Source organism: Mustela nigripes, chromosome 7, assembly GCF_022355385.1.
Source record: "Mustela nigripes isolate SB6536 chromosome 7, MUSNIG.SB6536, whole genome shotgun sequence".
Taxonomy (NCBI): domain Eukaryota; kingdom Metazoa; phylum Chordata; class Mammalia; order Carnivora; family Mustelidae; genus Mustela; species Mustela nigripes.
Genome location: NC_081563.1, coordinates 11,276,482 through 11,347,900, shown reverse-complemented (window position 1 = coordinate 11,347,900; position 71,419 = coordinate 11,276,482). Strand labels below are relative to the sequence as shown.

At 50.3% G+C, this 71,419-nt stretch overlaps 1 long non-coding RNA gene across 1 annotated transcript; it reads right to left on the bottom strand.

Moving 5' to 3' along the window:
- Window positions 1-15,249: 15,249 nt before the first annotated feature.
- On the bottom strand, window positions 15,250-24,466 carry LOC132022215 (uncharacterized). The gene is made up of 3 exons (XR_009405546.1): window positions 24,249-24,466; window positions 18,653-18,793; window positions 15,250-15,316 (listed from the first exon to the last, which is right to left on the bottom strand). It is a non-coding gene; the product is annotated as an uncharacterized LOC132022215 (long non-coding RNA).
- Between the last annotated feature and the right edge of the window lie 46,953 nt (window positions 24,467-71,419).

Below are 71,419 nucleotides of genomic sequence, written 5' to 3'. Positions count from 1 at the left end.
TGTTGTTTTGGGCGGATTTCTTTCTCCCCAAAGCTCTGCTCGGTGCAGGGGCCTCCGTCAGCAGATCTGTGAGCCCCAGACAATGGGCTCTTTCTGCAGACAATGGTCAGCGTGAAGAATGTCGCAGGAGGGCAGGGCTTGAGGAGGGACAATCAGCTTTCAGAAGGCAGTGGCCGAGTGGGTGCTGCAGGGAGGGTCCCGCTGTCACCCGGGCAGCCTCCTCAAAGGCACCATTTATAGGACCCGCAGCCCCGGAAGAATGGCCACTCGGGCCGCGCGGAGCTGGTGGGCCTCGGCTCCCTGGCCCCCCGCTGCAGGCCGAGCCCCGTCCCCCTGCTTTATCGGCCCCCCGGGGCGCCTGCGGCCATGGCCCCCACTATGCAGACTTTGTTTAATGAAAAAACAGTCACCCCCAAATTAGACCGAGGCCTGCTGTTCCCCACACCGCCCCTCCTGCAGGACCCGGCCCGGGGCCTCCATCGCTTGGCTCTCCAGAAAAGAAAGGGCTTATTCATCCCCTAAGGTGGAAACTCGCTTTCTCCGGGGGAAATTGTGTAACCGTTTTGTAGTGGAATTGACTACAGTCCTCAAGGTCTTTTGGAAAAAGAAAAACAGATAAGGGGGCGGAGGTTGGAGCGAGTGCTGGCAGTCTTCTCGCTAGATGTGCTCACTGCAGAACAATTTTTCTGACAGAAGCCACAGGCCCAAACATCATATCAGCTAGGCCCTGGATTTCAAGGACCCTCACCGCCACTGGAAAATTAAAAAGCAACTTTCTGGCTGATAGCCATGCATGCCTTCGTCTACTCCTCTAGCACTGCGCCTGACACACAGTAGGTGCTCAGTAAACATTCGTTGAGTGAATGTAAACTTTTATAATATCGGATTCTATCTCTCCTTGCTTAGAAAACCTTCAATAGCTCCCTATTGCCTGTGATATAAATTTTATTTTTCTTGACAAGGTCTCCAACTTGTCACGGGGCCCCTCAAATGCCTCTCCAACCTCACAACCGTCCCGTTTTCCCCTGTTGGTCCCCAATGCACACACGTAAACATATACACATATGCTGCCCACTGCTTCTTGAACCAAACCATTGTCGTACAAGACCCTAGGCCTTGATCCCAGCTGTCCCTTAGCCCCAACGCCCTTCCCAAGCTTCTCTGGAGATCTGGTGAGCTCCTCCTCCATCAAGACTCGCCTCCAGTGTTCGCCCGTCCTCTTAAAAGCCATCCCGGTGCATCTGACTCCACGGCTTTGCTCTCTCGCACACACACGGCCCTATCGTGGCATTTGCCACAGCGTTGTATTTATCTATTCTGGCCATACGCGGACTCCTTGAGAGCAGGGACTGTGTTTGACTTAGGCCCAAGTGTCTGACTATGCCTGGTGGGGGCCCACAGCCTGGCCCATCATGGGTTCTCAGTAAGCAGGGGACCTTCTAGCCCCGGTGTGCCCAAGACACTCTTCATTTTAGGACTGAAAGTCCTGTGTCCTAGAAAACAATGAGGTCCTAAGAAAACCCGATGGTTGGTTTTTCTATTGGGAAGTGAGTTCTGAATGAATAAATATCCAGTCTCCATTCATTCATTCAATACATGTACAATAAAAATCTGTGAGCTGGGTCCCCCAGTCACCCAACTGCAGGGTGTATCTAAACAACCCAATATCTCTTCGAAACAATTCTACTACCCAGCATGGCGAAAAGTTGAGTCCTTGCTGTTGAATGAGCGTTAAGTCCATTAGGCATCTTTCTTCGCTCATTGTTTATCTTCTCGGTGATCTCTTCGGGCAACCAGCCACATTGTTTGTAATGCATCTGTTGACATCTGCCTTGTCTCTCTGGATTTGCCCAGGCTCTCCCTGAGTCTGCTGTCCTCGGAAACACTGAGCTCTCTGGACTTGAAGCCTCACACATGAATTCCTATCTAAGGTTTTATAAGTCAAAAAGTACACACTGGAGCTCGGTTCCCAAGGCAGCCCCCAGCCCCAGGCCTTAAGAATAGGAGTGGTTGCAGCCAGGACCAATTGTCTGCTCAGCCTCCCTCGGACCCTCGGGCAGCTTGGACCCATCTGTTTCCCAGTTCTAGGTCAAATCAAGCTGAGGAAGGATCAGGCTTCATTTGACCCGAGATGGCTGTGGCATCTGGCTCTTCCCTCCACCCCAACCTCCTCCCCCATACTGGCTAAATGAGCCTTCATCCCCCTCCCGTCCTTGGTGGGCTTTCAGGAACGCCATCTCCCCTGATGAGGCTGGCAGAGTTTCTGGGAAGTGTGACCCAATAGACACCACAGAGACAGACATAACTGGTTTGAAACCCAGCCACGTAGCTGGATGATCACGGGTAAGTTACCTAACCTCTCTTGTGCCGCCTCATTTAAACAGGGACAGTCCTAATGTTCACCTTGCAACATCATTAGAAAGCTGTCAGTAGGAATTGGCAAGGCCTCCGGTTCTGTGTCTAGCACACGGTAGGTGCTGCAAAATCTACTGCTCTTCCCTTCAGCGCAGAGGGAAGAAACCACCATTTGGAGTGAATCCATTCAACACCTTGGGGCCAAGCTTAAACTTTTGGGAATCTCACTTTGTTGAGTAAAGAAGAGACAGGGTCACTGGCCAGGGTCACCACATTCTGCCCCTTCTAAGGTGTCCTGTCCACATAGGATGAGAGCCCAAGTTGCCACAGCTGCCCCCAACCAAGGCAGATAGAAGTCATGACTTTAAACTGGAACGTTCCAAAACATCTTTGGTTAACGAAAGACAAGAAAAATAAGGATCCATAGATGGATTTCTCTTTCACCTTTGCCCTAAAAATGGACAATAGAAATGTTAAAATTTGCCAAAAATTGATTCTGAAGCATAGCATGTCGGCAAATATGAGGCATCTTAATGCTAACGTTTAGAGAAGCAATAGCCTAAAAATCTTCTCATTCCCCATGGGGGAAAAAAAAATTATTTCCTCTCATCCAGAGTCCCTGGTTCTCCAGGAGACAGAGACAATGAGCTGTGTGTAACCACCCACCTTTTAATACACACAGATTTAATCAACCTGCTGCATTCACATTGTGCGCGCTGCCGTAACCTGACGTTTCAGACAATCTCTAGCTCATGTCTGTTTCTTCCCATCCATGTAATCTTAATGCCCCTATTTATTTCGGGTTTGTTCTATGAACATTTTGACTTTTTATTAAATCAAAATTAATAGCTTTGCACCCTAAGAAAACAGAAATGAGCTACAAAACCATGAGATTTTTTGAAAGTCCTTCTAAGTTTTTGGTTTTTTGTATTTTTTTGTTTTGTTTCATCCCTGTGGTAGCCCTGAATGAATTACTTGAGGGAAACCTTTGTTAGGACATCGTAAGGCTGTCCGAGCTCACACATGTTTAAGAATGCACCGTGTGCATGAGCACAGACAGGGCACAGGAAGGGTTAATGTTGTAGATCAAGACTCACATGACGTATATAGCACGGGGGAGCCCTAATATCAACAGCAGTGCCTTCTATCATATTCTATGTTGTTGTAAATGGGGTTGGAGAAAAACTGGAAATTCATGGGGATAGCCATAAAGACAATATCTGAAGCATTATTGTACATGCCGCACTCATTTTTTTCTTCCCAGTTAGTCTTTTGAAATACTTTCTTTTGTTCCTCAGTGATTTCTGGGTAATTGTCCACTTTTGGAAGTCTTACAAAGTGGGTAGGTATTTGAGAACCATGATGACCTATGACCTTTGACCCAAGGTGATCTTTACTGGGGGGGATCCATGAAAGATTGATTTGAGCAGAGCTGAGTTAGACAAACAAGCCATTCACATAACTTTAAATCCGGAGGCAAATCAGGTAAAAATGTTAGCAACCTTAGTGGCCTGGAATTTCCTGCCCCCATAGTCAGAAATTAGGACAATACTGCTCCTAGCCTCTGCGTGTATCAATGAAGAAATTTCTGGGATCTTCCGCTTCCTATGGACCCCTAGAACAATTCAATGGAGAATACTAGGTCCCATCAACAGGTAAGCCGGCTTCTTGACAAGTAGTTTAAAAAAGGAGCTGAAAAGTGTGTCTTTTGCATCATTTAGAGTAATAATTCTAAATATTTCAATCACGGACATATTGAATCACAGCGAGAGTCAATTGTTCTTCCAAGGAGCCCAAGTTTTAGGAAGACTCTATTAAACAAATTGCCCTATGTTCATCAGCATTCCCAGACTTTAGTCTTCAAAACACAGGAAACGGAGTATCAGAGGTTCTGGCAGGGCGGAGGTCCCGGGGGCTGCCCCACAGACCTGTTGTGATCTCAGGATCACAACCTGAGAGAAACCGTCCAGTGCTGCGCTCTTGGTGAGGGGGGTCCTCCTTCGGGGTGGGATGGCAGCCCCACCGGGCCACCATAGCAAGCATTCAAGGCTGCACGTACTGCCTCTCTAGAAACTTCTGTCAGTGTGGAGAGGCCCAGGCTGGGAGCTGCTGACACTGATGCCTCATTCCACCCTCTCTGAGTCCACTGACCAAGCCGAGGGAGCAAAGTAGGTAGAGAAGGTCTAGGAAGCCACCCGTAGGCTTCATGTTCATTTTCCCTGAGGTGTATTTATTATAAAATGTAGGGGGAAAAAAAACAACTTGATAACATTAATGAAAAATTTTTTAAAAGATTTACTTATGTATTTGAGAGAGAGAGCATGCCCGTGAACAGGAGGGACAGAGGGAGAATCTTGAGCAAACTCCACGTTGAGTGTGGAGCCTTACGTGGGGCTCAAGCTCAGGAACCTGAGACCGTGGCCTGAGCCGAAATCGAATCAGACACTGCACCACTTGCTACAGCCAGGCGTCCCGACAGAGGAGCGTCGATAGTCACGCGCTGACCGCAGCGCTTGTTTTCTTCTACATTATCTCCAGTCTTTATTCACAAGCACACACTCCTTATTTGTGGATTCCTTATTGGCAAACGTGCCTACTTGCTTAAATGTATCTGTAACCCCAAAACCAGCACTCAGAGCACTTCCATGGTCGTTCACAGACAGGCACAAAGTGAGGAACGTGCCTGGCCCCACATCCAGGTTCCCAGCCAAGGCAGAACACAGAGGTGCCTTTGTGTTTCAGCTCCAGACTGCTGACAAGTGTCCTCTTCCCGGTCTTTTTAGTGCAATGTTTTCTGTATTTTTGTGCTTTCTGTTGGTGATTTCACCATGTAAAACAGCCACCCGCCATTGTGTTGTCAAGTGTCCCCAAGAGCAAGAAGCTGCGATGTGCCTTATAAAGAAAGTACACATTATAAAAGCTCCCTTAGGGTGGGAGCCATAGCACGTTGGCCACAAGTTCCATGTTAGTGAATCAACAATAGGAATCAAATAAAGTGTCTTTAAACAGAAGCATGCATAAAATAAAGGATTGATCAGTTGACAAAAATGCTGTAACCAGGGCGCCTGGGTGGCTCAGTGGGTTAAAGCCTCTGCCTTTGGCTCAGGTCATGATCTCAGGGTCCTGGGATCGAGTCCTGAATAATGCTCTCTGCTCAGTGGGGAGCCTGATTCCTCCTCTCTCTCTGCCTGCCTCTCTGCCTACTTGTGATCTCTGTCTGTCAAATAAATAAATAAAATCTTTTTTAAAAAAATGCTGTAACCAGAAGTTCACAGGAATGTAGCCATGTATGTCTCCTAGGAGCAGTGGTTCATGCTCATGAAGTCAGTGTTTGAAGTGACTTTGCAGAACATTACTATGAACACTGAGAATTAACTATCCTTAAAAGTTCATTTCCTGGGACACCTGGGTAGCTCAGTGGGTTAAAGCCTCTGCCTTCAGTTCAGGTCATGATTCCAGGGTCCTGGATCAAGCCCTGCATCGGGCTCCCTGCTCAGCTGGGATCCTGCTTCTCCCTTTCCTGCCTGGTGCTCCCCCTGCTTGTGCTCTCTCCCTCTGTGTCAAATAAATAAATAAAACCTTTTTAAAAATTTCTTTTCCTGCTTGTTTCAGTTACTATTATATAAATAATACTTGTCGATGTTATGGTAAAATAATGCTCCTTTGTGTGCATAAACCATCTGCTCAACCATTCCCTTATTGCTGGGTCTTTGGGTTATTTCCAATACTTCAACCTTATGGACAAAGCCACAGAGAGTATAAGGTATGTGCACTCCGTAAGGTCACGTGTCCATCTTAGTATTGTTCAGATAATATCCTTGTCTGGATAAGCCCTCTCTGGGCTTGACATATAGTTTATCTCAGATAAATGTCTGTTGAGTGAATGAATAGCTTAAGGTAGGGACCATCGATTCAACATGGAAGACTCTTAGTAGATGTTCAGTTCATGCCTATTGTTTGACATACGAACATCTGCTGATCACCTCTGTTTGCTGATCACCTACATTTGTTACTTTGCAAACACCAGGTCTGGATTCTTACTTACTTTCTTTTTTTTTTTTTTTTAAGATTTTATTTATTTATTTTGACAGACAGAGATCACAAGCAGGCAGAGAGGCAGGCAGAGAGAGAGGAAGGGAAGCAGGCTCCTCGCTGAAGAGAGAGCCCGATGCAGGGCTCGACCCCAGGACCCTGGGATCATGACCTGAGCCGAAGGCAGAGGCTTTAACCCACCGAGCCACCCAGGCGCCCCTGGATTCTTACTTTCATTAAATTGTTCAATCCACATTACTTTGGAGGTTAAGTTTTATTAGCCTCACTTTACCAGTAAGGAAACGGAGACGTAGAAAGGTCTTCGGTTCAAAGTCACATACTAACCAGAGCCATCACCCTGCTTCTAGCCCAGGTCTTGGTGACTCCCAACCCCTGTTCCTTCGGCTGCACCAGGCTGAAGCCCCGAGTGTGTGCTGAGCCGGGTGGGCACAGCCGTGCAGCCCCCGGATCGGGGTAAGTGGAGCAGTCCGCTTCCTATAGAGCCCACAGGACACCCAATCCCTGGGGCTCTGCTTTCTTCCCACCTGTCAGCACCCTCCCACCTGAGTTGCTCCTTTCTCCCATAATCACACAGACAGACGTGGTGTCTGTCTCCACCCTTCACTCCCAGGCCCTGCCCGTATAGCATCAATTGATGGGCACTCGGCTTCCAACACCTGGTCTCAGGTAAACTGAAACCCACACCTGACCTGCCTGGGCTGTGGGAATGGATATGAGGAGGCCAGGAAGGCAGAGGCCACTGGATTCCAAGAACTTCTCAAGGCTGGATTTTGAATGGGTTGGGAGTTGCTTGGGGGCACTTTGGGGTCTTTTACTGAAATTTATAAAAGGTAAGGAAATAAAGAGATGGAAATAAAATTTTCACCTTTTGATCTGCATTTCCAAAACCAGGGGATCACCCTGCCTGGGACTCTTCAGCCAGGGAAAGATGATGGGTACTTGGCATAAACCCTTAGGCTGGTGTTGTCAGTAGAATAGCTGAGCAATGGTGGTGAGTCCCAGCACAGGGGTCAGAGGCCTCTTGTAAATTCAGAGGTCTACCTGTTGGTCTGTCTGTAAGCTTTCTTATTTGCTGTTGTACAAAACAGTTACACAGCCGTTAGGTTCTCTGTTTCAAGAAGCCATCAGGAAGGAAGAGAGAAGACGGCATTCCCTCTTCTGAGAATGTTCTTTGCCTCTCAGTCGTCTGGGGCACTCCCACTTGTGGGTCTTGCAAGACCCAGGGCAAATGTTTTTCCTTCTCTGAAGATTTCTTTGGTAGAACTCCCCCAGGTAGTCACAACCTCCCCTTTGCCATCTACGGCACCACGTAGACTCAACTGTACACAACACACTGTCCTGAAAACATGGGCTTATTATGTCTGTCTCTCCCAGGGATAGAGGCCCTATCTCGTCCATTTCCGGGTCCCCAGACCCCATGCTGTGTCTACCAAATAGAAGGTGTTCTGTGCACTGAGTGAAGGAGTGGGAGTCTGCAGAGATCAGCACCTTTTTAAGAAGTTGCAATATCTTTTGGCAAATTTATTTAAGTACGCTAAAAATTCACAGTATTGTCTTGAAGCATGGAGGCTTTGAAAGGGACACTAGCTCTGGATTCTCTGACCATGCAGGAATCCATTCAGTAGCTCAGAAAAAATCATTGCTCCCTATCTCCGCTGGACACCCCAAGTGATGATAAGCAGGGGGAATTGTTCTTAGTCCTGTCGTTCTGCAGGCACTCTGGCTTCCCCATCGCCAAGCCCCCTAAGATCCTGGGAGATGGAATAACAAGCACAATAATAATGATCATGGTCTGTTGATAGCAATGCTTGTTACAGCAGCTAACATTCACTGAGTACTGGTGCTTCCCATACTGTTGCTGGTGTTTATTTCTGTTACTCTGCATTCTATCTCCCACAAGCCATATGGAACAGTATGATTGTTTCCTTCACTTTATAGACAGGAAATTACAGCATTAGAATCCGAACTCAGGCAATCTGGCTCCCGAACCCGTACCCTAACTACCAAGCTCTGCTGCTGCATAGAAACGAGGGCACTGGGTACTATGGGTATGGGTACTATGGGTGCTGGGTACTATGTTAGCCCTTTTCCATATACTAGCTCACTCATCACTGGGACAGCCCTGGGACACAGACAAGCGATTGTCCCCACTTGGCAGGCGAGGCAATATTCAAGCCCCTTCATATGGTATGTGTTACAGGTAGCTTAGGTTGGCTAGGACCGCACCTTGTACACAAGGAGATGGTGGCTCAGAAAACACCTCTTCCTTGCTACACAGAAATGAATTTTCTATAAATTCGTTTTGGACCTGTCAATATATAAGTATCACGTCCAAGGAGTTCCTTTTCTGCTCTGGGCCTCAGTTTTCTCACCTATACTATCTGAAGACCGGATGGAGCTCTAAGGTTTTGTCCCACCCTGGCATTGGGTCCTGCTCCCCTGAGGTCTATGGGAAAAGAGAGGGACAGAAGGAGAGAGGGGGGGAGCATGGAGCTGGCAGTAATAGGACAGTGATATGGCATCAGAAACCACATGATTTAGAAATCGGCAGAGGAGAACCTACAAAGAACAATAAAAGCCAAAACAGGAGAGGGTTCTAAGAATTTCCTGGTGATCCCCCAAGATTCTGTTCTTGAACCCCATTCAGTACAGATCCCACCCCCCTTCCCAGACCTTCTAATAGAAGTTAGGCTAGCGCAATTTCCCGGCAGTGGAGGGAGCTGGTGGCAGACAGATAGACCTCAACACTCCCCAGGTAAGCAATTCCAGCACCGTCTTCCCTGCTGAACCCCACCGCCCACCCCTCCATCCTCCTTTTGCCAGCTGCGCTGGGGGGAGAGAGGTCCTCCAGGGAACACCAGCTGAGTGGAGTGAGCATGTCCCATTGACACACACCCTGAAGTCAGCTGAGCCTTAACACCCCACCTGGAGGGCAGGTGGGCCCAGCTGCTCTCTAATGAACCACCTCCCCCATGTGGGGGCCAGGCCCTCAGTCCTCTGCAGCCCCAGACAATGCGGAGAACCCTGCTGTTTGTTATGTTGCTCATGGTCTAGGACTTCACAGCTCCATTCAGCCCAGTGAGTCATGGGAACCACACTGTCTGGGCACCTTGGGTGCGGGGGACTCGTGGGGTGTCAGGGCAGGGAAGACTAGAGCCCCTACCCTGTGACCATTCCGGTGTCCCGGGCCGCCTCTCTGGAAAAGCAATGAAGAGATAGTGCCCTGAATGACCCATCACCCGACCTAGAAGGAGAGGGGTCCGATCAGCCCCACCATTTCGCCTCACAAGCCTTTATGTGCTCATCTGTAAAACAAGGGGAAGAATAATAGCCTTTTCAGTGGAATGGCCACAAATCGTGATGTGAAGAGCATTTGCCACCATCAGAAGGAGTCTTCTCTGAGAGCTCACTTCCCTCCACGGTGGACACTCAAGACCCAGAAGTGTGTACCCGTGGCCTTGCTGCATCCGGGAGACATGCCTTGCCTGACACACGGGGCTGCGTGTACATTGTGAGAGGGAGGGAGAAGGAGACGACTTGGTCCCGAGGACAAAACTAGTGGGCGTCGCTGTGGCCTCATGGCTCTAACACCTACCCAGACACGGCTTGCCCAGAAGTCCTTAGGATTTTGCAGGTGCGAAGGGACGAAGGCCATGTCCGGTCAATGAGCCTGGGGACCTGCGTTCCCCATTCATAAAAGCCGAAGTTGAGCACTCCTGTTGAGAGAGAGGAGAAGCCAACCAGAACTTCTGCAGAGTTAAAACTGCTCCCAGTGGAGAAAGGCCCCTGGGGCTGGTGGAGGGGATTATCTAGGCCCAGGTGAGCTCAGACAAGGCAGGAGGCTCGCGGGGCAAACTGAGTCGGCAATTGTCTGTCACCCTGCTCCCTCACACATGTGTCAGGCAGAGATAAATTAACAGCGATCAACAATAAGACTTCAACTCTCTAATGAACTTGGTGGAGTGCGCCTTCTATTTTTAACTGGCCCAATTTCTCGGTCACATCACATGATTCCTATTGTCTTGGCTGAGAATTATGAGAAATGGGGTGGGGGGAGGGAGGAAAAGAAATTGGGCCATATTTTTTAGTTCAGCAAGGTGACAAACTCTCTAGTTGCATGTGTATTTTCTCTTTCATTTGCAATTTCTAAGTGACTTTCGAGAAAAATAATGACTTCTTACTACTTCCGTGCTCTATTTAAAGAAACTTACTACTTTGGTGCTCTATTTAAAGAAACTTAAAGAGCTATCAAATGACCTTATTGGGGTCATATATAAAGTTCTCAGCTGAACAGGAAGTTGCTTGGGAGACTATGTTGATGGTTTAGCTTCAGGGGTCTCGGGAATTGTTTGGTTTGGAGATGGGGTGAGCCCATCTTAAGTAATATTTCACCTCATGTCGGATGGCACTATAGGGTCGTGGAAAGAAGACTGCCTTAAGCTTGGGATGAAACTACTCTGCCTTTCTATGAGCGGCGTGGCCTAGCATGGGCAAAGCTGACCCTGTAGACGTGTTCCCCATATACTGTGTCACTCCCTCAGTCTCCATATATGACATTCTCCAGGGCAGCTGTCCATGTCTTAAAGACAGTAAATAACACATAGCTCACCATCCCTGAGGATGGGGGGGAAGAGATCCCTGTTTCTCATCTGTTACATATGAAAGAAAGCCAAAGTGGTTCCTTAATTCATCAGTTTCAACAAATCACACAGAGACTCCGAATTACCCGAGTTTAGAGTATCCAAAAAAATTTGAAATCCGAATGCCCTTGTTTGGAAGTTGGATATTTGCTGAGAATCTGCACCTTTGGCTTATGGCTCCGTCCCTAATTCTGGGTTTACTATGTTTAACCCCATGATTCCCAAACTGAGTGCTGAGGTACCCTGAGGCCCACACAAACTCTGGAAACACTGAAGACTATTTTGTAGTTTGGAGCAAAGCCTGACAACAGTTAAACAAACCACAAGCTTGTAGTTGTTCCTTCATGTGGCTTTAGTTTGTGCTATATTCCTTTCCACGACATCATATCCTTCCTTACAGAGCAGGGCTTGGCAATTCGGTGACACCAAACATGTGAAGTGTGACAATCACTGTGAAACAGGAAATGGAGAGGGTGGGTTCCTGTCAGATGCCGGGATCCGAGGAGCTCTGTGGCACCCAGGAGGCTCACAAGGCTCACACCTCCTGTTGCCATAGCCATTTAAGAATGAAATCGGGGTGTCTGGGTGGCTCAGTGGGCTAAGCCTGACTTCAGCTCAGGTCATGATCTTAGGGTCCTGCGATTGGGCCCCACATTGGGATCCACGCTCAGTCAGGAGTCTGCTTGAGGATTCTCTCTCCCTCTCTTTCTGCCCCTCCCCCTGTGCTCACTCATTTTGTCTCTCTCAAATAAATAAATAAAATCTTTAGAAGAAAAAAGAGTGAAATAAAAATGGTTCTTTTTCTTCCGATTTAGCGGAATTATTTTTGGCTACTGTTAAATGGCTGCTGATCTGTTAGGAGATAAATACTTATTACATTGTTTGATGTAACCACTTAATACAAAGAACTGTTAGGTATTACTTTTGGCCTAGGGGCCCCATGAACCAACATAGTTTGGGAAACCTACAACCTAGCCTACAACCCTAGAGGGGGCCTTTCAGCTTCTTACTTATAAAACATTATTAAAGTACAATGGAAACAATTATAAACACTGTGGAAGGCAGGTGGTATTTTCCCCAAAGAGCCCACAGCAATATTTCCAGTCCCATTCTGATTTTTTGAAAACCTTGCCTCTCCTCTCATTAAAAGGTTGAGTTTAACCTCCCTTCTCTGTGGAACATGAGTCAGGTTCAGTGACTCCCTTCTAATGAAAGCTGCGGGATACAGTGGGCAGAAGTGATGCTATGTGACTCTTAAAACCAGGTGGAAAAGATGTGGCTTCAGCCCACCTCTCTCTCTGGATGCTCACCCTGGGGTCCCAGCCACCATGCTGTGAGGGAGCCCAAGCAGCCCATGTGGCGAGTCCACATGAAGAAGCCCGTGTGGAAACCGAGACCCCCACCAGCCAACAGCAAGCCTCAATCGCCCCCCTGCTTATTCAAGTCTTGATCAAACAAGGCTTCAGATGATTCCAGCCCCAACCTTTGAGTCTGGCAGCTGAGGTCCCAGACATCACAGAGCAAAAAGAAGCCATCCCCTCTGTGCCCTATCAGAATTTCTGACCCAGAGATCAGTGAGCATAATAAATGGTTGATTTAAGCCTCTGAAATTTGGGGCACTTTGTAATGCAACATTAGATAATCTCAGCAAGTATGACCGATACTTGTGAGACGCCTCTCCAGCCCAAGAATACTGACTTTTCCAGCTCTTCTCTAGAACTCTCTTCCACATGCATTTTCCCCGGCCATGTAACTCTATGGAGGATGCCCCCCACATCTCTGGCCACAGAGGGTTGGATGAGGAGTAACAACCTGACCAAACTGAGCCAATCCAAGTCCTGTCTCAGGAATGTGGAACTCAGAAGGAGATGGATGCCCAGGCGGTGACTGGGTCCCCTGACGGGTAACTTCAGGAGCTCCGGGGCAGCCATCTTGCAGGCCGCCTAGACTGGCAAGCAGAGAAGAAGAAAGACAGATACACTGGGAAAATCAGAGGTGAAGGGAAGAGAAAGTATACTGCCCAGGTCTCAGGAGCATTCACAATTCTAGACTCCAGTCCTTCCTGAGGCTTCAGGGAGTGGCCTCCAAGCCATTTCTTTGAAATAAATTCCCGCTTCCTTGCTTACATTTGTTCAGGTCCGTTTTTGCAGCCTCAGGGTATTTTTCACGTCTATCCCGCACTTTATGGCCCACCGAGCCTCTTTATATGCGTGATCTCATAGAATCGCGACCAGGACTCTGTAAGACGTGTGTTATTACCCCCATCATCGAGAAGAAGAAGCGGAGGTCCAGGGAAGGTGACACAAGCAAGACTCACAGGCAGAGCCAGGCGTTAACCCAGAACTAGAACCTGTCCTCTCTCTCCAAATGCCAAGCTCTCTTTGGGAGGCATTTCTTCCTCCTGCTCTGGAGAAATGGGGAGGTGACATCTGGTTTGTCCTCAGAAACCAATTATATGTCCACAGCCCTTTCCCGTCACTGTGTTGGACTCAGGGATGTCCAGCATCCTGTATCCTTGGCTCCTAGGTCCATCCCTAGGAGCCAAGGATACAGAGTGCCCAGCGCTCAGCACCCAGTGAGCTCAGTACCCAAAAGAAGCTTGCCCAGTGGGCACTGCGGGCGCTCCAAACAAGGGATTCATCGGGCATGAGGCTCCCCCAAAGAGGCTGCCCAAAAGAAATGGCACGGGGAGGTTGGAAAGACTTGGATAGGTAAGGGGGTGAGGCAGGGGTGAGGCAAATCGTGCTTCAGAACTATTCTTTTCTTCCAAGGATCTTCTCAGGTTCTTCTGGGAACAAGACAGCTGACCTTTTCAATCAACACTTATAGCTCTTCCTGAGGAAGTCCGCTGGAGAAACATCGAGCCCAGCCTCCAAGCAATGCACAGGACCCCTCTGTCAAAGCCCCACAATGCTCTATTCTCCTGCTCTCAAGCAAGAGGTTGGGGGCTGGGGGACATGGACAGGGCATGAGCACAGAACAATCTGGGTTCAAGTCCCGATTCTGCCACATATCCCCGCCAGTCCCTAGACAAATCACTTACTCCATCTAAACCTCAGTTTCTTCAACTCTCATCTTCAACTGAGATGTTGTTCAGCTCAGAGAAAAGGTGGCGAAGTGCCCAGCATCAGACCCGAGTCACAGTGGATGCTTACCGAAGTCTAACATTTAAATGATCTCATCTGACGGCCCATCCGATCTCTGTTCCATTCTAATTATTAGAAAAGCTTTTTTCTGTGTGGATGAGCTGAGTTCTGCCTGCCCTGAATGCCCACCATTGATCTGGCCTCTGCCTCCAGAGCCCCGAGAAGAAGGACAGCCCCTAGGCCCCCAAAACTCCTGCAGACAGGACTGCTTCCTGGCTCCACCCTCAAACTGGTCCCTTCCCTGCTCCCCGCAGTCAGAGTTTTTTGAAGCTGCGAGGGCCAGAGGGTTCCTGGGGAGAATGCACACATTCAAAGCCTTGTTTGCCTGGAAACTTTTCTCTGAGCCTGTTCAGTGGCCTCAGTCAATACAGATAAGACGCTGTAACTCAGAAGGTTTGGCTCGAGAAAAATCTGTTACAACTGAGTCATAGGGCCTGTGCTAATGTCCTCCAAAAGGCAATTCCAGATTTCTCCATCACTTCTGCCCCCTTTGCTCCCAGGCCTGGCCTCAGCACTGCACAAACAGAAGCCAAAGGGAAAGGTCCAATTATTCCATGGAGATTTAGCTACTGTATTGACAAAACTCAGCGTTAATTCCCAGAAAGCATTCAAGCCCTGAGGTGGGGGTGGGGTGGGGGCAGGGCGAGCCCGCGGGATAACTGGGTGAGAGTCATAGCCGCTTTTCAGCCGAATCTGACCTAGTTTAATGAAATCAGGTCGTCTGTGAGCTCTTCATTACCCTCAGACTAAACAGGACCCAACAGAGCAGCCAGTGTCCCTGGCCTTTCTGAATTCTGCTCATTCGCATTATGACATTTTGATGTTGGGTCTTAATGCGTGTTGACTTAGTGCCTGGGCCTCTGCGAAGGTAGTAAACAGCCTGGGTGAAGGCAGGAAAGTAAACAAGAGGGCTGCTGTTGAAAGCACACACGCACACACACAAAGGCAGTGTAAATACCCCAGGTCCCCAGCCTGCGTCCTCAGGGAAGCCAGCAGACAAAAGGCGTCATGGGTGTCTGGGACTATTATCGCTGATGGACGGATGGAACTCCCCGACTCTCCTGCTGCCTCTTTAGATGGAACTCGCGGTTTCAGCAGATCTTCAGGGCGGAGGGGGGGGTGCTGGGAGGGAAATGAAATTGTCAGGTTCGGGATGCGATATTGGATTCAAGGGCAAATTACTCCCCGGCAACAACTGCCGGAGGACTGGGACCGTCACTCCTCTTGAGACTGTCCTGTGGGCTGGTGATGGCTTTATTTCATCCGCTGTCCTGATCTGCGTTTTCCGGAAACCAAAGCCTGTGATCGGGGAGTCCGCAGAGGAACCCTGTCCTCTCGCTGGATGCCCACTAATGGCGTGACTATTTACGGAAGTAAATGATATGTGTGAGTTTCCCTGTCCCTGTCAGGATCGTCGCAGACTGTCACCCTCAGAAAGGGCAGGATGCTCCATCTGTAACACACGCAACAGAGGCTTCCGTACAGAGGAGCCCAAGGATGGAGGGTTTGGGGTGTGGTCATGTTTTTAGCTGAGGAGAAACTTAAGAGTCATGGACTGGTGTGGGCAGCCAGCCAGGACGCGCGGGAGCGAGTTTCCGCACACACTGGGTAGTCTCCAAAGTCCTTAGTGCTGGGTGGAGCGGAGAGTCTCCAACTGTGATGAGTTGGGTCTGGGTCTGGCTACCAGAACACGGCCGTCTGCTTGCTGAGCTATGGCTCCTTGTGGGAAGACAAGGTGGGAATCCGCTCACCTTCCCTCCTGAAGGCTACCCCTGAAGGAAGCACTCCTGGCCAGTTACCTCATGTACGCACCCAGTGCCTGCCAGGAAAAGCTTGAGGACTCACCATATAGTCTGCAAGAAGCAAAATCCTAAAACCTAGGGTGACCCTGGGTAAGGGCTGTCACTTCTCTGGGCTTTAGTTTGTTTGTGTGTTCCGTGAAAAGGCTCCATCGTATAATTTCTAAGGGCTTTCTATGAAGTTCCTTCTGATTTTAAAGCTAATCTCTGCTTCAGTCCCCAGGTCTCCATACTCTTCCTCAGAGTTAGTGTGCCCTGGAGAAGTCATCATCTCTGTGGTCCTCTGGGATCCATCACTGACCTTGACTTCCTGAACCCCAGGCTCTGACATGAACCTGCTCCCTCCCAGCCCCATCCCTGCATAGCAGTGCTCAGCCTGGATCTATCGTGTCCTTTAATGATCAGCTGACTTGATGGGAACAGAGCAGAAAACTAGTTTCCTTCCCAAAGGCAAGGGATGACAAGCTGGTCTATTCCATGAGTCTCCAGAGCCAAGGGGAAGAAACATGTTGAACCTCCCTCTGTGCCTAGCCTGACTACAAGAGTTTGACTGAAGAGAGAAGCAAGATCCCGACTGCAGAATGACATCTGAGATTTTGGCTTTAGCTTGTCTGTACTATCTAATCGGGAAAATGGCAGGATTGGGTTTCCTGTTTTATTGGCATTCGATAATATACATTGAGTGGCCATGTCTGCAGTGAGGCAATTGGTTTAAAAGGGGGTTATAAGGATTGACTTGTATTTAAGTGCTTAGAATTCCAGAATGGTAATTATCTCGATGTGAATCCTAATTTATAGGAACTCCAAAGAGCTCAACAGCATATAAATTTGAGCCTGGCTAAATGAGTCTCTGAGAAAACATCCATAGTCAGAGAGGCAGAAAAACACATTGCCAAAAGAAAAGCTAGAGGAGTGTAGTCCAGTGGTTCTCAAACATTTAACCACAGAATCTTGTTTTTGAGATAAAATCTTACATAAAACCAAATACATAAAACAGACCCAAGGGGAAGAGCTCAGGAAGAAGCAGAGGAAGGTCCCAGAACTCTGCCTCTTGTTCCAGATTTCAGCCCCCTCCCCAAGCCACCAAGTGTCAAGGCAACCATGGAAATTCTGGGACTCTGAGTTTTGAGAAGCAATGACCTATTCCATGCTCTCCGTTTGTAGATAAGGACCCCGCGGTCTAAGGAAGATGAAAGGAATTGTTAAAATCAGAGCGCAAGTCAGAGACAAAAGAGGAAGTAGATTTCCAGGTCTCTGAGTGATGTTCGTTCACCATTACACAAAGTGCCTACTTTTTAATGCCTCCCCAACCAATCTCTATTATCCACTCCCATTCAGAAATTAACTCTAAAAGTGCCCCTTCCAGAATTGAAACAAAGTTTTAGCCATGATAAGATGAAAAGGCACAATGCTGTGGTGGAAAGGCAAATCGTCCTGGAAGTAGGAAGTCATGGTACACTGCCTTTAAAAACTCTTTTTTCTTTCTGGAAACTATCATCTTCACCTGGGAGGTGCTAAACTCGGTGGCTTCTAGGTTCATACAGATTCTAAGGCTAGATATCTGGGATTTAGATCCCCAAGGTCATCTCTTCTGTATTCTTCTGTAAATGATTCCTTTGATTTAAATACAAAGCAAAACTAGAAAATTTAATAGAAAGATCAGAAAATAAACTTAGGAAACTTTGAGATAGATATATCTAGATATTATATATATTACAAAAAATTAGAAAATAAGACAGAAAAGATGAAATGTTGGGATCAATCCAGAACATTCAATATCTGACTAATATTATTTACAGAAAGGACAAACAGAGGGGAGAAAATTATTACAGACATAATTACTTTAAAAAAATTTCCTAGAAGGGAAGGTCATGAGCTCTAGGATTGAAACTGCACCTAAAAAAAGAAAAAGAAAAGAAAAGAAAGAAAAAATACCCACAGTAAGTTACCTCAGTGTAAAGCTTCAAACTACTGCAATGAAGAAATATCTTAAAGCTTCCATTAACTAAAGAGGGAAAAAAAAAAACCTTCCAGGGAAGAATATTTTAATTCCATCCAAAGATCTGGGGTCAGAATGGTATCAGATTTTTCAATAGCAACACAGAATATTAGAAAACAAACAATGCTTTCATATTTCTGAAAGAAAGTGGTTTTCATTATAGATCCATACCCAGCCAAACTTGCTAAATAATATAAAAATAGAATAAAGAAATTTTTTGTTATGCAAGAACTCAAAAATTTTACAACCATTCACCAGTTCTTGGGATCCTGGCATGGGTTGTGTTACACCAAAACCAGGGACTAAACAACAGATCAGTAGATAGCTGGTTAGAGAGAGAGAGAGAAAGAGGTAATAGATCAGTTGAACAAACAAATAGGAGCAGAAGAGCCAACAGGCAAAGGCGACAATGAGGACACATGTCCCAGACAAAATAGGCGAGGGTATCCTAGGACTTACAGCTACAAAGCTTTATTTCTTGCTACATGCTCACTCTGGGTTGACTGTGGCTCTGCTCCATGTCATCTTTGCTCCAGATCTGACTTGAAATGAAACGTTCACAGCCATCATGGCTGAGGAAAACAGAGGCCAGAGCAAACCATACTCTGGCTCTAAGATTTCTTCTCAGAAGTGACACACACACATACCACCTCTACTCACATTTCATTGGCCAAAGCAGGCTATAGGACTAAACCTGACATCAGTGGGACTCAGGGACCTCATCTTCTCCAGGAAGGGACAGTCGACAGTGCGGTCTACCACACTCCAGGATGACAGCTGAGTAGCAGGTTCAAAAACAGTCTAAATTGGGGCACAAGACAAAAAGCAATGAGAGAATGTTCTAGATGTGGGAAAATGCAACTGATAGGTGGTCTGCATTATATAAGCGCTTACAAAACACTATTGGTAAACCTTAATGATTAAAAAAATTAAAAATAAGCATTTAGTCTTAAGCAGGGGATTGCTAACTCCAGAAGAAACAAAAAAAAAATTATGTTGGAAAAGGAGAGTGTTCATAATACTCTACTTCACTCTTCAGTGAGCAACATTGTCATAGTAAAGATGTAAATACTGACTATTGATTTAACTACAGATTACCAAGTAATTACAGTGGGAGGATAGAGAGAGTCGAAGTGAAGGGCAAAGTGATGAGATTTAAATTCTCAACTCTACTAAAGTAACCTGAAGGTTAAACATATTCTTCCTGGCTTCTGATGCTGTAATATCTCACTCTGGATGTGCTCCGTCAAGAGTCAGTAACGCACAGTAACCAACCAGAGGTGTATGCTGGCAGTCAATATGGATAATGCCTAGCATTAATAAATTTAAAAACAGCAATTTAAGCACATAGAAAATGGAACTAAATCATGCAAAAACCAACATAGTGTTGAAACTGGTTGCTTTTAAGGAGCAAAATTAGGAGGTAAGGAGCAGAGCGAGGGATTTTCATTGTGGCTAAAACAATGCGCCATTCACTTAAACAAAAATACAAATAAAATACAGAACTAAAAGAGGGCATGCTACCTCTGGTTCATTTTTGAAGTCAGCAGGGTATAGATCATAAATAAATAATAAAATACTTATACTTCAGTGATTAATTTCCAAGGCATCCAGACATAATAAATTGAACCTGACATTATAACCATCGGGGCAGTAAGGCAATCTTTCTTTGATGATTCAGGAGGCACTTTAAGGACCTGGCAATGACCTGAGGTCATTTCTCTGAGCATCCTTCCTCACTCTTTCCTAATTTGTTAGTCTTGTAGGAATTGATTTCATGTTGGCCATTCTAAAATTCCAAAGAATCTTTCTCTCTAGTAAATGCAAAACCCCTTCAGCGACTCTACTAACGGTGCTGGAAACATCCATGGCTTTTCCTTTGCTCCTGGGCTGAGTGGGGAAGAGCAGAGCACACCTGGCACAGTCACAGAGGGCCACACTATGCAAGCTGAGGTGTGAGAACCAAGAGGAGAGGAAACAGCCTGGTTTTCTTAGGGGCAGAAAGTACTGAAATGACCAAAGTCATTCAGGAATTTGGAAACCACTACCCAAATATTACCACGTGAGAAATATAGTCAAGCTCTTCAAGCTAGAAGGCAGGGGCGGGGGGAAAGGGGTCATTTGCCTACCCACTGACGTGGGTCATACATAGCTTTAAGCAGATTTTACCGGGAATCCAGCCAATCTTCCAGATAAGTTCGCTATTTAATATATTCATATGATAGCAACTTCTCTAAGTATTGAAAATCACATTTACGAAAAATTCCTAACATCGTGGTAAAATATTTATGAGGTGTTAAGTATTTTTTTTAAAAAAAAGCAGAAATAAATTGATATACAATATAAAGGGCTAATATCCAAAATATACAATGAACTCCTACAACTCAATAGCTAAAAATCTAAACAACTCAATTTAATAATGGACATAAGATCCGAATAGACATTTTTCCTAAAGAAGACATCCAGATGGTCTGTTACCAGGTACATGATAGGATGCTCAGGTCATTAGTAATGAAGAAAGTATAAGTCAAAACCAGGAGGTATCACCTTACACCTGTTAGAATGGCCACCATAAAAAAGACAAGAAATGAGGGGTGTTGGTGAAGATGTAGAGAAACGGGAACCTTCTGGAACTGCCGGTGGGAATGCAAACTGGTGTGGCCACTCTGAAAAACAGTATGGAACTTCCTCAGAAAATTAAAAATAGGACTACCCTACGATCCAGCACTTCTACTTCTGGGTACTGGTCCAAAGAAAACAAAAACAAACAAACAAACCAAAGGCACGAAAAATATATTTAAAAAGATAAATGCACCTCCACGTTCATTGCAGCATTCTTTACAACATCCAAGATACGGAGACAATCTAAATGTCCTTTGATGGATGAATGGATAGAGAAGATGTGGTGCATATATACAAATGGGATATTATTCAGATGTAAAAGAAAATGAAATCTTGTCATTTGCAAAAGCAGGGATGGATCTCAAGGGCATTATGCTGAGTGACTTAAGTCAGAGGAAGCCAAATGCCATATCATGTCTCCTATATATGGCATCAAAACAAAACAAATAAACAAAAACAAGCTCATGGATACAAAGAAAAGACTGGTGGTTGGCAGAGTCAGAGGGTAGGGGGTGAAAGATATGGGTGAAGGTCAAAAGGGAAAAAAGAAGAAGAAGAAGGACTTCACATGTATGAACTTCTTTAAAAAAAAAAAACCCCAGAATCTAAAAATTGCGTATGTGTGTATGTATATGTGCATTTTTACATCCTTTTAAGGATTGTTATTTATTTATTTGCGACAGAGGGAGAGAAGCAGGAGTGGGTGGAGGGACTAAGGGGGAGGGAGAAGCAGATTCCCAGCTGAGCAGAGACCTCCCCTCCCCCACCAAAGGTCAGGTTCAATCCCAGGACCTAGAAACTCTGTTGCACTTATTCCTTGGGTTCTGGCCCTGCAATACCTCATCCGGGGAACTCCATCCACCTGGATGCAGCAGGAAATGTCAGGCACTAAATGCTGCTAAATGTGCACACCACTCAGAGTAGAAGAGAACACACTGGCCAGGTCATATGGTCGCCAGAAGGCAGAAATGGGCCTCATTCTCTCACCAGTCCCATTGGCTTGGCCTCAGCCTGGACTGGAATCCCATTCTCTGCCCTTTGTCTTCTAGGGCAGCTCTTCAGTGGGTCCCAAGGAGCTCGGATTGCAGAGTGGTGTCCTCCGGGCCCACTGACCTTGTTCATCCCAAAGGCTATGAGGCATGGATCCTATAAGGCATGGACAGTGGCTGCCCAAGGGCTCACCACCCTACTGAATTCTGGCTTCCGCCCTCCACCATTCCATCCACACTGTCCTCACCAACATTGCTTACCACCATACTGCTGAACTCCGTGGGCTTTGTCAGTCTTTTCCTTTCTAGACCTTCCTGCTGCCTTAGACACACTGACCAGCATCTCCTTCCTGAAATCTGTTTCTTTCAGTGAGAGGAACTCCTCCTTTATCTCTGAATTCTTCTTTGCAGACGTCCTCATGCATGTTCTCTCTCACCATCGCTGACCTCAGGATGCTCCTCTGGGCTTTGTCCTCAACCCTCTCCTTTTCCTACTGCCCATGCTCCTGGTTGATGTTCCTTTTTATGGCTTCCAGTGGCCAGCCTCAGCCTCTGACCCTTCTCAGTCTTCTCTTCTGTGTCCGCGGCCCCTGCAAACCCAAGTGCCCGCTGCACATTTCCTCTTAAATTTCTACAAGTTCAAGCCTGAACTCAACCTCTTCCCCCATCAAAAAGCCTCTCTCATCTCTTGCGTTCTCTTTCCTCATGAATGACCGCACCACCCAAGCCCCTAACTGAATCAGGAATCTGGGAGTCAGTCTCAAGCCTCCCTCTCCTGCCCATCCAGCCAATCACTGGGTCATGTCAGTCCTCATACCAAAGTATTTTTCCCATCTGCCCCCTTGGTTTTCCCAGTCACTGTCCTGCTTGCTCAAACCCGTGTCATCTCTCACCTGAAGTAGTCTCCAACCCGAGCTCCTGCCTCCAGACTCTTCCCTCCACACTGTCAAGTGCTCACATAATGGAAGACTGACTGTATTCTTCTTAGCTGATATTTACTCTTCCTTCGTGGTAAAGCTCAATTATCACTTTCTCTGGGAAGCCTTCCTTGATTCCTGATCAGTTACCTGTCCCTTCCCTGTCTTCTTCAAGTACCTTCCTCGAGGACTATGCCTCTATCATCCCCCATACCCTTCTGCGTTGTTTGTTTACTTATCTCTCGACAGGACTCCCTACTCCTCTGGCTCAGGGACTGGTCTTCTGTCTTTTTAGTCCTTAGCATCTTTAATAATACCTGGCCTGAGTAGTCCTCAATACACCAATACAGGGAAGGAGGGAGGGAGAAAAGGTTGGAGGGAGGGAGGGCCCCGGTTCCCTCTACCAGCTCCACCATCCATCTTCTGTATGACCTGGAGCTTGCCGTCTTAGTTCTTGGAGTTTCAGTGCACACATCTTCAAAATGAGCCGCTTTGTTTATTAAAGGCAAGAATGTCTTTAACATCTTATTTTATGCTGGGCACAATGCTCCACGTCCTGTCTGTCATAAATGTAAACAGATTCTTTCCTCTCCTAGGACCTTGTGATCAGAATCATGTTTTCTTGGATCCGTTCTCCAGCGGGGACACATGGCTCACTTCTAATGCATTTGCCATAGCTCTTTTGTTGTTTGCATGTCCTCTGCCTGCCTCTCCTGGGTCTCTCGCACTCTGAGCAAAGTGGGTTTCTGACCCTACAAGGTCCCCTTCCACAAGGTATTGCAAGGGATAGAGAGGTAGGAATTACACACTTCACCAACACACAACTTTTCTAGAAATCCTCTGCCTTGTGGAATACACCATATGATGTAACCAAGCATCCTTCACCAGGGTAGTTTTAGCCCCCAAATCCTCATTTGTCACAGTTCACTGGGAAACAGTTTTCTCTTGACCTGACTTGGGGAGTCTGAGCTCCATGTTCCGTTTCTGGCACCCCGTTTCTGGCCCCTTTCCAAATTTGTGATGTATGGGAGGAACACAGTGTTTCCATCAACAGATGTTGAGAAAAGAACAGTCATCAAAAAAGCTAAATCGTCATCTTCCATAGTGGGAAGCCAACAGATTGCACTCACACTGTCACATCGAGAAACAATATTTTACTGAAACAGGTGGAGGAACATGACAAGAGTCTTGAGAGTTAAAGGTTGTCACCTCTGGGGAAAAGCAAATAGGTAGGAAGGTGTTGGGAGCAAAGCTGCCTTTCTTAAGCAGCCTTACAGAACGGTTGAAATGCTGCGCATGTGTAACTTAGATTTTAAAAAGAAATTAAAAACTTAAAATTTTAATTAAAAATTAAAAATTTTAAATTTAAAAAATTTTAAATTTTAAAAACTTAAACATTTAATTAAAAATTTAAAAAATGAAAGAAAAAGTAAATCCTCCAGGGACTTGAGTCCTAGCTCTCGTAGTGGCGCCAACACCCCGAGAGCCACTGCCACGGCCGTCTCTGACAGTGAAACAGCAGTTCTGAAAATTTCTTCTAGTCCCACCCCTCTGCCACCCATTCCCTCGAGCCCTGAGCCCTCTCCTCCCCCCCCCCCCCCGCTCCTGCGTCCCTCCAGATGCCTCCACCCCCACGGGGGCCCGCATGCCGACAGAGCCCTGGGACTTGCAGCTTCAGCAACACCGCAGCCTTGCAGGTAGGACCTGGAGCAGCCCCTTCACACCCACCTGGATTCCCGGGCGCGCCACCTGCCGTGTTCCTCGTGTTCCTCGCAGGAGTTCTGGGTCAGCCCCACCTCCTCCCCAGCTTCTAGGAATCGAAACCGAGTAAATGCCTCCCCTGTGAGAAGCAGCAAATCTTCGTTTACGGGTGAATTCCGCCAGACCCGGTGGCAGAGAACAATTTCTCTCATTACACCGACTCCTCCAGCTCTGGCCGGTGGCAGCTGCTGCCCCATTAGGAACGCATTTTCCACGGTGTAAACCACCCTGCCACCCACTGGGCTGCGGCCAGTCTCGGAGCTGCTGCCAGAAACAGCTGGAATGGGTCACTCAAATCCACGGACTGTGGCGCCCAGAGAAACATTAGTCCCCCAGATAGAGTGTCTCCTTCCCATGTGAGCCGTCGAGAGAGAGAGAGAGAGAGAGAGAGACATGCCTGGTGAGGACAGTGAGTGTTCTGCAGTGATTGGAATCACTAGGAAGAACAGGGTCTCCCACACAAACTCTCTTGCATGCCTGTGCACACACACACACACACACACACACACACACACACCGCATCCCTGAAGATGAGCTAGAGCTCTCAGTGGGCCCTAGGCAGAGACCAACCTCTGGTCCTGACACATTTAAGGCAACGCATGCCATTAGCCACCATATCCCCAGACCCCAGGGAAAACACACTCAGCATGCCTTCAGTTCACACTTCACTTTCACTCACAAATGGGACAAAGACTTTTTTTTTTTTAATCTCATTTCTAGGGCAAGGACGGAAGTGCGCTTTCTCGGTGTTCATGGAGAGATTTGGAGGGCACAATAGTCTTATTTTACCAACACTCACTGTCTCCCCTCCCCCACTTCCACTTCTGCCAGAATCAATAGTATCACTTGAATTTTTTTTTTTTTTTTTGGTCAAAGATAATAAATATTTGATTTGAACATCCCAGTCCTAAACGGACAGCCTGTGCGGGCCCCGGCAGACTGCCCACCAGCCCCAGAGTGCTCGGCTGCATTTTTAAAATCCCCCGGAAAGCTCCAGGCATTGTAAGCAGGTCCTGCTGACCAGGCTGATGTCTTTTACAGCCCCACTCCCCAACAATGCCATTTACTGCACACGAAAGATCACAGCCAGCAGATGTGGGCGGCCTCGCTCTGGCCTCTTGAAATTGCATCTGTTTTGAAATGTGACTCGACTTCAATCCGCAGCTGACCATAACATCCATGGCATGGACGGGAGGTGTTTACTAGATAAGCTTTTGATATTTGATGTTTGCTAATCATATTAAAGGCTTGAAACAAAATCCCAGCCACAATAAATCCTCACAATTGTACACATGAGGCAGGAAACGCCGGGGAGCTCTCTGCCTGGGGGTGTGATGTGACGCTAGGCAGCACGGTGAGAGGAACAGGAGTCCTGGAGGTGGAGGAAACAAGGCTGTAGTGACTCATTCTCGTTCCTTCTGTGAGTAGCCATGGGTAAGTCACTGCTTCTGCTGGGCCTCAGTTTCCCCATCTGCAGATTATGATTCAGACTTGTTCCAGTCCCTTTCACAGTCAGTGCCTGGGCGGGACAGGGAGAGCAGGAACCTTCCCTTCGTAGCGTCACATGTAAAATGTGAACCGACACATGGATGTGACTTGAACTTCGCCGTAGTCCCCCTTTGGCTTTCCAGGGGTTCCTGGCTCCTTGACAACCCAGTGCTTTGATGTCCTGAGCAATCCGCCTATCAGAAGTAAGCCTGTCCATCCCGGGGGATGCAGCCTGCTTTCGCTGCCCAGGCAGGCTAGAAAGCTTAGGGCCTGGACCACGGCTATAACTCTCATAAAGGGTCAGCGCCAATTCCGTCCCAGGAGTCAGACCCCCAAAATGGAAGGCAAACTCTTTGGGGGTGACAGGGGCTCTGGAGATCATCTAAACACACGTACCCCCAAGCCCTAGATGAACGGCCAGTTTCCCTCCCGTGCACCGTGCCTTCGTGCCTCACTGTCTCAAGGACGCTCAAGGACCCCACCCTGCCCTTGACTTGTCCTCCTAGATTCTCTTTCACCTTCCTCATAACCTTGTTCTAGGTTGAACTTCACTAAATTTAAAAGCGGATGAAATCTAAACCCCAGTGCATTGGAGAGGACTGGCCTGCAGTGTCTCCCCTTTCTAGTCTCCTGTCTGGTTTCACTCTCACTGTCCCAACTTCTCAGAACGTGGCCAGCACCTTGTCCTTATCTGTCCCTATTAACCCAACTTAATAGCGGTTACTTCTCCTAGCACTGGATGTGACCTTCCCAAGACCATCTGACTTTTAAAGGGAGGCCATGAAGCCGAATCACCTTCAAGGCTCGGGGCGTGGCTGCTATCGTGTGGAATGGCAGGCGTCAGGTAGGTTGCTGTTTCCAGACTCGACAATCCCTGGGCACCCCCACAAATCCCAGCCCTAAGCTCCTACCTTATTGGGTCATCTCGGGGCTCCCAGGGCTTCTCAGAGCCATCTGGCCAGAAAATCTGTATCAGCACGTGTGAAATCCCCCTTTGGCAACAACAGGGAGATTTGCCTCTATCCATGGAATCTGGAACTGTTCACTGTACCTGTGTCAGGCCGGTAGAGGACAGCGGCAGAGGGCACGGAAGTCGTGCCAAGGACCCTGCCGGCCACCGTACGTGCTGGTTTCACCTCCCGTGCTCAGATCCTGTGGGACCCCTCAGGAGAACAACGTGATTGGCCATTGCCTTTGCCTCATGGGGAGGGGGTCATTCTCACTGGTATCAGTGCAGGACATCAGTAAAGCAATTTCCTCTGTGGGACAATAATTTAGTGCCTGCTCACACAATGAGGCCTGCACACTAGGCTGCTGTGTCCTGAGCCAAACCAGCTCATTTAAAACCGGGATCGTCACCCCTCACCAATAAAGGAGGAAGGATCAGCTATAAGATCCTGAAACAGGAGCTCAACAGGAGCTCCCTCGACCTGAGTTCCTCCTCCGAGTCGCGTACTGGGCCTGAAATCTCCAGGCCTGCCTCGGAGGCGGTCCACCAGGTCAGTGTTGTAATTCCCTCTTTGATGAGGGAGACCCCAGGACCCCAGAAGGAACAAGTAGAAGCAGGATGTGAGCCAGGATCTCTGGCCCAAAGTCTAGTCTCTGCTATGAAACTTCTCAGCCCCCACTGTTTCCCAAGAAGATTAAAGATAGAAATTAGGCCATTTCAACATTTCACAAAACCCAAGATAGACAGACTCGCCACGGTCTTCATGTCTGTGCTGGTTTCGGCAGGTCCTGACAGAGGCCTGGGACTCCGTATTACCCCCAGGTGGCTCTGTCAGAGCCCCTGAGGATGGTCTCCCTCAGAAACCTGCCCTTCCATTTAGCACCCAATGCCTCCCAACCACCACGGTCTCAAGGGCTTCAGGGCGTGAACTCTCCCCCAGACACTCTTCTACGGCCTCCAGCTGCCTCTGGCAAGTCATGGACCGAGCCACCGTCGCCGCCTGCCAGGAAAAGAGAAGGAATTACCTGGTCTTTCCATGAGAGTTTTTGTTGCCACTGTTTTGCAGTATTTCATTTTTTTTTTTTTTAAGATTTTATTTATTTATTTGTCAGAGAGAGAGCGAGCACAGGCAGACAGAGTGGAAGGCAGAGTCAGAGGGAGAAGCAGGCTCCCTGCGGAGCAAGGAGCCCGATGTGGGACTCGATCCCAGGACGCTGGGATCATGACCTGAGCCGAAGGCAGCTGCTTAACCAACCGAGCCACCCAGGCGTCCCTCATTTTTTTTAATATATTAATAAAGTTTACCCTTTTTTTTTTTTAGATTTTATTTATTTATTTATTTGACAGAGAGAGAGAGAACACAAGCAGGGGAGTGGAAGAGGGAAAAGCAGGCTCCCGCTGAGCAGGGACCCAGGACCCTGGGATCGTGACCTGAGCTGAAGGGAGTTCCTTACTGACTGAGCCACCAGGCTTGTCCTTCTTATTCAAAAATTAGTAAAATTAATTTTTAAATTCGCTACAGTTCCATCAATTAAGTATGGTCATCATTAATGGGTTGCTTTTTTTTTCTTCCTCATTTTTTCTGGGCGTAATTGTGTGTCTGCTCCTCTATGATGCTGTGTTTTTCGTTTTTCATTATTATGACTAAATGCGGTTTTATACCCTGTCCTTCCCTCTTAGTATTACAACATAACCATTTTCCCTCCATTCTTATAAAGTCTTTGTAAACATCCTTTCAATAACTGTATAAAGCCGATGGTGAGGAGGGAACACAATTTCACAGCGAATCCCCTATTGCTGGGTCTCTAGATTATTCCCGATTTTTCCCTATTATCAACAATGATGTAATGAACATACTTGTTTATAAATTTCCTTCAGAAAATTTCATGAAGTGGAATTACATGATCAAAGTGTAGGAAGAGTTTAAGATTCTCAATAGATGTATCCAAACAGCATTATAAATATTTAAATATATTTCAAACATTGACTCACAGAGTGTCGAAATAGGAAAGAAGCTTTGAAATCACCCGGTTCAATGTCTTCTCCTTCCAGATGAGAAATCCCCATGGTTCTATGAGATCACGGCCAACAGCCACCACTCGCTCAACAAAATGCACCCCCCCCCCCCGCCTTTTATTCAAGTCCAGCCACAATGTGCATTGGCCTTTGCTCACTGCTTTGCTTTCTTCTGCCTGGAATATCCTCCCAATGCTTCCTGGCCCATTTCTCCATGTGGAGAAAAACACACAGACATCAAAACCCGTCAGGTCCCACGGGTGGGAGCCCACAAGTCCTCCCTGTTACTTGGTCATCATCTGTGCCAGCAGAATGAGGGGCCTGCAGGAATCCGAAGGTGCACTGGTGAGACCCCCTTCCCACCCTGAAGACCACACATCTGATCCCACCCTCTCTTCCAGGGGTTTGCCTGTCTCGATTCAAGAGCACATGGTAAATGTTCAAGAATACTGAACACTTGCTTCCTCCCCTGCCCAGACCCAGCCCAGCCCTCGACTCCTGGCCACACTGAGAAGCAAATTCTTCATCCCCTTCCAGGATGCACTGCTGCTTGGCATAGGGAACCCCAAGAGGCAGGTCCACACCTAACAGTGAGCGTGTTGTGGGGGGAAAAGGCAAGCTTTCCAGCCAGAGACCAATTCCAACTCCAACTCTCAGAGGCAGAGACCTGGAGCAAGCGACACATGTCCCCGAGCACCAACATTCTCACCTATGGAACATTCTAGTAGCTCCCTTATAGGGTAGCTGTGAGGAGCAAGCATCTGTAGGGCATCACTCTCCCTTTCCTATTACCCAGCGGCTTGCCTCAACTTACCCCAAGGGGCATCAGTAATGGGCAGGGAACAGAGTGGACAAGCTAGAAAGAACCAGAAATGATCATCTCTTCCTCCTTCAAACAGCTACAGGCTAACTGGGACGTCTTTGTCAGGAAGCGATGTGTACAAAGACACTAAGCCTAACTGTGTAATTATGCTGGGATTCCTTCTAGTAATTAGCTTTTCCTTATGAGAAAGGCAAATAATTATCTTTCTGCCTCCGATTCAGACGGCGTGTTCAGAAGCATCTCCCCTCACAGCCAAGGCGGGGGGCGGGGGGGCTGCCACCCAGCTGAACACGGACTCTTTGAAGCCACTAACACTTCTCGGAAATTAGCCGCACAGACAATGCCACGCTTCGGAGGAGGCCAAGGTTTTTATGTGCCACTATGGCATTTCCATAGGACAGAAATAGGTCCTGTTTGAAAGTGGCAGGCGGAGGCCAGCAGACAGCTTCCGTCAGGAGGAGATGGTCCCTGCCGGCTCCATCCTCAGGACTCAGTGGCAGGTGCTAGTTGAGGGACCCGAGTTCGCATCCCGGTGCCCTCAGGGCTCTTCAGAAACAAGGGCCAGAACCCACTCAGGGCTGTCCTGAGTTTCTGCTTCAATCTCCCGGGTTCCAGGGCCTGCCCCATGCCCGCCTTCCTCCCGAACACAAACCCGAGTCTCCGCCCGTCCTGTTCCTTCATCCGGCTAACTCCTGAAGACGCTGCAAGTGTGATCATCTCAGCTAACAAAACATTTTTGCTTTCTTTGATTTCACCCTGGAAAGGGCTAAGGCTCCTCTCAGTTTTTCCGCTAACATGTGCTATTTCCCTCATGGTGGCTCTTCCCAGGTGGCCTGGCCAGTGACCCTCACTAAAATGACGTTCTCGGGGGCGCCTGGGTGGCTCAGTGGGTTAAAGCCTCTGCCTTCGGCTCAGGTCATGATCCCAGGGTGCTGGGATCGATCCCCGCATCAGGCTCTCTGCTCAGCAGGGAGTCTGCTTCCTGCTTCCTCCTCTCTCTCTCTCTGCCTGCCTCTCTGCTTACTTGTGATCTCTCTCTCTGTCAAATAAATAAAAATCTTAAAATTATGTTCTCGAAGGCAGAGACCATTTTACTGCTCTTGAAGCGGATGTGGTTCCATGCACTCGGGAAAGCATTTGTGGAATGAACACATGAAAATAACTCATCAACGGACAAAGGATAGATTATTGATTAGAAAGAAATGAAGGAATGAGTGTATTCATGAGAGAAGACAAGATTACCGTCGGACGGCTCTAAGCTTGGGCTGGAAAGGAGCAGCTGGGAGACCATCAGTAGACACCCCCCCACCCCCCACCCCCCCACCTCCCGCTGCAGAAGAAGCTTTGGGCCCCTTGGGTCCCCAAGGGTTCGCACAGGGCAGAGGAAGCCCCGGCTGGCTGCCAACAGGCCAGCCCAAATTTCCTGCAGAGGCCTAGAGACCAGTGTCAGTAAAGTGCGTCCTGCTATCTGCAGACAGACAAACGAGGCTGCATTGAACTTAACTGTTGGATGCCTCCGTGTCATTTCCTGCAAACCACCACTGGGAATTTGAACCAAGATCACGCACTTTGGGGGGAATATAGTAAATCTCCCCAGCTGTACAACACTGCCTAATGAATGTGTTATTGTGGGCAGGTTACACCTGTCCCAAGAAGCTCGCCTTCCCGCTTAGGTCCAGCTCCTTCTCCCTCTACATAGAATTCGACATGTGCCAGAATTCACCCGTCATCACACCTCCAGATGGGCCCTGCCTTCCTGCCTCTGGACCGTGACCACCGCCAGCCTGCGGCCCCAAGGATGGGGACCAGGTTCTCTTCCCCTTCTGTATGCCCAGTGCTCCAAACAATTTAATAATTACCCAGGGAAGATGCTCCAGGCCTGTTTGAATAAATAAGCCAGCCAATGAACGGATACCTTGAATGTTTTTAAAAACTCATCAAAACCCTTCCCGATACCTCTGCCCGCCACTCAGGCCCTAAGACCTGTCCGAAGTGTTCAGATCATAAACCATCTTCACTCCTGCCTTTATTATAAAGCTCCTGTTAAAGGGGTCAGAAGTCACCCTACGGTTGGCTCGGAGCGACTTAGCTCTTCTCTCTTCCAGGCCCTGCTGGAGTCACTTCATGGGCGGAGGGACCTAGGAAAGAAGAAGACGGGCACCTTCCAGGAGCTCCCAACCAGGCAGCCCCAGAGCAGAGGGGCAGGGCCTGCAACTGCCCACAGCGGGGCACAGAGGGGTTGTCACAGAACCACAAGACCTGAGTTACGGGGACAGGAGTCGTCACACTGGTATGGAGGCCGAGGGGGCCAGGACTTTGCAGGGGACGGCAAACAAGCAGGGAGTTCTGGGAAACGTGCTGTGTCTGGAGGGACCCAGGAGCAGAGGGGAGGCTGGGCGAGTCTGTGGAGGGCTGGAGGGACGAAGAAGCCCCCAGGCCCTCTGGGTTTGGCATCTTGAGGACGGGGAGCTTCCGATGGGAGGAAAGGCTGGAAAGCACCCCATGAGAAGCCACCCTCTCTGGTTAGCTATGTTCCAGCACGCTCGGGGCCCATGGGGCCACTGGGCACTCCCTCCAGTGGGCGCGTCCAGGCCCCTGAAGGCCGCATAGGAGCGGGACCCTAGGTAGGCAAGATCAAAAGACCCGAATCACCTCTGGGGTCACAGTGACAAAATGCTTATGGGCTGGAAGAGGAAGGAGCCATTCGAGTGAGGAAATGAATGCTGGCCTTTTCCCCCCGAAGGAGGCACAATGGGAGCCGGTGGGGAGGGAACAAAGCTGGCCCACTTGGGCGGGAGGCGGGCGGCGTGGAGTGGGCCCTGTTCTCTGGCCCAGGAGTTAATGCAGGCCAGCGACACAATGGGAGCGCTGACCCGACCTCGGCTTTAGAGCCACAACACTGCCGAGGTCAGAGTCGCCTGACCCCCAGCGAGGTTAACCACATCAAAGCCCCCGCTGATCGCCCAGCCCACGGTGCCCCTAATGACTGTTACATTGGCGTTTCCACCAGCTTCGGGGTGAACGACCTCCTCAGGTAGCCCGAGAACAGGGGTGGGAGCCACCAAGGTGGGGACCCCCGGGCCTCATCTCACCGACTCAGTGACCGCACCCCTCTTGCACGCTGTTCAGCTGGGCGCACCCCCTCACCCAGCCATGCTTCCCAGAGCATCTGCCACACCCCCAGCCTTCCCTGTTCAGTCTGAGGTAGCAAAAGCCACAGAGTTTTTAACTTGTTAGAACATCGAATCAGTAGGTGAAAGAGCTCAGTGGGCCATCCAAACCCAACTTCAGAAAATCGAGAAAAACGAAAAAGAGAAGGACCCATTCCAGAGAGAAGCTCTCGCTGACATGCTGACATCCTTGGTGTATTTCTTGTCGGGCTTCTCTCTCCGTTTCTGCTCATACCCTGAATGTTTTGAGTTCACAGTGTATCCTAATATTCTCATGAGACTAAAAGCTCTTCATAAACATGATGTTTAATATCTACATCAAGGTCCAAGAAAATCATACCTAACCTAGAATACATACATAGCCTAGAATGGGCCACAGTGTGATTAAGCATTCACCCTTAGGTGGTGTCTAATATTTCATTGATACAAATGGTTCTATGATGAACATCTTTGGCACATCCCTTTGTGCAAGATTATAGCTTTGCAATAGTCTCAGAAACATACAATGAAATTATCCAATCAAAGGGTATCAATGTTTTGGAAGAAAGTTCATTTCCATTTTTTTTTTCAACGAGTTTATTTATCTATTTGAGAGCGTGAGCAGAAGGTAGGGGCAGAGGGAGAGGGAGAAGCAGACTCCCCACCAAGCAGGGAACCCTGATGCAGGCCTAGCTCCCAGGACCCCAAGATGTTGACCTGAGCTGAAAGCAGAGGCTTAACCAACTGAGCCACCCAGGTGCCCCTCATTTCCATTTTTTAGAAATGATTAAGAACCAACCCATATGGTAATCACTGAGCATCCAGGGACCATATGATGGTCCTACACTTTGAGAGCTCACAGAACATATGTACACGTACCACCCAAGCCCCTTGCTAAATGGACCCCCATTACCGTTCTGTTTAACTGACCCAGTTTAACAAGTAACACACTGTGGTGTTAAAGAACAATGGAGGCAGGGGTGGGAGGTGGGGAGTCTTCCCATAACTCTGGACTTCCCCATAACACAGAGCTTGGAAGTTCTTTTGCCATGTAAGAGTCATTTACATGGCACGCTTGATCTATGATCCCTGCTCTTCTTGGAGTCAAACCTACGAAACATGAGTAATTTGAGACAGTAGACACCTGCCACCCCCATGCCAGGCTGGTTCCTGCCTCCGGGCCTTTGCTGGAATGGACCCCTGCCTAGAATGCCTCATCCCAGAAAAGTTCTTAATCAGCCTCCAAAGGCCAGATCCAGTCCCATCCCAGAAGTCTCCCCAGGGTTTTCCCAGCCCGCAGTGAATTCGTTTCAAACCCATTGCCATGACCACAAAGGTCAGCCCTCAATGAAACGTGAGCCTCTTGACCACAGGGACCCTGTCTTATTCAACTCACAGAAGTTGGCATGCGACCAGAACCCAATAATGTCTAATGAATCAGTCAAAACACATACACCACTTGTTCAAAGATAAACTGAGGCTTGCTAAAATTTGTGGAGTTGAACGTTTGAGCAAAAATCGATTCCAACTGCAGCACCAAACCAGAAGGGTTAGGAGCGCTCCATGGACAGAAATTAGGGCAAGACTTTCATGGAAACCAGCGGGAGCAAAGCAAGAAAATTATTTGATTGGCTATTGCTCGAGGGGGTGCCTTACCTGGAAAAGCCTAGTTGGCTCTTTTTGATTGGTTGTCCTTAGGTTTCGATTTCTTAACCTCAAGGCAATGCAGGCTTAGGTAGGAGCTCCTTTGCTAAGCATTAATTCCACCTTAGTCTAATGGCCCCCTAGTGAAATTAATTTAACACGCTCTTTGCAATTTACTAATTATTTCTTTTGTGTTCTTTTTTCTCTTCAAGTAGACTATGTGGAGTAACGGTCAAAGGTTTGGAGTCAGGGGTGAAGATCACATCCCGGTGGTACCTTCACTAGTCTTGTGGCCTTGGGCAATCTCAGTTTTATCATGTTTAAAATGCCAATAATCATGGAATCTATCTCTTTGGGATTGTTGTAAGGATGAAATATTGTATCAGAAAGCAAGGAAGGTCTCCAAAATACTAGGGCTGTGTCAGAGAGACACAAGAGAAAAGAAGGATTGCCTATGACCAGAAGTAAAGAAAAACACAAAAATAGCAAGAAAGAAGGAAGGAAGGAAGGAAGGAAGGAAGCCAAAAGAAATGAAATGTGAAATATATAAAAATTCATGAGTTCATAATAATGTTTTCAATCTCACTGTTCACCAAAGAGTTGTTTAGGCACCAAGGCATTCTGAAAATTGATGAAAAGGAGGAATCTATCATTTTAAAAGAGAGTTAAATAACCCATTTATCTCACATTCATTTGTTAGTACAGAGTCAGGGTTCAAGAATGTTATGCTTTGCTGAACAATTAGAATGTGAGTTTTCTGAGGGCAAGAAATTAATTTCTTCTTGTTGTGTGTTTTAATTCCTTCCTTCTTTTGATTGATTGTCTCTTGTTCTCCAGTGACCAGGTCGTGCTCAGGCCCTGAGTAGTTACGCCACAAGTATTGGTCAATTTCCACCTCCGAATCCACCCAAGTCTTCCAACCTCACATTCCTCTACCTCTGACTTGGTAAGAGGCAAGATGAGTAAGTTCCACAGGCAGAAGGCGAGGGCTCTGGGAGGCCACACTTTGATCTAGGCAGGCAGTTCCCTCCCCTCCTCTCTCTGCCTCACTTCTTTGATGGGAGAAGAGGAAGAAATCTGCTTTAAGAAACCAGGTCATTAGAACTAAAAGGGACCGTCACAAAAACTCAATCCGACTGCCTTGTTTGCAGATGAAGGGACCGGGGCTCCCAGAGGTTAAGTGACTTGCCCAAGATCACAAAACCAGTCAGTTGGGCTCCAGCCTGGGATTCTTTCCACTGTGCTGCTTCTGGGAAAGTCACTGTAAAAGAAATCAAAGTTTAACTTTAAGATTGCAGAATTTGCTGAGGCAGTCAGGCTCTCAGCTCTGTATCTGGAGAAAAGGAGGAAAGGAAAAAAAAAAAAAAAAAGAACCAGAGTGGTTTCAGTCACTCCGGGCAATACCAGTTCTCGGGTGCTTTTCTGCACAGTGTTTGGAATGTCATTGGTGGAAATTTTGTGGCTATGTCAAGGGGAAATCACAGCTTCTCCCAAATGCTCCTGGTGCGGAGAGCTGTGTACAGGCTCAGAAAGGGCCTGGAATTTTGAGGGAGCATAAGAGCTATAAATCCCTACCCTGCACTCCCAGCCCGGCCATGGGTACCAACACCAGGGCATCCAGACCATGCAAAGAAAAGACCAGCAGAAAACCTCACTGCATGTCTCAGTCCAATGGGCAAGGAGCCTTCACAGCATGCAGGATTCATAGCTAGGCCAAAATGCTCAAAGAGTAGCTGAGATAGAGCCTCAGAGGATGGCCTCATCCAGTGCGATGGCTTCCGTGACATGAAAACATGGATGTCGCCAACACTGAGATCTCAACCTGACCACTCCACTTGCACGGGGTTGTCTAAAGTCACCATTACATGTCGGCTGTAGAGTTAAGGGCTTCCTGTCTCGTCCCCTCTCTCTTTTGCTCTCACTCTTTTCTCTCTCTCTCTCTCTCATGCTCTCGCTAAATATTCTTCCCCCAGTCCCCCCAACCAGCAATGATGCCCTCCGCTCAGCTGTTCAAGGCCAGCATCTGGGAGTCATCAGGACCCTGCAGCATCCAGCCCCCTCTAGGTCCCTCTACCAGCGAGTCCTATTGGCTCTTCGTCCAAATCACTTCCAAAGCCATCCTCCTGCACCACTACCAGCCCAGTCCAAACCAGTCACCTCCAGCTTGGGTTGTACCTATTCCTAACCGTTCCCCTTCCATTCACAGCCCACCCTGAACCCCCTTGCCCTTCCCAACAGAGATCATCTTCTTAAAATGTTAACTGGACCATATCACTTCCCCAGTCAAAGCCCCCAGTAGCCTCCTACCGCCCTTTAAATGAAATCCTCAGCCTCCCCAGCAAGCCCCTGCCTCTCTGTGCTCCTGCCCAGGCCCCTCTCCTCCCCAACTGTACACAAGCCTCACGGCCCTTCTAGTCTTTGAATGCGTGAAGCTGTGGCTACCGTCTAAGAACGTTCTCCACACGACTGCTGCCATCACTCCCTCTGGGGCCAACTCAAATATCAACTTCACAGGACACCCTGCTGAGCCTACCGTACACCGCTGCTTTTCTCTTCCTCGTAGTGCTTACCACTATTCTCCTGAACACTGTATCTGTTCTTCTGACTGTGTGCTCCTCCCCCGCTTTCTAGTGCAGGCTCCAGGAGGATAAGACTTAGCCCGCCTTGCTCAGGAATGCATCTTCTGTCCCTCGCATATCACAGGCACCAACAATGTGTTGAAGGTGTGATTCAGCTTCTAAGGTGGGTTGAGCCAAGTGGAGAGCCTCTAGGAGCCAGCAAAGAGAAGACCTCATTCAAGTGAAACCCTCCCGACCCACTTCCAGACCCTGCCCAGACCCTGGTGGTCTCTGTACCACTGATTCCCCAACCTGGCTATTCAGCGGAATCACAGGGGGAGTTTTGAAAGACATCGATGCCTGGGTTCTATCCGCAGCTGGTCTGATTTGATTTGTCGAGGGTGTGCCTGGAGATTGGGAACATTGGAAATTCCCCAAGTGATTCTAACATGTGCCAAGTTTGGGAACCACTGGTCTGCACCTCTTACGAAACAGTCTGCCGAAACCAAGCATTACACACCGTCCGCATTATTTCCGTCTCTGAGGCTCCCTCACACCGTTAGAGCAAGACTCTGTTTAGAGGATGTTCCTCACAGCTCTTCTCTCTCCAGAAGCCAGCCCCTCAGGACTTCCTGTCCCTCGGATACATTGAGCCTCAGCTGGGACACCATCCTCCGCATGCCTGGCGTGGGTTTCACAGTCTCTCTCATTACTCTGTCAGATTCCTTCCGAGGCACTTGTCACTGCCTGAAATTATCCTCATTTGACAAATGGAGGCGCAGAAGGGCTGAGCGACTTGCCCACACCCCCAGGGCTTCCCGGGGCAAAGCTGGGACTGGAACTCAGGCAGAATGGCTTCCTGAGGCCATGCCCTTACTTGGAAACGGCCCTGCCTCAAGGGCTGATATCCCATTACCAAATCCTATCTTTACCAAATCTCTTCGCAAGTCTAGGACTTCTTCGAGTGCAAATGAGGGGTAAAAAGAACCCCCTGGGAAAGGCGTCTTGAAGCCAGTTGGAACTAGTCACTGAAGTGCCTGCCACTTAGGAGGTGCTCTGATGCCTGTCCCGGGTGTGTTATCTATTAACTATATGACCCAAGCTGTCGTTTAAACTCCCTGGGCCTCAGTTTCCTCATCTATAAAACGGGGGTAGTACTACTGCATTCCTCATGAAGATCTGGTGACAGTTAAGAACAAGAATGTATTTAAAGAGCTGAGAAAACCACTAGACACGTATAATCACAATAGATATTTGTTGACAGCATTATTATTAGCATTCCACTCCTACCCTTGTCCAGATGTGCACATTTTACAGTTTAATCAGAGCCTAGAAACCATCTCAGTGTCTCTGTTCTCATCGATCCCATACCTTGGTCGTCTTTCCATGACGCCATTTTCTCTTTAATCTTAACATCTTCCCGGTGGTAAACCAGGCCACCAAGGTGCCAACCCACTGGCAGATGAGTTTTCAATTCCACAGACATTTCCTGAACCCTAACCTGGGCCCATTCTGTCCCAATCCGTCCTTTCTGTCCTGATCGTCAGAGGAGAAAAATAACTGTGGGATTTATTCCCTGCCCTCTAGAAAACGGTGACACGGGGGGGTTCCCTGGGATGGCGGAAGCTACAGAAATTCCTTTATCGAAACAAGTGAAGAGGGGATCGAGTTCCTCTAAGAGGAGACCTAGATTTTTGCAACCGAGCACACTCTTTCTAAAAAGATCTCTTGGTGGGTATCAGCCGGCCTGCGAAAAGGTGGGAACCCGGAAAGGGCCCTTTGGAGCTTCAGGTACATGATGCCTACTTTACAGCTGGGGAAGCAGAGACCCAGAGAGGGTAGGGGAGTTGCCTGAGGCCACCCAGCACAGTGGTCACCTCAGCAGGAAGAAAGCCAGATGGTGCATAGAGCCCACGAGCCCACCAGGAGAAGACAATGAGAACATGGCATTCCAGATGCCAGAGAATATTCTCTGGGTTGGCTACACACAGGTGGGAAGACTTGGGTGATTGCTACCCCTCTCTGGGCCTCAACTGCCTCCCCCCACCGATTGCAGAGGTACGGGAACCCAGTAGAATCTTCCTAACTGAGGTTGGGTTCCTTTAGAATTTGATTTGATTTGGGTTTGGCTTCTTTTTCCTTATTTTTTAATGCTCCATTTACTGACCTCAAAAATTGGGCCCTCACGGAAGTATGACTAAGCTGATACTCTGCACGGGATTTCTAAATACATCATCTGCTTGAGCAAAGGTCTTCAAGATGGCTAATAAAGACAAGGAAACTGAGGTTCAAAGATACCAAGGGACTCACCGGCAGTCATCTGCCCTGCTGGTGACAAGCACAGATTTAAACCCGTTCTGCCAGGTCCAGGCCTTTTCTGGCTGTGCTTTGCCAGAGTGACCTTGGTCTTATTATTATTTAATGATTAGTTAGTAGACACAATAAAGACCTGTCGGTTTCACATGCACACTGTGAAAACTCGAAATATCAACGCATTAACTCAAATTGTCTCTTACACATTTGTCACTCGGTTATTTCATTCATTCCAAAGGTGATGTGAGTAACCGAATGGACACCAAGAAACCCTTCTGGCGTTGGAGAGCTTGGGAATTACACACAAGCCTTGGCTCCAGAGGTGATCGGTGCAGCCCCTACTTGTTCTAGAGTTAAAAGGTGACAAATATTTATTGCAAAACTGCTGTGTGCCAGTTAACATCATGGGCCCCGACACTGCACTAGAGAAGCCAGCCAGTGCTGTGCGCTTTCAGTGGGCCAGGGGCAGAGGTGCCAGGGGCCGAAAGGCAAGTTTTCCAAACTCCTCGTCATGATGGGAGTCCCTAGTTAGAGGGGATGCTTGGAGTTCTGGGAGTGCTTTGAAAGGCTTTTGGGAAGGAGGCCCTGTGGGAAATGCCTGAAACTCTCTCAAATTGGCTTCATCTCAGACCCCCAAGACCAAGAAAGCATTCAAAGGGGAGTCCTGAAGGAACCATTTATACGGAGATCTTCTCGGGGGGCTGATCAGCAGCTTGGACGCGGTCCACGGCAAACAGGGCTGTTTCTGTTCCAACCAGAAGATTCCTAACTATCTCTGGCTTCTAACCAGTTATAATAGCTAAATACACCCACTTTAAAAAGAAAGAAGGAAAAAAAAGAGAGAGAGAGAGAATGATAGAGAGAAAAACAAGAGAAGGAGAAAGAGAGAGTGAGAAAGGGGGAGGGAGAGAGAAAAAAGAAGACAGAGGGAAGGAAGGAAGGAAGAAAGGAAGGAAGGAAGGAAGGAAGGAGGGAAAAGAAAGAAAGGGGGAAAAAAGAGAAGAATCTAGGCAAGAAAGAAAAAAAGGAGATGTATTTTTCCTGTCCTCTTGTGGAGCTGTGGAACATTCAGACTGGAGAAGGCCCCCCACCTTCCCATCCGATGTTTGACGTTAGAGGATCCTGATTCTCCCTCGAGAGAAATTGGGAGGAAAACGGGAAAGACAGCGAATGGTCTGGGGGGCCCCGTGTTACAAATCACCATACGCACACCCCCTCCCAGACTGAACTTTCGGGTTGACCTGGGAGCCTGCGATATTTTCCGGGGGACCCCCGTCGTGACCAGGGCCTACCTCCCCTCCCCGCACCCCTCATCCTCCATCCCTCCCGGAATCTGCAGAGGGAGCAGGGCAGAGCCTGGGAGCGGGGAAAAATGGGTACACATCCTTGCTCTTCCAAGTGTATTTTCTGTGTGTATAAAATAGGGTCAGATCCTCCTTGTGACGCCACCCACACCGGTCCCCATAAAACACAAAAAAAGTGCCCTCCAGAGGTACCCTTAGGTAAGGGGTCACACCTTTCCCCGCTTTGCAAAGACTTTGCATGGGGTTTCTTGGGGTACAGGAATGTTCTCAGAAAATAAATTCCCCTTCCAGATCCTCAGCTTCCATGTGTTCTCTCACCCGAAACGGACCGGGGGTCCTGCCGAGCTCAGGGTCAAGCTGAGACCAAGGTGGACAGGGTGCTAAGTTTAAAAGGCTCCTTAAGCATTCAATTTGAGAAGAGAATGGAGAAGAGTTCTGGCAGAAGGACCCCCTTGAAGAAAGGTGAGAAAGCATGGCGATGCCCCGGGGAGACAATGAGAGCCCCCTCTGATTTATCTCGGGACAGTAAAAATGTCAGCGCGCCTCTAAGCTAGTCAGTCCTGCGGTCAGAAGGGCTGGTGGACCTAATGATTAACTAATTGATAACAAAGAGTCCCTAAGTGCTATCTCCTCATTAGAAGCCTTTGTGATGTTGATGGAACTAAGTAGCAGCTCCCAAAGCATTTAGGCTCCATGGAGACACCTGTTCGTGGGGTTTTCCTGCTGAGCACCTGAGGGAACAGTGGGACCCCCCCCCCCGCCCCGGGCTGAACCCATCCAGCGGAGGAGGAAAGCTCCAGGGAACAGCCGACAGTCTATGCCCCCGAATTCGCCGCAGCTTAATGTTGTCTGAGCTTTCCTGCGTGAAGACAGGTTCTCACTCTCTTCCCCCTTCTCTTGTATTGTGTGTAGTTCATTCTGGCCTTGTCCTGAGCAACCCCAAAGCACCAAAGGTGTCTTCTTGTCTAGCGCTGGTGAATTTCCTGCTGACCACGTTGTGTTTCTCTATACACCAAGGCCTCTAGACCAGTGCTTCTCAAACTTGACTTTGCCTTTGGCTCCTGGGGTATTTTGTTCCAATGCTGGTGCCGATTGACTCGATGTAAAATGGAGATCATCCTGCACTGCACACAAGCTCCCAGGGGATGCCCATGTTGCTGGTCCACAGACCACACTTGGCCTAGAAGGCTGGAATGGCACCTGCTCCCCACCTGCTCACTGTAGCCAAACCTCCTTGGGAGAACACAGTGGAATGCAAGAAGCTCACTAATATATGGGATTTTCTCTGTCCCTCCTGCTTTTTGGAGAGTTGATAACAACCTCTATCACTGGTATAGTAACTTAGCATTTACCGGGTCATTTTGTGTCCTCAGTGCTCTTCCACCCACCCTATGAAGTAGTTCAAGGAAACTTTATCTCCGCATTTATCAGAGGAGGAAAGAGAGGCTCAGGGAGGTCCCCACTTTCCAAGCACCTCTGGTCTGTGTGGCACCGACTCACCTTGTCCCCCTGCCTGTCCTCACCACCGGCTCCCGGCCCACAACTCCGGTGGCCTCTGGCCTGGAGCAGAGGGAGGAAAGGATGGAGAGGGGCGTCCTAGGAAGGGATGGAGAAGGGAACACCTTCTCACACCCACTCACGGTCAGGAAGTCGCCACTGCCAGGGTCCACTCTCAATTCATCCTTTCCTCTTGGACCTCGGTACCTCCCTCAATACTTAAAATAGCCCACAAGGCACTATGGGTGGGAACGTAAGCTGGTGCAACCACTCTGGAGAACAGCGTGAGGTTCCTCAAAATGTTAAAAATAGAGCTACCCTCCAGCAATTGTACTATTAGGTATTTACCCAAAGGAGACAGAAATACAGATTCGAAGGGGCACGTGCACCCCGATGTTTATAGCAGCATTGTCCACAATAGCCGAACTATGGGAAGAACCCACATGTCCATCGACTGACAAATGGATAAAGAAGAAGTGGTGCGTCTATATACAAAGGAGTATTTATTACTCAGCCATCAGAAAGAATGTCATCTTGGGGCACCTGGGTGGCTTACAACCACCTCCCTTTGTCTCAGGTCATGAACTCAGGGTCCTGGATCGAGACCCACGGTGGGGTCCCTGCTCAGAGGGGAGTCTGTGTCTCCTTTTGCCCCTCCTCCTGCGCACACACACACACACACACTCTCTCTCTCTCAAATAGATAAATAAAAATTTAAAAGAAAAGAAGAACAAAATCTTGCCATTTGCAATCACAGGGTTGCAGCTAGAGTGTATTATGCTAAGCAAAATAGGTCAGTCAGAGAACGGCAAATGCCATATGATCTCACTCTTATGTGGCGTTGAGGAAAGAAAACAGATGAACATATGGGAAGGAGGCAAAGGAAAAGAAAGAGAAGAAAACAAGCCATAAGTGACTCTTCATGATAGAGAACAAACCGAGGGTTGACGGAGGGAACTGGGCGGGGGACGGGCTAGCAGGGAGATGCGGATGGAGGAGGGCACGTGTGGAGTTGAGCACTGGGTGTTGGATGTAAGTGATGAACCACTAAATTCTAGTCCAGAAACCAATATTGCACTGTACAGTAACTACCTAAAAGTTAAAAAAAAAAAAAAAAAAAAAGCCTTCAAGCATCTTGTGCCCCCAATGCCAACTCTCCTCTCCTCTTCACACCCACCTTGCAAGAGAAGATTTGCTCTTCTCCTTTTTCGAGTTGAGGAAAGAAAAGCCTTAAAGAAGCTAAATGACTTGCTCAAGGTCACCCAGGTCGTTGAGGGGCAGGCCCAGACGTTGGGGTCTGTTTCCGTAGAAATGCGTTGACATCTCTCCAGCGTCTGTTACTCATCTGCTCATCCATCCATTCCACCACATCACAGCCCTGCTATTCTAGAAATGTCTGCTGTGTTCTGGAAACAACTGCTGAATGGAACTAAACTGAACTGAACTACACGACGCTTTATGAAACGTTACGTTTCGGTGGCTGCTTGCCTCCTGAAGTGACTTGGAAACAGGAACACAGCATCGCATTCTCTAAATAAAGTTGGGACAACGTGCTTCTGAAATTCCTACAGACAGAATATTGTAACTGGAAGTACAGTTGCAGACAGGGAGGCAGACGGATGATGTTTATTTCTGTTTTAAAACTCTCATGCAGGTAAAAGATCCAACCTGAGAGTAGGTATATTTCCCCGCCTTTTTTTAAAATTTTATTCTTGGGACGCCTGGGTGGCTCAGTTGGTTGAGCAGCTGCCTTCGGCTCAGGTCATGATCCCAGCGTCCTGGGATCGAGTCCCACATCGGGCTCCTTGCTCAGCAGGGAGCCTGCTTCTCCCTCTGCCTCTGCCTGCCATTCTGTCTGCCTGTGCTCGCTCTCTCCCCCTCTCTCTCTCTCTGATAAATAAAAATCTTTAAAAAAAATAAATAAAATAAAATTTTATTCTTAGCAATAATAAATTTCAAGAGTAACAACAACTATTCTCTCTCTCTTTCCTTGATTCCTTACAAAAAGCCTAGGAAGTAGGTGTTGTTTTGTTCAGAGCTATGGAAAATGGTGCTCGGCAAGCTTACGTCCCCGGCCCCAGATCACATCCCTAGTAACAGGGTTTCCATAGCTCCTCCGACTCTGTCTCTCCTCTTTGTTTTTACCTCGGTATCTTCCCAGTAATGATGCAAAGTGGATTTGAAAATGCAATCTCATTGACTCATTTAACACTTTGAAATCACCTACAATATTGAGATCGTTGCCTCCACTTACGGTTTTTTCTTCTCTACCCCACCCCAGCCTCAGACCCCACGCTCGAAACAGATGCGCTGATGGCTAGGTGACAGGGGATGAGCTGGAGCCCGGAGGATTACCATTCCAAGACGCCCCGCACGTTCCGCCCCCAAAGAAAGCATTGTGCTCGGAGGTCCGTCCCCCGCGACGCTTTCTTTACCTAAGCCCATGTTCCCCTTTCTCGTTAGACCATGTTGCATTGCTTTCGGCCCAAGTCCCTGCAGCCCTTACAGTGAGTGAGAAGGACAGGGACAGAGTCATCAAGGAAGGCGACATCTCCGAGCACCAACACATCAATATTTCGGAGCTCGTTTCATAAAAAGAACCATCGCGCAAGCAGCTCCCTCGCAGCCTCGTTCGTTCAACTTCAATACTTGTGCAAAGAATGAAATCCAGCATCTACAGTAAATTTTGCTCTGACTTTTCAAGCGGTGAAAGGAAACGGGGATCATAAAAGCTGTGTTCGTGTCTGGCTCAAATTGTCAGTCATTTCCCTTCTATAGAATTGATCCTCCCTGAATGACTTCCCCTGAGTTCCTGGCATCGTTTCAGACATGAAAAGCAGGAGAGAACTATTGAAGAAGACCCTTCGGTTCAGCCGCGTGCTGGTCTCAAGTGCATGAAGATCTGCCTCCAATAGACCAGCGCTCACTGCCTGGAAACACACACACACACACACACACACACACACACACACACACAGGGCTCGGCTGGGGAAGGGGAGCCGGTGACACTGAGGCAGGGGACCTCATACATATCGGGATTGCCTTATACAACCCAGGGAAAGAGTGGCGGGAGGCAACAGTGTTTCTTTTTCCAATCCTTTTACCCACCACACTTGACACCCTGCAAAGCGTCAGCACGGGTAACGTATTTGTTGGCGGGATGGAAGAAGGGAAGGAGGCAGGAGGAAGGAAGGAGCCCCCATCCCGCTCATCGGGATAGGAGGGGGGCAGGCCAAGCAGTGCAGCCACGTGAGCAAACAGGCAGGGGCGTGGAATCGTGGTACAAGGGGCCAGGGGACAAGGAGGGGAAGGGGGGCAGCAGGCGGGGAAGGGGGGGGGCAGCTGCCAGGCAGGGCAGACCCTGGACCAAGAGTCTTCCCACACTCAGAGGAGGAGCTCGGTCTTGATTCTCTAAATGACAGTCTTGGGTCAAAGAACAATTTCTAGGCAAGAGCGAGATATACAGAATTGTGATTGGGAAACAGCATTCTGGCCGCAGAGGGGAGAGGACGGGTCGGTGGGAAGAGGGGTCGCTAAGGGCGGTGGGAAGAAGCCCGTGGTCATGGGGGCAGACGGCGGGGAGGCTGGAGCAGGTGCAGATGGGGGGCGGCGGGTGCTGTAAGGGCAGGAACCCCCAGAGCTTGGTGCTTGCTTGGGTGCTGGGGTGAGAGACGGGGCAGGAGTGGCGGGGGGGACACCAAGGCTGAGCCCCAGACTTCTCCCATACAGGCGACACGGGGGACAGGGGGGGGGGCGGGGGAGAAGCAGGTTGAAAATGTCCAGGGAGGAACATGAGAAATAGCTACTCTCTGTTGCTTTTCTGTTTCCCTTTCATTTAGTTTGGACAAGAGAGGCAACAGGAGTTCAATGACGCCTTTCTCTTTTCAGCCGCATTGGTCATTCACTGAAGGCGACAGGGAGGGGAGCAGTGCGGAGGGCGAGGGCGAGGGTATTAGCAAACACGGAGCTAAAGCCTCGCAGGGGTTGTTAAACAGAGAGCCGGGCGCGGGCGGAGCACCTGCCGCGTGTGGGGTGCCCCGCGCCTCTGCCACCGGCTCCAGCTCCGGCTGCGCACCCTGCCAACTCTTCCCAAACCAACTGAGCTGGAGAAAAAGAGCAGAGCCTGTGCCCCATGGGCAGTTTGGGGAGTGCGAGGGCTTGCCTTAGACACACTTCCCCTGGCTTCGCCTTTAGAGTTTGTTTTCTTTGCAGGGATTTTTTTTTTTTTTTTTAACATTTATTTTTGTGCATGGGTTTTCTTTTGGTTTCAAAACAGCTGCCACCTGCCCCTCCTGTCTCAATGTGACCGAGGTCCCTACTCTTGCCCCATGGCCCTCCTCTCCCTGCAGCCTCTGCCTTTGGGAGTCTGGAAGATCTTGGTCCCTGGGGGCCAGGAACAGGAGCCAGCAAATGCCGTGTGTGCCAGGCTGAGGGTCCACAGAGATCTCCTCGGTGTCCAGGGGGCTCCCCACATCCTTGAAGCCAGGACCCCTTCCCGCCACAGCCCCCCTCACGAAGACCGGCTGCTTTCCATCCTTCAAGGCCTTCGTTTTCTGTCCCTGTCTGCATCTCTCTCTCTCTCTGCCTCTCAGTCTCTCTGTCTCTCTCAACCTGTTTCTGTCCATCTCTGTGTGTCTCTCTCAATCTCTGCCACCTGTCTCCCATGTCTCTGTGTCTCTCTTTCAACCTCTCCCTGTCTCTGTGTCTGCATCTCTTGCTCAGTCTCTCTCAATCTCTCTCTCTCTCTCTCTCTCTCTCTCTCTCTCTTTCTCTCCCTCTTTTTCAGATTTCAAAGCAAGCCCTTGAATGACGGACTATTCAGGGCAGGCAGAATGAGGCCTCTCTTGGGCTGGGGCCGCAGTCAAAGCCGCCACACTTCTAAAGGGGCTGCGGGCTGGTCTACCCGTGAGCGGGCGGGCGGTGGTGGCGCGGCGGCTGCGGCGGGCGGCCCTGCAGCCCGACTGGCCATCTGTATGCAAATCTCTGCAGACCCAGCAAACTTGCATCAGCCTGGCCGGCCGGCGGGCTTCGCACTCAGCAATTATCAGTGCACATCGGGCCTTTGTGCCCGCAGCCCGGCTTTGTGGGTGCCGAGGCTGCCCGGCACCTGCACCTCGGACACGGCAGATGGCGGGACTTGGCAGCAATATGGAAGTTTGCCTGAATGTGGCCGAGCCACAAATGGACATCTTTTCTTTCGTCCCGGGGGTGGGGAGCAGAAGAGAGGGGATTAGTGCTGGATTACCATCCATTCACGCGCTGGGCAAATATTTATTGAGTGCCTACTATGTGCTCTCCCACCCGCAGAGCGAGGAGGAGCTCCGCAAAGGCAGGACATGGGGTGGGTGTTATACTAGAAGGAAAAAAAAGACAAAAATCTGGGAAGGGCCTACCAACATTCACAACTGCTCCATATACAGTTGCCAAGGGGGGTTCAGCTCCTGGGGACCCTTCCCCTCCCTGCTCCCCACTGCCCCACCTCCTGCCTGGCCCCACGTGCCCACACTGTGCCAGGGCCACGAGTTCCTTCTACCCGAAACTGCGTGCTGTCTCCAAGCCCAGCTGAGGCGGGCCTCTGCCAAGGATTCGGGGGAAGCCAGGAGAGTTCTGTTTCTCTGTCAGTCTGCTCTCAGCGTGGGAAAGGGTCGGGTCCACTGTGCAGACAAGCCACGGTCATGCTGCTATAGAACCCCCCATGGTTTCAGACACTTGCCACACACACAAGCTTCGAGATGGTCTCAGCAGTTCTGTGAACGGGTGTTTTCTCCCCATGGACACGGGAGGGGGCTGACTTTCGGGGAAGACGGAGATTTGATGGGGGGAGGGGAGCTGGGGGCAGGAGAAGGGGGGAGAGACCAGACTACACCCTGGTCTCCCAGCCCCCAGCATTGAGCTGTGGAGTGCTGGGCAGACCTCTTCTTCAAAGTTAGCTGGTCTCTGCTTAACCTGACCACCGTCTCGCCAGCCTATTTAGAGAAACATTTGCACTGGGCCTAAAAATCCCTATTTGTTTCCAAATAGAGTACTGGCCTGGTACTGTCACTCGGTCGTTGACCCGCTACCCACCCACCTCATACCCCACCCGCCCCTGGTTCTCAGCCCATCTCAGCCTCTCGTGAAATCTGAGCTCCTTGCTTGGTTATACTGGCCACGAACTACTTCCTGTAGGAGCCAAAGGCTTCGGGGTCATACCTGCAAGGCTCCTGCTCTAACATAGGAAATGAATTGTGTGACAACATAGATGAAATGCTCTAGGAAAGCTGCTGGGGTTCCTACCTAGTCAAGCCATAGGAACAATGAGGAACACTCCTTGCTGGTTAATGAAAACAGAACCACCAAGCGAAACCGATGTCTATGCCAACACCTCCAATGGAGAAAGTCAAGGCTAGGACGAAATGAGAATCAGGGAGGAGGAAGGGTCTGTTGGCGTTTGGATCATCTGCTGAGGGAAGGAAGGATTGGGGACAGGGACAGGACAGGATGCCTGTTGCACATATTCACCAATAATAACGAATGCTCTTGGGATGCCTGGGTGGCTCAGTCCGTTGAGCGTCTGCCTTCGGCTCAGGTCATGATCCCAGGGTGCTGGGATCGAGTCCCTCATTGGGCTCCTTGCTCAGCAGGGAGCCTGCTTCTCCCTCTGCCTGCTGCTTCCCCCCCTGCTTGTGCTCGCTCTCTCTCTTGCTCTGACGAATAAATAAATAAAATTTTTTTTAAAAATAATAAATACTACTTTTGCAGTTTGACAGCACACAGCCAAAATGTCCCCTGTGATGGACGGTGCTGGGTCGGTCTCCTGCCTCCTGTCATCAGGCTTCAGACCCTTAGGAACTGACCCATCTGCATACCTCCTGAAGGACCCTGAATTCAACCTAACACACTGGTAATATGCAGAGAGGCCGTCATCAGCAGGATGAGTAATTTTACACAGGGTGAGCAAAAACCCAAAAAGGGAAGAAATTCAGAAGTGCTCAGAGAACAGTGGGTTGACTGATTCAACTGAAACAAGTTAGTGGGGAAAGGAGTACTTCGATGAAGTCAGGAACTGGAGGTCACGTGGTGCCCTGACCCTCGAAGTCAAGAGGTTGGACTGGTTCTGGGTGAATGGGAAGCTCCGTGGAGCTACGGGTCCATAATGCGACCCACTCAGGTCTCGGCCAGCTCGGGCTGGAGGGGCTTGAGGGGGCTGGAGCCGTGAAGAGGAGCCGGGAGTGGGGAAGCAAAGGGCGGAGGCCTTTCAAGATAAGTAGATGTTTCTTCCTTGATATAGGATGAGGAGGACTGGAATGGGGCAAAAGGAGAAGAATTTTGTCGCCTGGAGTCAGCGTTTTTATCTGTAAATTTGGGATACTATTACCTACTTGATGGAAGGGCTATAATTAAGCCAGGAATGTATGGGAATGGGTCCGGTACATGGTAGGATCTCAGTATCTGTTCTATGAGTGATGACTCAGTGAAGGATGGAAGAATGGAAGGCAGGGTGGACGGGGGAATGACTAGTAGATGGAGGGATGGACGGAGGGGACAGATGGACAGTTGCTGAATCCTTTCTTCAAGCTCTTATTCAAGGGCTGCCTCCTCCAAGAAGCCTCCCATGACCTCCATCTTACTAACCCACACCAGCCATGTGACCCCTTTCACCATGCCCCCAACAATAAAATAATTTCGTCCTCCCTGAAGCGGCCATGGAGGACAGGTCCTTACGCATTAAGGTGGTCTCTTGCTCATTCAATTCTGCTCTAACTTCATCTCACCTCTGGCCGTGTTCTCTTTCGATGATACCACTTGAAAATAGGGTCTGGGCAAACATTTGCCTGTTGGGTCTTTGGTAGGGGAATAAGCTTCTGAATACAGAATTTATAAGATGATTTATTTTGTCCCCGAACCTGACCTACACTCAATGTGGAACCTGGAGAAAACACACTTCCTCCCACAGGGTTCTGTCCCCCACCTGTAAGGTGGGTATCTCCCTCCTACTGGGAGGATGCCTCAGCACCCCTCGCCAGCTCCTCTGGGAGGGGCAGGTGGGGCCCTTACAAAGAAGCCATGGAGGGAGAGTGGGCTCCATGAGTGATCCTCAAGCAAGGTGATCTTGAAAGCCCAAGGTCCTCCTTCCCCTGCTCCCGGACGGGACATATAGTAGTCCCATGGGACTTAATTAAGCTTTTATCTTCAGCTAGGAGCCCCACTGCCCTGGCTCCAGGCCCACATGCCACAGGACTTCAGTATCTCCAAGCAGAGCAGGCCTTCAACATCCTCACTGACGTGAAAGAAACCAGCTCTGAGAGAGGCCACCAGAGTCCTCCTGTCTATGAGAATGTACCATCCTTTGAGACTGGAGGTCCTTTCCCCTTCCCAAGTCCCATGTGAGACTGGTAATTTTACAAAAGATGCAACAGAGAATGGAAATAAGCAAGAAGGAATTCTTTTCGACATTCTAGAAGAGTCTTTGAGTTATTGTACGGATACTACTTTGGGGGTGGGGTTTTAGTCCTACAAACAACACACGGGAAAAGCCCTGTGACTCCATGTTGGAACTAGGAACACGGACACAGAAGAGATCCTCAAGTGTGATCTCTCTCCTAGTGCGAGAAGCCCCCCGTGCGCGCACACACACCTTTCCCACCTTCTCGTCTCCCGGATCCTGTCAGCAAGAGAGAAAGATCTTGCCCCACAGGCTCTCGACAGCTCTGCCAAACAGCTCTGCATACCAAGAAGTTCTTCCTCTGGCAAGGACCCTGCCGCTCAGATTAGGCCTCCGCAGAATCCAGACTCCTCACATCTGCCAGGAGGCTTCTGAGTCCAGGGAATCTTTTTCTCTTTTGAATTTTCTGACAGTAAAACTGTTTTGACCCCTAACGTGGGTAATGCACCATTAGTGGATTTTCCACGCACAAATGGACCTTCTCTCCCACCTGAGTCATTGGGGTCGCTGGCTTGAAGACCGTGCACAGGACGATTTCAACAGCAAAGACGGTTTCCTCCTCTCAGCTCTGGAGGCTGAAGGGCTGGGATCAGAGTGTGAGCGTGGATGGGCTCTGGTGTGGGCCCTCTTCCTGGCTTGTTCTCGCGGTGGCCTCACACCTTCTTCCTCTGCAGATGGGGGCACCGATCTCCTTCACGAGCGCCGCCCTCCCAACCTAATCACCTCCCGGGGGCCCCACGTCCCGAAACTCTCCTATAGAGATTCCAATCCATAGCACTCTCTCCTCTGACCTAGGTTTGGGGGTCCTGCGAGGAGGCTCTGGATCTTATTCTTCTCTGTTCCCCACCGTCCTAGTCCGCTGGTCCAGAGGCACGCTTCTTTGTTCTTTGAGCAAACATTTACTGAAATCCTACTTTGGGTCAGACTCTGGGGACACAGGGATGAATAAAGCACCATCACTTCCTTCAAGAAGCTAAATCGAGCCCCGAAGTATTTGTTGATCTGGTGATTTTAACTTGAGGCTCGTTTAGGCTTAAAAGAAAGAAAAAAAAAAAAAGAAGAACTCGGTAAGGCTGCATTCCACAGGGACACATCGAGCTGCTTGGGACCGTGCCAGAGGGAAATGCAATCCCTCCCTCTCTCCTCGCTGAGTCCCTCTAAACCCACAAAAGGACTTTCCCGACCCCACATGATGGCAGCGCCTGGTGGGTCCGAGGCGGACAAGAGATGAGATGGTATCATGAGGCCCCAAGCTCTGTTTGTCTCTCACCATGAGGCCCATCTGACTTTTCCAGAAGCCCCGGGTCTAGGCACCAGGGGAGCAACTTAGGTTGTCTTAATGGAGTTACACGGCCCTGGGTTTTAGATCCATGAGCAAAGCACTTAATCTCTCTGAGCCTCAGTTTCCTGACTTGAAAAGGGGACTAAAGGACTGCCCCCCAAGGATTGTTGTAAGAATTAAGTGAAATAACGTGTGCCCAGGGCAGAACCTAGCATACGTGGCCCAGAGCCGGGAGTCATCACAAGCCTTGTTGGCGGAACCCATGACCAAGGAAGCAACTGATGAGACAGCCGCTGGTCCCAGGAAGACACAGGTGGGCAGCGGGTAAGCAGAGGCATGCGGAGACCCCAAACGTGAGGCAGGAAGACTGTTCTGGCCCTCCTAAAACTCTCAAAGGCCACCTGCTCATCGGGCTGCCCAGAACATTTGGGCACGGCCATTTCCCATCTGGTTCCATAGCCAGTCCATGCTATCTGCCTCCAACACAGGGGGACCCCAGTTTTCCAAAACACTGACTCTGGTTACAAACAGTTTGTCTACTTAGAGCACTGGGGCGTTCAACAGCCTAGACCAGAAGGGCTCTGGATACCGAGGGGCTGCAAGGCGCAGGCTGCACTGAAACCCAGCACGTCTCTGCTCCGTGTAGCAGAATGGGCTGTGAGCCCCAGAGAGCCTGGCCCGTCACTCGTCATCATTCCCTTCTTTCTGAGAAAGTCCAGAGGGCAGAATCCCAGTGCAAACGCCGGGGAACACACAGAGAAAGAAAGAACGAACTACATTGTGCAATGTGATTCCAGACCAGATGTCATTTTAGGAAGATTAGAAAACATCATGGAACGTGTGTGTGTGTGTGTGTGTGTGTGTGCGCGCGCGCGCGCGGGCATGTTGTGCATGCATGGATATGAGGAGAAGGAGAGAATGGCCCTGGGAAGTAGAAGACAAGTTCTAGATTCGTATCTGCTGGGAACCGGCCATGGGGGACAAGTCAACCAGTTTTTCTAGACCACATCTGAAAATAAAGAGACTGGAAGAAATGGGTTCAGTGCGTCTCCTGTCACAGATGCACAGACTCTAGAGACGCGTGGCTGCTGACTCAGCTCCTCAGTGTGGTCTGTCTAATCTATGTGGCTATAGATGCCCACGCCTAATCATCTGTTCCCGCTCCCGGGGTGCGGTCTCTGTGCTTTCTGGCTTGGCTGGGCCCTCAGCCTTTTCCAGCATATTCCCTAGAAGCATTGACCGTACCTGTCACACATGGATTTTCAAAGGGAGAAAGAGAAGGAGAGGAAGGAAGAAGGAAGGAAGGAAGGAGGTGGTGGGTGGGGGTAGGGAGAGAAGGAGGGGGAGACGGAGGGAGGAAGGAGGTGACCAAAGCCAAAGACCCAGGTCCTCACATTTGTGATTTTCCTTTGAAGTCGAACAGCACCAAGCGGTCTGGGGAGCGAAGGAAGCCTGCACCTGCCCTCTTGAATCTGGAACCCCTCCTGTGGGAGCCCCGGGACGGGGCGCGCTCCGCAGAGCCCTCACATAGTCTGCCTACAGGCACCAGCTCCTAAGAAGTGCCCTCAGCCCCCATCCTTGGGAAACTGCTCAGGCACCCACGGAGCTCGTGGCTAGGAGACATTCCCAATCAGAACGGCGGGAAAAATTCCACGGGGAAGCAACGCCAAAGCCACTGGATCCGCTTCCCAGCAGGACTCGGGCTGTATCGTTCTGGATGATAAGGTCTGCAAGTTGGAGAAAATTCTAGCCAAAGCAATGTGGTGACTCCCTCAACAATCCTCTGTAGAGGACCGGCCTCGTGCCCAGCACCTTCTCGCTGACGCGCCCCTCAGCTCTGGGGGCTACGCTTCTGTGCCCGCCCTGCCCCAACCCTTCTCAGCCCGCAGACACACAGCAGGGCTCTCTTCTGAATGACACCCATTCACGGCCCCCAACATTGTGATGAGACGCCCCCTCCCCCGCCCCCGGGCTGGCCCCCTCCGGTTAACTGACCCTCATTCGCTGAACTTTCCCTCCCCGGAGTTCCAGGGCTGTCCTCGAGTCAATTTCCCGGCCCCTTTCTGGACTCCGGGGGAAGAATGTGAAACACGTTGCCCCTTGCCCAGGGTCTTCTAACGTCTCTCTTTCTGCATTTCATCCTGGGACGTCAGGCACACACCAGACCCTCTTTTCAGAAAAGAAACTACCGGCAGGTTCACATTCTGAATCCGGCTTCACCACGCGTTGATTCAGGGTACGTACCAAGCCTCGGCGCAAGCTGTCACTGCTATTGAGTATCTGTGAAAGTTATATTAGGATAATACATTCAAGTGCTAATGATTATCCATATTATTCCTATACTTAAGACATAGGCACTCAGAAACTGTCACAATAAGCGGGGGGCTGAGCCATTTTCTGTTGCTAATTAATCTATTACCTACTCTCTCCCCATCTCCATCTTTCGCCGCCACGTCCAAGACACGCGGATGTGTGCCGAGTCGTCTTTCATTAATTCATGGCACTTTGAGGCACAGTTCTAGAGTCTCTCTTCCAGGTGTAATTTACTGTAATCACCTCGGAAAATGAAAGCCATTTTCCTGAAGCCAGGGAGTAGGCAGACACTCATTTACATCCCACATCGCAAGCCCTAAATTACTCTCCGGTTCCCCAGAGGTCAAGCGGAAGCCGCACTTGTCATCTTCGCGCCCCTCTTGCGCACGGCTCTCTCGGCACCGCGGTGGCGGCTGTCCCTGCAGAAGGAGCTTTTGATCCCTGCTTTCCTCCCCGGGGCCCGGGGTTATTGACACCATCCAGGGGTGGACCACAGTCTGAAAAATAAAACTCAACCCCATAGATCCTGAGCGTGTCCTGTCACCGAGATGGGCCATAGAAGGACAAAAGGAGCAAAAATTTGGGGCCGGAAAATGAGTCGGCACCCTGGGCCGCTCGGCCTGGGGAAGAGGATGTTCAGGAGCGTGGCACAAAGTGCCTTTGCATGCCTGAGGACTGTCATATGGAAGAAGGATTAATTTAAGCTGTGTGGTCTCCAGGGGAAGAACAAGAAGTGAGTGGAAGGGCTGGAGAAGAGATTTCGGCTCTATGCAGTACAGGCTTTGCAGAGTGGGGGGATGCACACGGAGCTCCCCTAGCCCTCGCTGAATCGTTAGCACGGGTCAAGGTGTTCCGCTGGGCACCAGCAGTATTATTTCCCTTAATCCTTACAAGAACTCAGTAAGGCGAACGGGATTATAAACCTTTCTTAGCTCACGGGGCTGGGCCCGGTGCACGGGAGGAAGGAGGGGCCCGACTGGAATCCAGACCTGCTGGACTCCAGAGCTGTGTTAGGAAGAGCCCATGTCAGCAAGTCCCGTGACCCTGCCAGGGGCCAAGGGCAAGACAGTCGGGGCCACCCAGAAGAGGGCATCCGGGAGGGTTAGGTGGGAGACCCCGCCACTTCCAGGGGCACTTCCTGTCCCAGGAAATCACCACTCAGACACCACCAAGTGCCAACCACCAGCGAGAAAATGCATGGGGCTTTTCTTCTTCTATCGACATCGTAAGAATCGCAGCTCCGTGTGAGGCGTTTGTGTCTGCGCTATTCTGAGGAATTCAGCAGACATTTAGTAACATTGCTCCCAGTCTCTAAATCCTCATCCAATCCCCACAGGTAGTTGAAAGAAACACACTTAGCTCAGAGACCTAGTGGTCAGGCAAGGTCGTATGGCCCGGCACTGGCAGAACGGTGCTAGAGGCACCAGACGTAGAATGTCTCCCCCTGAGCAGAGCTGAACGTTTACACCATGAGAGGTGGAGTAGTGTTTTAAGAGGTGGGACTGTGGAGCAAGATCTGTGTTCTAACCTCAGCTCTGCCTCTCCTTGCCGTGGGGCCTTTGGGAAGTTGCTTAACCTCTCTGTGCTTCAGTTTCCTCTAGTGAAACAGAGAGAATTGGAAGAATGAACAGAGTTAAAGCATTCAGATCTTGCCTGAGACCTAGTAAGTGCAATACGAGTGTTAGTTATCACTAAACTGCTTGGAAGGATTTCTGCACCTGTGCTGGAGATGAAAGTCCCAGGCCACAGCCCCGCTGGCTCTCCGATTCTCTGTAGACTGGGAGCACATCCCTCCACAACTTTGTGCCTCAAAACGCTCGTCCGCTGGAACTCCCTGGAGCCTGACCATCCATCCAACGTACACACTCTCGCAAGCAGCTGGCAGATGGCAGACGGGGGCTGGGGGCCGGAGGCGGCCATCCCTGGTCTGTGCTGACAGGCTCGCTCACCGAAACATAGAGATGACTGGGGCCCGGCAGCACAGGGGCCCCTACCGGTATGTAAACATGCAAAGCCTCACCTCCCTGGCAGCAAGCAGGGAGAGCACACTGGCCACCCCGTCGAGGTGACACATTGTCCCAGCAGAAATAATCTGATGAGTTAAAAAACAGACAGAGTTCATTAAAAATACTAGGGAAGCACGGAACATCGATCCGTCTACTTTGGTTCAGGCGCGAATGTTCCTTGCTCTTGAGTGAGACCAAGGACGAGAATCAGGAAGAGGGCTCACACCCAGAAGCATAACTTCGCGGGGTGGGAAGCAGGAGGCGAACCCCACTCTCCCTGGCAGCTTGTCCATGTCCTCTCACGGAATCCTTGGGAGGATGAGGGTTCCAAAGAGCTGACCACCCCCGTGGCTCTCCCTAGGTCGCAGGAATGATGGACGGAGGAACCAGAGATTGAATCTTAGATCTATTCAACTTCACATTCCACTCCCGTCTCACTGAAAAGGCCTGGGACTGACCCACTCCCCCCCATCCACTCAGGTATCTCCTTTGAAACAAAGGTCCCGCTCTTGGTCACCAAAGGCTGTCCTTTGTTCATAATGAGTTTGTAATCCCACAAAGACCTGCACGTGCTTTCCCAGGGGCCGCTGGTGAGCCAGGAGAGCAGAGGAGCCCAGGCCAGAGCCCCCATGGAGGGGCCCCACTGCAGGAGGGGGCTGCGGTCCATCAGGGCTGGAGCTGGGGAGGGGAGAGGTCTCTGCTCAGTTCCACGTCCTGGTGTCCTGGTGGCTTCTGCCACTCTCCAACTGCTGGCTGGGTCCACAGCAGCGAACAGCTGGGCAGCTGTGCTGAGAAAGGCACCGCCCCGATTTCCATCCTGGGCATAAAGTAAGGCCTAGACCGTAATCCAGCGCTCCACAGAAACCAATCATTTCTCCTCATTACCAAGCGAAGAAATGCCTCTCAGGGCTCCTATTCCTCCTTACAAACAAAATAAAACAAATCCTTCCTATGGATTTCATTTACCATTTAATGCAACATAATGATTTCCAATTGAAACCATATTTGTATTTGTATTGGCTTATTAATAGCACATCCATTTTCCACGCAATAAAGCCTGAACGCGAACTGATGACTTTGACCGAAATGCATTAGGTAGCATTAAAGATTAAATAAACACTGTTTCTATGAATAATGTTTCATGTCCTCTATTTACCAGCCCTATTGAAAATTGATCTCTGGGTATTTCAAGCTGGGGTTCCAAGGAGTGCATTTTGAACATATTATGAGTAATGACTACGCATTACGACGTGGAATGGTTTCCAGGCGATCCCCAGAGCTTGTTACAAGTTGACTCTATTCTGGTTAATTCGCACGAATTGTTCCATTGTTGATGGCAAAAGCGAAGCGCCATGAGGACCAAACCAAAACACGAGCCTGATTCCAAAAAGTGACTTAGGAAGAGATTAAGAGGAAAAGGACAACCGGATCCATTTCCCTCGCTCCGGGCTCAGTACTCATGGTTGTCCACGGCCATGGTCACTTTCGTAATCAATGGTCTTTGCTGTTACCCCTCGCATGTTGGCAGAACAAGTTCTACACCATTGCTCAGAAATGAGCTCCCTTCTGGCTCTGGCTCTGGCTCTGGAGAAGGTATGGCCTCGTGTGGCCGGGCCTGGGTGGCTCCTCTCTGGGTTTCAACCCTCTGTACCCAGAAAAGGAGACAGTTGGGTCTGGCGACTCAAGCATCCCAAAAGCTATGGCATTTCCTGCGTCTGAGATTTTAATGCCCATCCATTCCACGACGGCAAAAACAGTGTTCTCTGGGACTTTGTGTTCCCAGGGCCGGGCTCAGGATCTGACACCCCAGAGAAATCTGCAGAAAAGGAGGCCAGATTTTCAGAAATTTGGGCCAAGCTTGGAAGTCGGATTTTCCTGGTAGACATGCCTTCAAGAGGCCGGTACTACTAATTACTGCGCATCCGCTAGGGGCAAGAAGGAGGCTGGGTGTGTCATACACCTGACCTCTGATTGTCTCAATAGCCACCAAAGAAGTGATCCTCCTCATACACACGGGGTGATTTCCTTCCTTCGTCCGAATGACATTATCCCCAAGATTATCATCAGATGTCTCCGTGCTTTTGCTTGACTCTCATTTTGGTCTGACTGTGAAGCTGTTATTAGGCAGGAAGGTTTCTATACCCATTTTACAGATGTGAAAGTGAGGCCCGGAAGAAGGAAATGACTCATTGCTCCCTCCTCAGCCCCTCTGTTTCTTTCTTTCCTGTCCTTCCTTCCTTGCCCTCAGGGTCTCTGCTCTCCCTCCCTCCTATAGTTGCCAGGGACACTGTGTACCCATCCCCAACCCCTCCTGTCTTTCCTCCTGCTTCTGTGACAGTGAGGGGGGAATCTTCAGAAGCTCCCTGGTTTATAGGGAAGACAGAACCTTAAAACCTTTCATTCCCAAACGGTGTGCTAAGCGGCAGCCCGAGGTCTGCATGGGGAGGTTGGTGGGGAGGGGTGTTTGAGCTAGGAGACGGAGAAGACATCCCTGGAGGCTCCCTGGAAAGCCCACTCCTGAGCTGAGCGAGTCAGGAGAAAAGCACGGGAAGGGCATTTGGGGTCATGGGAATAGCGTAAGACCGGGCAGGCAGGAAGGGCAATGCACTGGCCCACAGGGAGGAAGCGCAGGCCAGAGCACGGAGGCCCAAACAGCCAGTCCAAGAAGTAAGTGCAGGGGGTGATTTCAGCCTCAGAGAGCCACAAGAGTTCTCAGCTGGGAAGTGACACGGTGGACGGACAGGCAGCATTAAGACCTTTCGGCCAAGGTCTTAAGCCAATGGGCAGGTGTGGAAGGCATCTGTCTTCAACTCTCAGTATGGTGCACCTAGAAAGGCCTTCAGCCTTGAGCTAGCCAAAGCTCTCAACTTTAGAGAAGGGGAAACTGAGGCATGGGGGGGTATTGTCCTTCCCGGAGCCCTCCACAGGTGGCCGCCCCCTCCCAATGGTCAGCGTTTTCCATAACAAGATTGTCCCACCGCTGGCCGTCAGCACTTCCATGTGCTTCTGTGCCTTCTCCAGCAGGGGCCCCAGGGCAACGAGGGTGTGTTCTGACTCCCACAGCATGACCAATGTGGTACAGAACACCTGTCCCACGCCGGGGGTGCCCTGAAGCACAGACAATCGGCCGCTTGTCAGTTACAGTTGCACACAGACAACTGTATCGGTGTCCCTCGTGCCATATGGCCGGGGAAGCGTGCAGCCCGGAGCCTGGCCACGGGAGAGCCCAGCTGTTCACCTGTCCCCTCTGTCTCAGGACGGCTCTGGGGTTGGAATGCCCCTGGAGAAGCCCCCACCGAACCCATGCTCGCTCTGATCATTGCAGCTGCCGCTCAGAGGTCCCCGCAAGGGGCTCGGGGTTTCCCACCTGAAGTTGGCAGGACTGTCTCCACTTTAGGTTGCAAAAAAACAACACACACACACAGAGCGATGTGTTCGAGGGTCCCACGGCGGGTGGGTGTCCGCGCTCCGATTCAAACAGGGGTGAGGCTAATCCCCCAGCAGAGACCGAGGCTGAGGCTGTGTCTCTCTCCCGGACGCCGCTGACTCCGAGGCCGGGCTTCCTCCAAGCCACCCCCATCTCGGTTCACCCTGCAGCCCTGGGCACGAACTGCCCAGCAGACACGGCAGGGGCTGAGCGAGAATCCAGCAGCGCAGATGGACCCCCCCGCCCCCCGCAACGGGCACATGTAGAAATAACGACCGTCTGCCGTTCATCGAGCGAGTCCCGTGGGGCAGACGCCAGGCCGTCTCACGGAGGACTGTAGTCTCATTTCCATCCCAACCTGGGGCTGTCATGATTGCTCGCCTTGCTTTCTAGATCATCAAGGTGCCCGGGAATGTCGGAGTCCCGGGTCCACGGTCGCAGAGCTCTGTGGTGAGAAAGCGCTCATTCAAAACGATGGCCCTTGCCTTTTCCCTGCAGGACAAGGAGAAGGAGCCGGACAGAAGGCACGGCACCTAAGCCACGGGAAGGCCTGGGGGGTAGGGTCGTTCCCTTAAGAAAGAAGGGCGGCATCCAGTCTCGCCGCTTAGGGGCGTTGGAGCGGGGTCCAAGGCTTCAGTGGACAGACATGGCCCCCGAGTCAGGGGATGCGGCAAGATGGGGACGAGCGACCCGTGAGGACCGGGCTGGGGGCAGGACAGCAAGACCGAGGGCCACTGCAGTGGGGGGAGGGCAGAGGTGGGGCAGCCAGGGACACACACATGTGCCCGGCCCATGCTCACTGCTTCGCACACACCGTCTAGGGCCATCCTCCCTAGGCAGCTCAAGGAGCACCTTCCGTTCAGTGTTTCCCAGATGAAGAACGGAGCCCTACGGGGGTTGAGTAACATACCCAGGTCACCCAGAGCCAAACCGCAGGCCCCTCTGTCATCTCCTTCTGTCTCCCGAGATGTGGTGTCGTAAGAAATAATGAATCCCTGAGACCAAAGATCCTCAAGATCCTGCATCTTGTCCTAAGTCGCTTTGAATCTTCCGAGGGCCCAGTGCAGGCCGGGGCACGCTGGACGCCCTCGGGACAGGCTGCTGACCATGTTCTGGGTCCCATCATGGCCTCCTCCTTCTGCCGGCAAGGCCCGAGAAGCATCCATTTACCACATGGGCACAGAGGATGGGGGTCGACAGCTTTCTCAGGGGGGTCAACAGGTCTTTACCTATAAGTCACAGGCATGGTGTCCAAGGCAAGACAGCAGGGTCCACGGGGCTGGGCGTCAGAAGACGTGAGCTCCGACCCTTGCTCTACATGCCCAGCCACCAGGCCTCATGCCTGTCACTTCCCGTCTCTGCTTCTCAGCTTTTCCAACCAGAGACTGGGGTTTCAGGAAAGAGGATGTTAGGGAAATGGCATCCACACATCGATAGGGCTGCGGTGACACGGTGACACAGCATTCGGCTGAGGTGATGGCCACAGAGGGGACCCTTGAGAATCCTGAGGGAACCACCGGGGCCTACAGTGGAGAGTCCCTCCCTGGCCTGCCGAAGAAGCCCAGGCTGAAACCAGATCACGAAGCAGGGACGGAGGTCCCAACCACACACCCAGCACTGGCTCTCTAAGGCCTTTCCTGTGCCTCTAGCCCATACCAACCCCCTTCCCACCCAGGCTCTTCCCCCTTTCATCCCTCTGGCCTGTGGCCTCCACAGAAAACCTTAGGTGCCATCCCAACACAGGGATCCCAAAGCCCCAGACCATCTTTTCCCAGTAGAAGATGCCAGAAACGCTCACGGGGTCAGGAGCCCCTGCCCAGCCCTGAGATCACCGTCCACCATGTGAGGGTGAGGGGGGCCCTATGCTCCCTGTCTGGGGCCCCGGCTCACTTCCTTCAACATATCCGTCTCTCCTCTGCGCCATTGTCTACTCATTTGTAAATTAAGGCTCACACTATTTCTAAGTCCCTTTCCGGTTCACAAACTCTTGTTGCTACGAGCACGAAGCTGGGAGAACCTGCTGGAATCGGTTGTTGGTATAAGAGGTTTTTCAGAATGTGGCTCAACCGGTAGTGTGAGTGCATTGGGAGGCTCGCTAGCCTCCAAGGACAGAAGAGTCCTTGGTGAACTTTCCTGGAAGGATCCCTGCCGAAGTCTTCCTGCGCCACCAGAATCGGGTCGACAGGAATCTCCCCACCCCCACCCACAGCTCCTTGACCAAACATCGTCTCTTCAGGATTTCAAGTTGAAGTACATACCTGATGAGAAGGAGGGAAAAAAATGATTTCTTGTACATACTTGTTTTTAATTTTTTTTTTAAAATCCCATTTTCTTCCTTTTGTGTTTCAAGGGAAAGTCTTTGCAAGGCATAAGAAAGATTTTTTTTTTTTTTTTCAAAAGATTTTACTTCAAGGTTAGTTAAACAGCATTTTCCCATAAATAAGCATGAAAGCTGTATCCCCTGGGCTGATCTCTTTCAGTTCATACACTGACTACAATAACTACCAATTCTACACATGAGGTACTCGGTTTGAATAAGAACAGCTAAAATACATGAAAACCAGCGCTTTAAAACGCGCACACACACACAGCACTGGGTAAGCTCAGCCCCAAACACTTACAGGATTTTGAAACGATTTTCGACATTTCTTGATTTCACACATCTCTGTTTAAATTGTGGGCTGTTGTCAAGCTGTGTCACCCTGTTGCTCACTTTGGTTGGTGTGTCAAAGTGCAAATTATTTGTTTTAATTTAATCTTTTTCTGCTGAAAGTGTTACAGTTATGACTCTGGCCTTCCAGTCACAATGGAGATGAATTATGAGTTCCAGAAAAGAGATTCTGACAATCTGAGAGACGGAAGGGCTTTTAAAGAGCATGTCTGCCTACACAGATGAGGAAACTGAGGCCCAACCCGAGAGGTCAACGGCTTGTCTAAGGTGTCCAGCCAAAGACCAGAGAGCTCTGAATCCTACCCTCCAGGAGCGTGTGATTTGTCCTATAGAACTTTCTCAGAACTTTAGTCAGAAAATACCAAAATGTCCATGATCCTTATCTCCTGGGGCCATTTGCTCCAAGTCCTTACAAAGTTTTCTTCCTTAAGGAGATGTTCAGGGTCTTTTTCCAACTGTCTTTACCTTGTGTTTTCTTTTCTTTTCTTTTTTTTTTTTTTTTAAGATTTTATTTATTTATTTGACAGAGAGAGATCACAAGCAGGCAGAGAGAGAGAAAGGAGGAAGCAGGCTCCCTGTGGAGCAGAGAGCCTGATGCGGGGCTCGATCCCAGGACCCTGGGATCATGACCTGAGCCGAAGGCAGCGGCTTAACCACTGAGCCACCCAGGCGCCCCTACCTCGTGTTTTCTCACACTATCAGTTGTCTCGGACTGAACTCCCCAATGTCAAGAGCCAGAAACACCACCCCTTCGGACCCTGGACTCGTCCAAGTGTGGGGCTCTGATTTGGTGGTGGGCCCCTGTCAGGGAGCAGAAGTCCAGCCCCTTGGTAAAGGACATCTGGTCTTCCATGCATTTCCACGTATCAGCCTCCTCCATGACCATTCTCCAAGCGGTCAGTCCCAACCGCAAGAAACAGAACAAGACCCAGGGCGGTTGTCCCTTTTTGTAAGACACCTTCCCTGATGCTCTCACCCCCAACACCCTGAGAAAGCGCCCCTCTGTGAACACGAAGGGCCGTAATGCCCTTCTGTAAAAGGCACAGGGAAAGGAGCAAGATGGGAGTGAGACTTCCAGGTGCTGGCGATGGGGATAATGAAGCCAGAGGCCACGCGGAGACACGGGGTGGAATTCGGTTTGGCGGCCGGCCAGGCTGCGGCCTGGCATGGCGGAGGCATCGGGGGGAGAGGCAGACGGGAGGCAGATTATGAGCAGCCTTGCCAGCCATGTCAGGTTTGGATGATATCCCAGGAGCAATGGGGAGCTATTGAAGGATATTAAGTAACAAGAGACATAATCAGATTTGGGTCTTTTAAAAATTTATTTAGCTTTAAGTTGCCGAAGGAATGTGTGTGTATATGTGCGTGTCTGTTGTAACAAGTGAAACGATATAAAAATAAATGAGGAAAAGCCAGCTTTTGTCGCTGACCGACTCTCCCTCTGTTCTTCCCCCAACCCTAGAACCATGGCTTTCTCTTTCACTTCAGCATTTAACACACACACACACACACACAGGGTTGGTCGACGTACAACTGGGAAACAACCACGTTATGCTAGTTATTTAGGTCAACTTAGTACCTAACACACATCGATGTCATTCCACAACACTACACACAGGCCTGAATCTCTGTCTCTCCTGTCTCTGTCTCTCCTGTCTCTGTCTCTCTCCATGTATCTCCGTGTTTGTGGACATAGACATAGTTATACGTATGATTTCACATAAGTGCGGGTCATACAAAGATGTCGAGTTGCTATTATTTTTCATGCTTTCTTCTTCTCCTTCTCCTTCTCCTTCTCCTTCTTCTTCTAGTGTATTGTGTTTTTTGAGCCACATGCATTTTAGGATTCTCCCCCTAGAGATTACATGAAAACTGGGGGCAGGAAAATCTGGGGGCTTGATGGCAGAAGCCTGCCCTTGGTTCCAAGGAAAGGATGGGTTGGTTGTGGGATGGAGTCACTTAGGGCATGCTGTTGAGTTCTCCAACAGAGACTGGTTCTGTGGACATAGGTTAGAAGGGACACCCCCAAATCCTGTAAGGCAGGATGACTGGGGAAAGAGAAATGTGTTTTTTGGTTGACTAGAGCTGAGTTCTCTGCTCCACAGCTGGGTCGCCCTGCGCAGCTCAGGGAAACTGAGCCTCGCCTTCCTATCTACAAACCTGGGGGATGGCTCCCGCCACATAGGGTCTCGGTGAGGAGTAAATGCAAGGCTCATGTGGCGGTTTCTTCATCCCAGGACAAGCACAGAGTAGATCTCCACCGGGGGGAATGGTAACACATAAGCCATCCTGCCCAGCCTGAAGTAGCCTGTTCCTACCCCCTTATCAGGGCTGCCCGTGGTGTGGCCCCCAGCCCCTCCCCGCAGAGAGGACCGACCCCAGGTGTGGTGGGGCTGGCCTCCCGGGACTGCAACAGTCACACAGGAACCTGGAAATCTCCCAAAGTCATGTTCCCTGTTTGTCTGCTGAGGCCTGAGATCTTTTTCCTCAGGACACAGGCGACCCCTGGGCCCACGCCCAGATCAGATTCAGTGCACAAAGTCCTAAAAAAGAGGGCACACTTGTCTCAGAGTGCCTTAGCCCACACGCCAGGGATGGAGGCCAGAGTTTTCCTTCATGGGTGGGGGGGGGGGGGGCGGGACGGGGGTTGCAGAATGTGTGGCTTAAGAGGCTGAAGGAACAGGTCCAAGTTCAACGCCGGCAGGGGACAGAATGCTCCCAGGAAGCAAGCTGAACCCTGTGGAGACAGAGTGGTCTTGCAAAGTCTGGGCCCTCCTTGGCTTAGGTCTGGATTTCTAGTCCCTAACCCAGGACAGGTACTTAACAGGCGCTTGTTGAGGCAAAGCAGCAATGGAAGAGATTTCTCAGGGCGCCTGGGTGGCTCAGTTGGTTGGGCATCTGCCACCTGCAAGCCTGTATCTCCCTCTTCCTCTGCCTACCGCTCTGCCTACTTGCGCTCTCTACCTCTCTGTCAGATAAATAAATAAATAAAATCTTTTTTAAAAAAGAGAGAATTTTCAGATTTGCATTCACCAGGAATTGCTAAAAAAGAAATAATGGTGAGAGATCAAGCAGGGTGACCCCCATGGGAGGAAACATGGTCAGTTGCTGGGCAGTGGCCTATCAGGAGAACAGAGAGAGAGAGAGAATTCTCAGTTATGTGAGGGTTCCCAGCATGGTAGAGAAGCCTGGGGTCTGGGGGGTCACTGTGGGGGAGAAGGACAGGTGCAGCTCAGGGCCACATGGCCCTTGGCTCTGAGGCTTCGGACTCTGATTTTGGTGACCTGTCAATCAGAGGCCCCACCTGGGGCTGGATGCTGATGGGGAAACTGGGAGGAGAAACATCCTCCTCTGACCAGAGGCAGGATGCACACACACGCGCACACCTACACACAGCCCAGGCCACCCTAGACGGAAGCGGGGTGGGGGTGGCGGGGGCGGGGGGCAAGAGGGAGATGGGCAGGGAGAGAGAGTGAGGTGAGAGAGACAGGAAGAGGGAAGAGGGATGAGGGGCAGAAAGGGATCGAGTCTTCAGGAACTGGGGCTGAGGCCAAGCCCAAAGGGTTGGACCGCTGGGACAGCGCGGTGCCTGCACACGGCCCGGGTGGGGAGGCGGTCCATTCGCTGCCTGGGATTCCTTCTGGGAATTGAACCTCTTTCCATGGCCCCCTCCCCACCGGTCCTGGCTTTCTCCATCTGCACAAGGAGACCCTCCCGCGCACCGTCCCCCCATGCCCGATGGATAAGACATCTCCCGGGCCACCTCCGGCCCCACAGATCTTTCTGGATGGTCACGACCACTTCTGACATTAGCGACTCCATGAGTCAAGGCAGCGGCAAGGCCTCCAGAGCCCAGCTGCCAGAAAAGGCTTTCAGAAAGATGTCGGGAGCCTGGGCACCGAGGCCGGGAATGCTGAGGTGCTTCTGGGAAGGCATCCTAGAGGAACGGCAAGGAAAGCATGAAAGGGGGCCTCCCTGGGGCCTCTGGGCCCCCGGGACGGCGGCTGTGCAGAGAGGCCGGGAGCCCCTCGCCCGGCCCGCTGGCAGGCCAGGGCAGCAGCCGGCCAGGGACAGTGTCCCCTCGGCTGCAGACAGCCTGGCTCCAGGCCCACCTCCCAGTGCCCCGGGCCTGACATCTTCTGGGCAGAGCCGCGGTGCCCGGGGAGCCGTGTGGATGGTGTTAGTAAACACGCTTTCTTGCGCCCGGCCTGGCAGGGCCTGTGGGCAGCGGGAGGGCGAGGAGCTGGCAGCTCCCACGGCTGGGCAGGAGGACGGGCGGGCAGACAGGCGGGCGGGCCGCCCCGCACAGCCAAGCCAAGGCCCAGAATGGAGCAGCTGCTCCCGTCGCCATGGCGACGGGGACTGAACAATGAGCAGCCAGAAACGCAGCGTGGCCGCCCAGCTCCACGGGCCCCGCACTCCCGCCGGCCCTCAACACCTACACACGCGTGCACACGCTTGCACGCACACACGCACGCGTGCACACGCGGGCCCGCAGCCCGGCCTCCCTGCTGGGCAGGAGCAGGGCGCGGGCAGGAGGGAGAAGCAGGGGGTCCAGAGGGAGGGCAGGACCAGGCCAAGGAGAGGGTGAGAAGCAAGGGCGAAGGGGAACCCAGCTTCGCGGCTGCAAAGTTGAGCAAAAATCTCACCATTCGATCCCCGCTAAAAATAGGTTTTAAAAACTAGCCGGCTTTGCAGAGGGTCACGTGGTACCTCGGGTTCTTACAGAACAGGAGAACTAAAGGGGGTTTCTAATTAGCAAAAGGCACCTGCAAACAAATCCCCTGGTACTTAGGGAGGGGTAGCCAAGAGAACCTGACGGGAGCTTTCCGTCCCAGGAACTCAGAAGACGCCTTTCTGAATGGACCTGAAGCCTGTGTCATTCCTCCTTAGAGAGAATGTGAAGCAGAGGAAAATTGTGTGCCGAGGCCTGAGGGGCATGAGGAGATGCGAGGGAATGTGCGGGGATGAGGGGGGTGTTGGGGGGGACAGACGCGGGCCCATGCAGCGGGGAGGGGGACAGGCTCTGGTTGTGGTGGTCCCGGCGTTCCTGAACATTTCCTTTGTGCACGTGGACCCTTCCAGGAGGCCCTCAGGACCCCGGGGAAGGTGGCGAGGTCCTCAGGGAGCCCAGTCAACTCCATCTTTTAACTGAGAGAGGGAACCCAACCCTGAGCAGCGCTCTTCCCCTCCATCAGCCAGCCAGATCCTCTTTGGGGATCCCATCCTTGTTTTGACAACAAAAACCCAGGTCTGGGAGCATAGGGAGCCTTCCGAGGACAGGCAATTCCAGGCCAATTTCCATCAAGTTCTGCACCTCCCCGGAGACTGATTTCTGGTGGCTTTGCTGGACTCCTTCCTGCTTCAGAGGAGGGAGATACCGGCTAGATCCTTGTCGTAGACAAGACAGGACCACCCACGACTCGGCCTGATTCGTGTGAAAGCTAAAAGGCACATTTGAGGAATTACGGTGTCTACTCCCCACTCCCCAATTCGGAAAGGATCTACTTGAAAATCACAGCAGGTGAATGCTAGAGCTGAAAGGGGAACCTTGAGGGAGTCTGACCTCCAAGCAGTGCAGGGAGAAGCAATGGAGTGAGAGTCGGAGGAGTAAGAGAAAGGGGAATAAGGCAGGATGTTGCTTTGGTTTTAAAGAGAGAGCAGAGGGGCGCCTGGGTGGCTCAGTGGGTTAAGGCCTCTGCCTTCGGCTCAGGTCATGATCCCAGGGTGCTGGGATCAGGCCCCCCATCGGGCTCTCTGCTCCGTGGGGATCCTGCTTCCTCCTCTCTCTCTGCCTGCCTTTCTTCGTATTTGTGATCTCTGTCAAATAAATAAATAAAATCTTTAATAAATAAATAAAGAGAGAGTAGAGAGAGGAGAAAAGAAAAACAGCACTTGGCAAACGGGAAGGGGCTTGGGAAGAAAAGAGAAGACTGGGTGCAAAGAGGTGTCTCCCACTAATCTCATCAATGGAGCCCTGTTCTAGCAGGTTCCAGCGAACACATTAAAGCACAGTCCAGACATCTCAAAGGCCCCACCCTCAGTTTCCCAGCATTGGAAACTATGGGCACCACCAAAGGTAAAACATAGGAAAAGGACAGAGGGAGCTCGAGGGCCCAGCCGGCCCCCCGTCTCCCCCTAGGCCCAGCATCTCGCTGCGAAGTTCTGGAAGCCCTAGGAAACCATCTGTGCTGGCTCAGAAGTGGCAGAGAGGGAATTAAAACCACGAAAGGAAGGATCAGAGAGAGACTCTTTCCCCTCAAGAGCCACTTTAGTAGATGAAAAAAGCCAGGCGATTTCTAATCATCACAAATTGTTTGAGCTTCTGGTTGCATCCTCTGAAGCCCAAGCGGCCTCCCCGGTCACTGGCTGATGCTGGCAGGGCTCTGGTGGTCCGAGCGCTGCCAGGCGAGAGCCCACCTACCTCTTCCTCCCCAGTTCCTGGAACCCTGGGCCTGTCCTCGCCGGTCCCTGGGCAGAGGCCAGGCCCGCTGACCCCACTTATCTAAGGAAATCTGACAAGACTGCAGCCCTTGGGGGTATGGCCGCTGGCAAAACATACGGTGCATCGTTAACAGGACTTCCTTTTAGGAAATGAGCTGTTGTAATTAAATCCCCATTCATTTTTGTAACATACACACAGAGACAAATAGATCTTTATCCTTTATAGGCACAGAAGAGAAATAGCTTATAAGGGACAGAAATTCTCTGGTGTCAAGTCTTATCAAAGGCTTCCTAGATCCAGGTGTAGTGAGGACTTTGAATTCTTAAACCTAGCCGGTGGCCCCAGTGGGCCGGTGGCCGGCTCTCTTTGCTCCCTTCAGGACAGGCGAGGGAGCGTTCTGGAGTAGAAGAATGCACTGGCCTAGAATTTGCAGGAAGGACGCTACCTCTTCTTCCCACCCCACAGCCATCCAACAGAGCGAGAGCTGGAATAAAGATTAAATTAGATTTGTTTCAATTGGGTTTAATCTGATTCGGTTCAACCCAAACACTGACTATGAGTTGTGCGAGGTTCTAGACACGGAAGAGACGCAAGAGGAAAAACGAGGCAGGCTCCTGAGGGCCCCTGGGGAGGGGTGCTGGCCGGCACAGGGCTCAGTCCCGTGGGAGGGAGGGGTGCAGGGTAAGGGGCCTTGGCTTGTTCCTACTGGGCCTGGGATGGCTTGGGGGTGACAGAGAAGGGTAGGATTTCCTTAACAGAGACCGGGGCAAGCACACCCAGGGAGAACGGAAGGTGGAGATGGGAAACAACCAAGGTCCTGGGGTCTGTCCATACTAGAGTCGTAAGTATCGTGGGAGACAAGGTGCAGAAACGAGAAACTGGACATCTCTCCTGGCTTTGGGAACCAAGCAGATATAAGACTATTTCCTCACAAGGGACATTTTCTTTCTCAAAGTCATCAAATGGCTATAGGCAAAACAAGCAAACAAAAACCCCAAACTGAACTACAGCTGTTTCTCAGTTTCCAAATAGCAGGTGAAAGGCACAGAGTTCTTTGGCGGGGGTGGGGGGGGGGGGGGGTGGTCTCAGAGGTGAAGGCGATCCAGGGTCAGCCCGGAGCCACTTGCAAACCCTCAAAATTGCAAATACCGTGGGGCCCTTCCCTGTACTTAAAGCTTTGAAATCAGTGGAAAATCACAAAGCTTCTTTGAGATGCAAATGGTGCGCGCTGGGCTGGGCGAACAATTCAGATCACTATCTGCCCAGGGCGGGCTTTCTGTAGGGCTTTTGGCTGGTTGACCCCAAGGAGGCTAAATCACAGGTACCACGCCTTCACACAAGGTAGGAGGTGCAAAAGGCCATTTGGCAAAAGCACAGAAAGTGCCAGGGAAATGGCAGCTCCACCTGGCTTGATCAGGACAAGCATTAGGTCCCAGGAGCAGATTTCAAGACCCGTGGGTGGCAGGCGTTCCAGCCCTGACTCCAGAGTGGCACAGCTGTGTGACTTTGAGCCAAGTGCTAACTTCTCTATGCTCCAATGTCCTCTTTAAAACAGGGATTAAAAACAGTGCAATTCCTTTCTCCAACGATTGTTGAGAAGACTGCATAAGCCAATATCTGTAGAGCGTGGACGACAGTGCAGGGCACAGAATAAGGACTTTGAGAGTTTCTTGTTATTAGGCGAATGGTTTAAGTAGCTGTGCAGAGACCTGGAAGGTAGGGGCATAAGGAAATCATTGTAGATGAGGAAAATGCTGTGTTAATTAAAAGAATTTCCTTGCAGACTCCCAGGTTCAAAGATGAAGGGGACCACCTCCGGAAGGGGCTTCCACATTTCGGTGGACAAGCACGTCACAGACAGAGGCCGAGCTTCAGACTGGCGGTTGAACGACACAATGAGGTCCCTCCCAGCCCTTATATTCTGTGCCCTTCACTGGGCTCTGCACAGAGGGGAGTGCTCCCCGAGTGCTCCCCCAGTGCTCCCTGGGCTATGAAAAGGGAAACAAGAGAACTAGTGGCTAGTGTTCCCAGACATATCCTGCCAGAGGGGTCTACCCTACGTGGTCCCTAAGCCTCCCTGGACAACACCAAAATAATCATTTAGAAAGTCTGGGTCTTGGGGCACCTGGGTGGCTCAGTGGGTTAAGCCTCTGCCTTCGGCTCAGGTCATGATCTCAGGTTCCTGGGATTGAGTCCCACATCTGGCTCTCTGCTCAGCAGGGAGCCTGCTTCCACCTCTCTCTCTCTCTGCCTGCCTCTGCCTACTTGTGATCTCTCTTTCTCTCTATCTGTCAAATAAATAAATAAAATCTTTAAAAAAAAGAAAAGAAAGAAAGAAAAAGAGAAAGAAAGTCTGGGTTTTACTGCTTGCTTGTCCTTACTATTCGGTAAGGTGGGGTAAGATAGGGAGTTTTAGTTTTTCTCGCTCTCTCTCTGTCTCTCTCTGCCTCTGTCTCTTTCCATCATCTTTTCACGGACCTTAATTTAAAGATTGGGAAACTGACGCCTGATACCTTATCCAGCATGACGTACAGCTGCTCCCTGGCTAAGCTCAGGGGCCCTTCCCCCATGAGCGCAGTTGCCTCCCTGCGCTGCGGCTTTCAGGTAGGGACGTTGGGTCGCTCAGTAGGTTGGGCGTCTGACTGGATTTTGGCTTTCGTCAAGATCTCAGGGCCCTGAGATGGAGCCCCTTGTCCTCGGGCTCTGTGCTCAACGGGGAGTCTGCTTCTCTCTCCGCCCCTCCCCTCCTTCACAGGCCTATTCTCTATCTCTCTAAAATAAATAAATAAGATCCTTTTTTTCTTTTTTTGAGTGTTTTCAAGTAGACG